The sequence below is a fragment of the Theropithecus gelada genome, chromosome 3 (genome assembly GCF_003255815.1).
Source record: "Theropithecus gelada isolate Dixy chromosome 3, Tgel_1.0, whole genome shotgun sequence".
In the NCBI taxonomy this organism is placed as follows: domain Eukaryota; kingdom Metazoa; phylum Chordata; class Mammalia; order Primates; family Cercopithecidae; genus Theropithecus; species Theropithecus gelada.
The window spans coordinates 93,156,577-93,228,665 of record NC_037670.1 but is presented as its reverse complement, the minus strand read 5'-3'; positions in this window follow the sequence as shown (position 1 = coordinate 93,228,665).

The following is a 72,089-nucleotide window of genomic DNA, read 5'->3' as shown; positions in this document are numbered from 1 at the left end:
GTTCACAATTAAAGCCTGCCCTGGAGGCCAGTGTCTGTAGTTCATGCTGCCATAACTGCTATGTGTTTTTCACCTTAGTAACTTACATCAGCAGAGTTTCCACTGGGTGCTAAGTTTTAATTAAGAGGCTGATGAGAAGGAGACTATGCCTTTACTTCTGGGACCAAGTCACCATGTGTCCGAACAGGGTTTTCTAGTGGCAGAGGTAATTCAGCACTATAAGAAATTTGTGCCTCCTCTCTATCCCTGATCGATTATAATAATACCCAGGAAGGCACATCTGGCCCATTAGACAACTTTTTAACACATAGGCTTTTTAGGACCTTGAGGAATCATTTGTTAATGAATAATTCCCTGACATTTTGTTTGATCATGTCTGCCTTCCCTATGACCCTGGAAACTCCACCAGGAATAGGGGCCGTTTTTTCTCTTTTGTTTCCCATAGGATACACGGTGCCTTTAGCGTAGTGCTCAGTGAATGGTAGGAAATTGATACTTATTTGTTGAAAAACATTCATAAAATACATCTCTGTGAGTAATCACTTACCTGACATTATTCGGTTACAAAAAGTCTCACTGGCTGGTTTGATTATTGCTCTATGGATTTGACAGGAGTTTTATTCTCAGTAACATCCAATATGCTTCAGAACATTCAGAATAATGTCTGTGTGAGCTAAGATCACCCCACTCCACTCCAGCCTGAGTAACAGAGTGGATCCCTGTGTCTTGATAATAATACTAATAATACTGAGTATCTCTAGTATAAAGACCTATTAAAAACAATCTATCTGTTTGACTCAATGTTAAAGAAGTTCTTCTTTCTGAGGTGGTAGAGGGTTATTAAAAACTAACTTCTCTTCAGTATTCTCCTTAGTACTGGGCTTTAAATGTATAAGACTTCAGTTATCTAACCAATTGAGATTTCAGTGAGCTGTATCTCAGTTTGTGCTTAGAATAAGCACCCCATGCCTGCAGCTTGTATGAACCAGCCACTCTTCGGAGGACCATGTTCACGTGGGGTGGTGGTCCTAATTTCCTTCTCTGAGTGGCCCCTGGCTAAAATGGCAAAACTTATCACAAAGTGAGCAGGGTGTCTAGCATGTGCATTGCCTCTCAGGATAAATCTCTCCCTGTCTCATTGGCCCTTAGATTGGAGGATTGTTGTTCTGAGGATTTATTTGGCATTCATGAAGTACTGACAAGGTCCCCAGCACTGAATAAAACACAGGAGGCGACATGCTTCACTTTCCCACTGGGCTTAGAGTTGAGGTAATTACGGTTCTGGGTTTTGTGCATGTTTGGAATTTAAAACTGTTGCTTTGTCAGTGTGTTGATTTTATGGTCAGTCTCAAGAGTAAGTGGATTTCAAAAACATAGCCAGCTAAGAGGAGAATTGGCTGACTGTTAGATACAAGTATCTGGATAATAGTAGTATCCGTCCCACAAGATGGTTCTGAAAGGAAGGTTATAATTGACTTAAGCCGTTTTTTGCTGCCTGTTCTTTTAAACATGTGGCTGGAAAGCCTCTTCTGGTCTCTTAGCTCAAATGCTCAAACATATTCTGTAACAGTCATGCAGCCTAGTGTAACACAAAGAAAGTATTGTACTTCATCACTTAGCTAGGTTTTCCTACAAGATCAAAAGTGAAAGCTATTTCCATTTGAATTGGAAATACGCAGTAAACATTTTCTTGATAGAACTTTTAAGATTTCTCTGTGTATTGTTAGGAAGGTAAAAAGTAAAATTGGATTGTATCTCCTTAAGGCAGTAAAAATGGAATGAGGAATATTTTTTTCTGAAAATGTCACAGGTTAATATTAGAGAGGTCATCAAACTGTTCAGTTTCATAAGGGAAAATACTTAGAGATGGGAAATAGGATTTAGGAACATAGTAAAATCTTACAGATTGATAGTTTGTGATACTTTCAACAAGGGCTTGCCTTAACTTTAGCATAGAATGATTTATAAAGAGTTTGTAAATCAACTCATCAGGTAAAGACAATTACGTTGGGAATTTGATTCCAAAATTTCTTAACTGTGTTAGAAATACTATTTTTGTGACAGCAATTAATATGCAGAAACCAATCATTCTTAACATGAATTTGATTAGGTAAGGTTTGTATGATACAAATTTATAGTAAATGAAAGTAACAGAAACTAATTTTTTTCCTTGAAGTATTATGTAACTATACACTTACATCAGGGGTTTGCATCTTGTATCTACCACAGCCTCCCCTCCCTTCTTTCTTTATGGGGCCCAGCCCCAGGCACAAAACAGAAAAAGGTGAGGGTCATCTACTTGGTTAACTGACTTAGTTCTTTTTTTTCCTTCATTACAGTGAGCATTGTATGCTGTTGAGGAAAGCATAAATGAGAAGGAGTCATGAGGATATAGAACTGCTTCTTCTATTGTCTCTCACATCAATTTAGGACCATTTCTGTGGGGAATCTACTTCTGGGAAAGAGTCCCAGGAGGTTGACCATGGCTGCTGGAGGTGGGGATCTGGTGGGAGAGAAACATGATATGGCTATCAAGATGAATATGAGGAACTTAAGGTCCAGGGAGCCCATCCAGGTACCTGGAAGTCCTTGACATGTATCACTGGCAGAGGCAGGAGAGTAGGGGTGGGCACAGCATCCTCTCAAAGAGACCACATGAATGGGCCTGGAGCTGGTGCTTGGAAAGAGGGAGGTTCATGGTGTTTGAAAAAGGAAGGACAGAATAAGCAAGGCACATTCAGAGGTGTGAGAGGCCATCACAGACTCTAGACCTGAAAATGGGCCTCCGATCTCATCTTGGCCCAAGGGCATGCCCATTCTGAACTAAGACAGGAGCAAAGTCCTGTAGTGTCGTTTGCTGGGTTGTGTTTGGGCACAAATAACATAGAGAACCAGAGGAAGCTGTGCCCTCCATAAGAACAGAGCAGCTCAAAGCAGTAATATTTTTCTGCTGATGTGCAGAGGGAAACTTACGGACAAGGACTGGTTCAGAATGCTCTCTCCTGCTCAGAGAACAGTGTTATAGAATGGACTTGTTGAAGCTGCTTGCTTAAGGGCCATGGAGATACATGGAACATATGTACCTGAAAAGACATGGTACTCACGGTTATGGCTGAGGACCTGCTTAAGGACCCCAAGGTATAATGGCAAGATTTTGCTCTTTCACTCTGGATGACCTCATTAACAGTCTACTGTAAATGCTATAAATGCATCAGCATCTGTAGGCATTGGTACCTGCTTATTTTATGTTCTGGGTGTGAAACCCTTGATAATCGGTTTTGACAGTACTTATTTTCACTTCTTCATCTTGAGTTGAACCTTACTTTCAAGAATTTCATGCTTTTCAAAGAAATTCTCAATCTCTGGGATCCTTCAAAGGTGAAAGAAGTTGCCAGAAAGGGGAAGAGAAACATGAAAGCATCTTGAAAGGTTTTAAGGTACAACTTTTAGTGTTTCTCGGGGACCTTCTTTTCATGGAGAGGACCCAGACTGAACAACATCACAGGAATATGAGATGGGCAAGTCTCAACCTGGAAGAGCAGTGATACAGATCCTCACTGAAATCTGTTGTCATTACTAGTTATGATGACAGGCCATGAAACTCCAATAGGCCTAAATGTTCAGATTCTATATATTGACTGTTACTAAAAATACAGCAGGAAAAGAAACTTTGATAGTGTCTGAGAAGACCTTCTTTGGTGTTACAGGGACATGAGACATATCCCCAGTGGGGGTGCTTTCTCTCCCTTAAGTTACCAGGGTCCCCTTGGCAGAGAACAAGAGCTCGCAGGAGTAACGGGACAGGTTCCACCATCCTCAGAAGTTGCCCCAGCCTGAGGCTGGAGAGGGTGGATGACTAAGGTTGGTACAATATATTTAGAAAACTCACTAAAATGGCTCAGGGTATTTTTGAGTGCTCTTTCTTCCCTCAGTGTCTTTTTCTTCTTTTTCTTTATGAAGTATTCTAATAATTTCAGTATGAATTTTCCCTTCTGATATTTATTTTAGAATAAAGAATCTTTTAGTAGGAGCTTTGTTCTTAAGAATTTGTCTGAAAGGATTTTTTTAAATGCTCATCACTGTAATGAACATCAGAATCTAAGATTCTCAATCTTAAGATCAGAACTAGAGAGCTATATATGCAATGTAAAATTATAGAGACTTTTGGTCTCAGACCAATAGCAATGGCTTGTTTCAAATTCAAAATGGAAACACATTCCCAGAATCAGATATTTTATAAAGGGATATAAAAATAGAGTAGTGGAGAGGTCACATACCACAGGGTCAAGGTCAAGGGCTCTGGAAAAAGAGAACCAAGATTTTAATTCCTGATTCAAAATTTAAAATTGTGGAATTTTGTTCAAATTAGTTAGCCATGCTGTGTCTCAGTTACTTTCTCTAAAATGAGGATAATAGTGGTATCTAACCACAAGGCTGAAAACATTATTTGACTTCTTCACTCTGGGTTTAAGTTCTACTCTAAGAGCCTTGGACTCTAGACATAAATGAAGATTTTAAATTGTCATCTATAAGTCTATATAAAAAGAGAAGAAATAAAATAAAACACCAATTTAAGTGACAACAATGCATATCCTATTCTACTAGCTATTGAAGAAGTGCAAGAGGGTCTCCATTTTGGGGAATATTATTTGGGCTGAACAAAAAGAGTCCAGTGTTTAATCTTCATGGTATCCTAGATTGTTTAGGTTTGCCATTTCCCTTTTAGAATATTACGCTTTTGTCTATTACTTAAGGAAAAGGATTTTGCCAAACCCAGATCATTTGGAAAATAAAAGCAAGCTTCAGAAAAATATTAAGACAAGTTTCTATCTAGTTTTGAAAAGAACCACTTTTCACTTTTCATTTCTTAGAGGACTGGGATAATGCATTTGGTAAGTGGCTGGCAAAGGAAAATTTAATGAAGTCCCCAAGACAGTGTAAAGGTGGGGGTGGGAGGAGACTTAAAAGGAGAGATTTGAAAGAGGTGCCATATTTTTGAGAGTGGAAATCTTGGGAGAGCTCTCAGAAATTGGGGTGAAAATGTGTGGGAAGTGTCAGTGTCACTTGGCTTAGATAATCACCATTACAGTTCTCTCTATTGGATGGACAGGTACTATATTGAAGGTGTGTTAAACAGAGGTCAAAAGACACAGCTATTTATCTTTTATTTTCAGTCAAAACTGGTTATATGAATCAATGAGAATTGAGAAACTTTTGCAGTGGGTAGAATGTCATAGAGATTTACCAGTGTGAGGTTTATTCTCTTACCTTTAATTTACTGTTCAGCTAGTAGAATTAAATTCTAGGAGCCTCTGGGTGTAGAGAATGGAAGGTGTTGGGGGGGTGTCTATAATGTAGAACAGTGGTCCTCAACCTTTTTGGCACTGGGGACAAGTTTCATGGAAGACAATTATTTTCACAGACCAGGTTTTGGAGGTAGGGGGGTGATGGTTTCAGGATGGTTCAAGTGTATTACACATATTTTGTACTTTATTTCTATTATTATTACTATTTTTTCTTTTTTTAAAATTATACTTTAAATTCTGGGATACATGTGCAAAATGTGCAGGTTTGTTACATAGGTATACACATGCCATGGTGGTTTGCTGCACCCATCAACCCGTCATCTACATAAGGTATTTCTCCTAATGCTATCCTTCCCCTAGCCCCCCAGCCCCTGACAGGCCTTGGTGTGTGATGTTCCCCTCCCTGTGTCCATGTGTTCTCATTGTTTAACTCTCACTTATGAGTGAGAACATGCGGTGTTTGGTTTTCTGTTCCTGTGTTAGTTTGCTGAGAATGACGGCTTCCAGTTTCATCCGTGTCCCTGCAAAGGACATGAACTCATCCTTTTTTTATGGCTGCATAGTTATTCCATGGTGTATATGTGCTGCATTTTCTTTATCCAGTCTATCATTGATGGGCATTTGGTTTGGTTCCAAGTCTTTGCTATTGTGAATAGTGCTGCAATAAACATATGTGTGCGTGTGTCTTTATCATAGAATGATTTATAATCCTTTGGGTATATACTCAGTAATGGGATTGCTGGGCCAAATGGTATTTCTGGTTCTAGCTCCCTGAGGAATTGCCACACTGTCTTCTACAATGGTTGAACTAATTTACACTCCCATCAACAGTGTAAAAGCATTCCTATTTCTCCACATCCTCTCCAGCATCTATTGTTTCCTGACTTTTTAATGATCGACATTCTAACTGACGTGAGATGGTATCACATTGTGGTTTTGATTTGCATTTCTCTAATGACCAGTGATGATGAGCATTTTTTCATATGTTTTTTGGCTGCATAAATGTCTTCTTTTGAAAAGTATCTGTTCATATCCTTTGCCCACTTTTTGATGGGGTTGTTTTTTTCCTGTAAATTTATTTAAGTTCTTTGTAGATTCTGGATATTAGCCCTTTGTCAGATGGATAGATTGCAAAAATTTTCTCCCATTCTATAGATTGCCTGTTTACTCTGATGATAGTTTCTTTTGCTGTGCAGAAGCTCTTTAGTTTAATTAGATCCCATTTGTCATTTTTGGCTTTTCTGCCATTGCTTTTGGTGTGTTAGCCACGAAGTCTTTGCACGTGGCTATATCCTGAATGGTATTACCTAGGTTTTCTTCTAGGGTTTTTGTGGTTTAGGTCTTATGTTTAAGTCTTTAATCCATCTTGAGTGAATTTTTGTATAAGGTGTAAGGAAGGGGTCCAGTTTCAGTTTTCTGCATATGGCTAGCCAGTTTTCCCAACACCATTTGTTAAATAGTGAATCCTTTCCCCATTGCTTCTTTTTGTCAGGTTTGTCAAAGATCAGATGGTTGTAGACATGTGGGGTTATTTCTGAGGCCTCTATTCTGTTCCATTGGTCTATATATCTGGTTTGGTTCTAGTGCCATGCTGTTTTGGTTACTGTAGCCTTGTAGTATAGTTTGAAGTCAGGTAGCATGACGCCTCCAGCTTTGTTCTTTTGGCTTAGGATTGTCTTGGCTATACGGGCAGTTTTTTGGTTCCATATGAAATTTAAGGTAGTTTTTTTCTAATTCTGTGAAGAAAGTCAATAGTAGCTTGATGGGTATAGCATTGAATCTATAAATTACTTTGGTGACTATGGCCATTTTCACAATATTGATTCTTCCTATCCATGAGCATGGAATGTTTTTCCATTTATTTGTGTCCTCTCTTATTTCCTTGAGCAGTGGTTTGTAGTTCTCCTTGAAGAGGTCCTTCACATCCCTTGTATGTTGTATTCCTAGCTATTTTATTCTCTTTGAAGCAATTGTGAATGGGAGTTCACTCATGATTTGGCTCTCTATTGTTGGTGTATAGGAATGCTTGTGATTTTTGCACATTGATTTTATATCCTGAAACGTTGCTGAAGTTGCTTATTAGCTTAAGGAGATTTGGGGCTGAGATGATGGGATTTCCTAAATATACAATTATGTCATCTGCAAACAGAGACAATTTGCCTTCTGCTCTTCCTATGTGAATACCATTTATTTCTTTCTCTTGCCTGATTGCCCTGGACAGAAATTCCAATACTGTGTTGAATAGGAGTGGTGAGCTAGGACATCCTTGTCTTGTGTTGATTTTCAAAGGGAATGCTTCCAGCTTTTTCCCATTCAGTATGATATTGGCTGTGGGTTTGTAATAAACAGCTTCTATTATTTTGAGATACGTTCCATCAGTACCTAGTTTAGTGAGAGTTTTTGGAATGAAGGGTGTTGAATTTTGTCATAGGCCTTTTCTGCATCTATTGAGATAATCATGTGGTATTTGGCATTGATTCTGTTTATGTGATCGATTATATTTATTGATTTGTGTATGCTGAATCAGCCTTGCATCCCAGGGATGAAGCCCACTTGATCATGGTGGATAAGCTTTCTGATGTGCTGCTGGATTCGGTTTGCCAGTATTTTACTGAGGATTTTTGCATCGATGTTCATCAGGGATATTGGTCTAAAATTCTCTTTTTTTGTTGTATCTCTGCCAGGTTTTGGTATCAGGATGATGCTGGCCTTGTAAAATGAGTTAGGGAGGAGTCCCTCTTTTTCTATTATTTGGAATAGTTTCAGAAGGAATGGTACCAGCTCCTCTTTGTACCTCTGGTAGAATTCAGCTGTGAATCCATCCACCTTGGGCTTTTTTTGTTTGGTAGGCTATTTATTATGGCCTCAATTTCAGAACTTATTATTGGTCTATTCAGGGATTCTGCTTCTTCCTGGTTTAGACTTGGAAGGATGTATGTGTCCAGTAAATTATCAATTTCTTCTAGATTTTCTAGTTTATTTGCATAGAGGAGTTTATAGTATTATCTGATGGTGGTTTGTATTTCTGTGGGATCAGTGGTGATATCCCTTTTATCATTTTTTATTGTGTCTATTTAATTTTTCTCTCTTTTCTTCTTTATTAGTCTTGCTAGCTGTCTATCTATTTTGTTAATCTTTTCAAAACAGCAGCTCCTGGATTCATTGATTTTTTTGAAGGGTTTTCATGTCTCTACCTCTTTCAGTTCTGCTCTGATCATAGTTACTTCTCATCTTCTGCTAGCTTTTGAATTGGTTTGCTCTTGCTTCTCTAATTCTTTTGTGATGTTAGGGTGTCGATTTTTTATCTTTCCCACTTTTCTCCTGTGGGCATTTAGTGCTATAACTTTCCCTCTAAAACACTGCTTTAGCTGTCTCAGAGATTCTGGTACATTGTGTCTTCATTCTCATTGGTTTCAAAGAACTTAATTATTTCTGCCTTAATTTCATTATTTTCCCAGTAATCATTCAGTAGCAAGTTGTTCAGTTTCCATGTAGTTGTGCAGTTTTGAGTGAGTTCTTTTTTTTTATTATTATACTTTAAGTTATAGGGTACATGTGCACAATGTGCAGGTTTGTTACATATGTATACTTGTGCCATGTTGGTGTGCTGCACCCATTAACTCATCAGCACCCATCAACTCATCCTTTACATCAGGTATAACTCCCAATGCCATTCCTCCTCCTTCCCCCCTCCCCATAATAGGCCCCAGTGTGTGATGTTCCCCTTCCAGAGTCCGAGTGATCCCATTGTTCAATTCCCACCTATGAGTGAGAACATGTGGTGTTTGGTTTTCTGTTCTTGCCATAGTTTGCTGAGAATGATGGTTTCCAGCTGCATCCATGTCCCTACAAAGGACACGAACTCATCATTTTTTATGGCTGCATGGTATTCCATGGTATATATGTGCCACATTTTCTTAATCCAGTGTGTCACTGATAGATATTTGGGTTGATTCCAAGTCTTTGCTATTGTGAATAGTGCTGCAATAAACATACTTGTGCATGTGTCTTTATAGCAGCATGATTTATAATCCTTTGGGTATATACCCAGTAATGGGATGACTGGGTTATATGGTATTTCTAGTTCTAGATCCTTGAGGAATCGCCATACTGTTTTCCACAATGGTTGAACCAGTTTACAATCCCACCAACAGTGTAAAGTGTTCCTATTTCTCCACATCCTCTCCAACACCTGTTGTTTCCTGACTTTTTAATGATTGCCATTCTAACTGGTGTGAGATGGTATCTCATTGTGGTTTTGATTTGCATTTCTCTGATGGCCAGTGATGATGACATTTTTTCATGTGCCTGTTGGCTGTATGCATGTCTTCTTTTGAGAAATGTCTATTCATATCCTTTGTCCACTTTTTGATGGGGTTGTTTGTTTTTTTCTAGTAAATTTGTTTGAGTTTTCTGTAGGTTCTGGATATTAGCCCTTTGTCAGGTGAGTAGATTGCAAAAATTTTCTCCCATTCTGTAGGTTGCCTGTTCACTCTGATGGTAGTTTCTTTTGCTGTGCAGAAGCTCTTTAGTTTATTTAGATCCCATTTGTCAATTATGGCTTTGGCTGCCGTTGCTTTTGGTGTTTTAGACATGAAGTCCTTGCCCATGCCTATGTCCTGAATGGTATTACCTAGGTTTTCTTCTAGGGTTTTTATGGTTTTAGGTCTAACATTTAAGTCTCTAATCCATCGTGAATTAGTTTTCATATAAGGAGTAAGGAAAGGATCCAGTTTCAGCTTTCTACTTATGGCTAGCCAATTTTCCCAGCACCATTTATTAAATAGGGAATCCTTTCCTCATTTCTTGTTTTTGTCAGGTTTGTCAAAGATCAGATGGCTGTAGATGTGTGGTATTTTTTCTGAGGACTCTGTTCTGTTCCATTGGTCTATATCTCTGTTTTGGTACCAGTACCATGCTGTTTTGGTTACTGTAGCCTTGTAGTATAGTTTGAAGTCAGGTAGCGTGATGCCTCCAGCTTTGTTCTTTTGGCTTAGGATTGTCTTGGCAATGTGGGCTCTTTTTTGGTTCCATATGAACTTTAAAGCAGTCTTTTCGATTTCTGTGAAGAAAGTCATTGGTAGCTTAATGGGGATGGCATTGAATCTATAAATTACCTTGGGCGGTATGGCCATTTTCACGATATTGATTCTTCCTATCCATGAGCATGGTATATTCTTCCATTTGTTTGTGTCCTCTTTTATTTTACTGAGCAGTGGTTTGTAGTTCTCCTTGAAGAGGTCCTTTACATCCCTTGTTAGTTGGATTCCTAGGTATTTTATTCTCTTTGAAGCTATTGTGAATGGGAGTTCATTCATGATTTGGCTCTCTGTTTGTTTGTTACTGGTGTATAAGAATGCTTGTGATTTTTGCACATTGATTTTGTATCTTGAAACTTTGCTGAAGTTGCTTATCAGCTTAAGGAGATTTTGGGCTGAAACTCTGGGGTTTTCTAAATATAAAATCATGTCATCTGCCAACAGGGACAATTTGACAACATCTTTTCCTAACTGAATACGCTTGATTTCTTTCTCTTGTCTGATTGCCCTAGCCAGAACTTCCAACACTATGTTGAATAGGAGTGGTGAGAGAGGGCATCCCTATCTTGTGCCAGTTTTCAAAGGGAATGCTTCCAGTTTTTGCCCATTCAGTATGATATTAGCTGTGGGTTTCTCATAAATAGCTCTTATTATTTTGAGATATGTTCAATCAATACCGAATTTATTGAGAGTTTTTAGCATGAAAGGCTGTTGAATTTTGTCAAAGGCCTTTTCTGCGTCAATTGAGATAATCATGTGGTTTTTGTCTTTGGTTCTGTTTATATGCTGGATTACGTTTATTGATTTTCATATGTTGAACCAGCCTTGCATCCCAGGGATGAAGCTCACTTGATCATGGTGGATAAGCTTTTTGATGTGCTGCTGGATTCGGTTTGCCAGTATTTTATTGAGGATTTTTGCATCGATGTTCATCAGGGATATTGTTCTAAAATTCTCTTTTTTTGTTGTGTCTGTGCCAGGCTTTGGTATCAGGATGATGTTGGCCTGATAAAATGAGTTAGGGAGGAGTCCCTCTTTTTCTATTGATTGGAATAGTCTCAGAAGGAATGGTACCAGCTCCTCCTTGTACCTCTGATCGAATTCGGCTGTGAATCCGTCTGGTCCTGGACTTTTTTTGGTTGGTAGGCTATTAATTATTGCCTCAATTTCAGAGCCTGCTATTGGTCTATTCAGGGATTCAACTTCTTCCTGGTTTAGTCTTGGGAGAGTGTAAGTGTCCAGGAAATTATCCATTTCTTCTAGGTTTTCTAGTTTATTTGCGTAGAGGTGTTTATAGTATTCTCTGATGGTAGTTTGTATTTCTGTGGGGTCGGTGGTGATATCCCCTTTATTATTTTTTATTGTGTCTATTTGATTCTTCTCTCTTTTTTCCTTTATTAATCTTGCTAGTGCCGTCTATCAATTTTGTTGATCTTTTCAAAAAACCAGTTCCTGGATTCATTGATTTTTTTGGAGGTTTTTTTTGTGTCTCTATCTCCTTCAGTTCTGCTCTGATCTTAGTTATTTCTTGCCTTCTGCTAGCTTTTGAATGTGTTTACTCTTGCTTCTCTAGTTCTTTTAATTGTGATGTTGGGTTGTCAATTTTAGATCTTTCCAGCTTTCTGTTGTGGGCATTTAGTGCTACAAATTTCCCTCTACACACTGCTTTAAATATGTCCCAGAGATTCTGGTATGTTGTATCTTTGTTCTCATTGGTTTCAAAGAACATCTTTATTTCTGCCTTCATTTCGTTATGTACCCAGTAGTCATTCAGGAGCAGGTTGTTCAGTTTCTATGTAGTTGAGCAGTTTTGATTGATTTTCTTAGTCCTGAGTTCTAGTTCGATTGCACTGTGGTCTGAGAGACAGTTTGTTATAATTTCTATTCTTGTACATTTGCTGAGGTGTGCTTTATTTCCAACTATGTGGTCAATTTTGGATTAAGTGTGATGTCTTGCTGAGAAGAATGTATATTCTGTTGATTTGGGGTGGAGAGTTCTGTAGATGTCTATTAGGTCTGCTTGGTGCATAGTTGATTTCAATTTCTGGATATCCTTGTTAACTTTCTGTCTTGTTGATCTGTCTAATGTTGACAGTGGGGTGTTGAAGTCTCCCATTATTATTGTATGGGAGTCTAAGTCTCTTTGTAAGTCTCTAAGGACTTGCTTTATGAATCTGGGTGCTCCTGTATTGGGTGCATATATATTTAGGATAGTTAGTTCTTCCTGTTGAATTGATCCCTTTACCATTATGGAATGGCCTTCTTTGTCTCTTTTGATGTTTGATGGTTTAAAGTCTGTTTTATCAGAGATTAGAATTGCTACCCCTGTTTTTTTTTTGTTCTGCATTTACTTGGTAGATCTTCCTCCATCTGTTTATTTTGAGACTATGTGTGTCTCTGCATGTGAGATGGGTCTCCTGAATACAGCAAACTGATGGGTCTTGACTCTTTATCCAGTTTGCCAGTCTGTGTCTTTTCATTGGAGCATTTAGTCCATTTACATTTAAGGTTAATATTGTTATGTGTGAACTTGATCCTGTCATTGTGATATTAGCTGGTTATTTTGCTCATTAGTTGATGCAGTTTCTTCCTAGTATTGATGGTCTTTACATTTTGGCATGTTTTTGCAATGGCTGGTACCTGTTGTTGCTTTCCATGTTTAGTGCTTCCTTCAGGATCTCTTGTAGGGAAGGCCTGGTGGTGACAAAATCTCTAAGCATTTGCTTGTCTGTAAAGGATTTTATTTCTCCTTCACTTATGAAACTTAGTTTGGCTGGATATGAAATTCTGGGTTGAAAATTCTTTTCTTTAAGAATGTTGAATATTGACCCCCACTTTCTCTGGCTTGTAGAGTTTCTGCTGAGAGATCTGTTGTTATTCTGATGGGCTTCCCTTTGTGGGTAACCAGACCTTTCTCTGTGGCTGCCCTTAACATTTTTTCCTTCATTTCAACTTTGGTGAATCTGACAATTATGTGTCTTAGAGTCGCTCTTCTCGAGGAGTATCTTTGTGGCGTTCTTTGTATTTTCTGAATTTGAATGTTGGCCTGCCTTACTAGGTTGGGGAACTTCTCCTGGATGATATCCTGAAGAGTGTTTTCCAACCTGGTTCCATTTTCTCCCTCACTTTCAGGCACACCAATCGGATGTAGATTTGTTCTTTTCACATAATCCCATATTTCTTGAAGGCTTTGTTAATTTCTTTTTCCTTTTTTTCTCTAGACTTCTCTTCTTGCTTCATTTCATTCATTTGATTTTCAATCATTGATACTCTTTCTTCCAGTTGATGGAGTCGGTTACTGAAGCTTGTGCATTTGTCACGTATTTCTCATGTCATGGTTTTTATCTCTGTCAGTTCATTTATGGCCTTCTCTGCATTGATTATTCTAGTTATCCATTCTTCCATTCTTTTTTCAAGATTTTTAGTTTCTTTGCGCTGGGTGCGTAGTTCTTCCTTTAGCTCTGAGAAGTTTGATCGACTGAAGGCTTTCTCTCAACTCGTCAAAGTCATTCTCCGTCCAGCTTTGATCCATTGCTGGGGATGAGCTGCGTTCCTTTGGAGGGGGAGATGTGCTCTGATTTTTTGAATTTTTTGAATTTGCAGCTTTTCTGCCCTGCTTTTTCCCTATCTTTGTGGTTTTATCTGCCTTTGGTTTTTGATGCTGGTGACGTACTGATGGATTTTTGGTGTGGGTGTCCTTTCTGCTTGTTAGTTTTCCTTCTAACAGTCAGGACCCTCAGTTGTAGGTCTGTTGGAGATTGCTTGAGGTCCACTCCAAACCGTGTTTTCCTGGGTATCAGCTGTGGAGGCTGCAGAAGATAGAATATTGCTGAACAGCGAGTACTGCTGTCTGATTGTTGCTCTGGTAGCTTTGTCTCAGGGGTGTACCATGCTGTGTGAGGTGTGAGGTGTCAGTCTGCACCTAGTGGGGGATGTTCCCCAGTTATGCTACTCAGGGGTCAGGGACCCACTTGAGCAGGCAGACTGTCCGTTCTCAGATCTCACCGTCCATGCTGGGAGATCCACTGTTCTCTTCAAAGCTGTCAGACAGGGTCATTAACATCTGCGGAGGTTTCTGCTGCTTTTTTGTTGTTGTTATTGTTGCTATGCCCTGTCCCCAGAGGTGGAGTCTACAGAGACAGGCAGGCCTCCTTGAGCTGTGGTGGGCTCCACCCAGTTCGAGCTTCCCAGAGGCTTTGTTTACCACTTAAGTCTCGGCAATGGCGGGCACTCCTCCCCCAGCCTCGCTGCTGCCTTGCAATTAGATCTCAGACTGTTGTGCTAGCAATGAGGGAGGCTCCGTGGGCGTGGGACCCTGCCAGCCAGGTATGGGGTATAATCTTGTGTGCCGTTTGCTAAGACTCTTGGTAAAGTGCAGTATTAGGTGGGAGTTACTCGATTTTCCAGGTGTTGTGTGTCTCAGTTTCTAAAGGGATTCCCTTGCCTTGTGTGTCCCAGGTGAGGCAATGCCTCACCCTGCTTCGGCTCTCGCTGGTCGGGCTGCATCAGCTGACCAGCACTGATTGTCCAGTGCTCCCAAGTGAGATGAATCCGGTTCCTCAGTTGAAAATGCAGAAATCACCCGTCTTCTGTGTCGCTTGCCCCGGGAGGTGGAGGCTGGAGCTGTTCCTATTCAGCCATCTTGCTCTCTTGAGTGAGTTTCTTAATCCTGAGTTCTAATTTGATTGCACTGTGGTCTGAGAGACTGTTTGTTATGATCTCCATTCTTTTGCATTTGCTGAGGAGTGTTTTACTTCCAATTATGTGGTCAATTTTAGAATAAGTGTGATGTGGTGCTGAGAAGAATGTATATTCTGTTGATTTGGAGTGGAGAGTTCTGTAGATGTCTATTAGTACTGCTTGGTCCGGAGCTAAGTTCAAGTCCTGAATATCCTTGTTAACTTTCTGTCTTGTTGATCTTTCTAATATTGACAGTGGGGTGTTAAAGTCTCCCACTTTATTGTGTAGGAGTGTAAGTCTCTTTGTAGGTCTTTTGTTTTATGAATATGGGTGCTCCTGTACTGGGTGCATATTCATTTAGGATAGCTAGTTCTTCTTGTTGCATTGATCCCTTTACCATCATGTAATGCCCTTCTTTGTCTTTTTTATCTTTGTTGGTTTAATGTCTGTTTTATCAGAAACTAGGATTGAAACCCCTGCTTTTTCTTGCTTTCTATTTTCTTGGTAAATATTTCTCCATCCCTTTATTTTGAGCCTACGTGTGTCTTTGCACGTGTGATGGGTCTTCTGAATACAGCACACCAATGGGTCTTGACTCTTTATCCAGTTTGCCAGTGTGTGTCTTTTAATTGGGGGCATTTAGCCCACTTACATTTAAGGTTAATATTGTTATGTGTGAATTTGATCCTGTTATTATGATGCTAGCTGGTTATTTTGCCCATTAGTTGACACATTTTCTTCATAGTGTCTATGGTATTTGCAATTTGGTATGTTTTTGCAGTGACTGGTACCAGTTTTTCCATTCCATATTTAGTACTTCCTTCAGGAGCTCTTGTAAGGGAGGCCTGGTGGTGAAAAAAATCTCTCAGCATGTGCTTGTCTGTAAAGGATTTCATTTCTCCTTCACTTATGAAGTTTAGTTTGGCTGGATATGAAATTCTGGGTTGAAAATCATTTTCTTTAAGATTATTGAATATTGGCCCCCACTGTCTTCTGGCTTGTAGAGTTTCTGCAGAGAGATCCTCTATTAGTCTGATGAGCTTCCCTTTGTGGGTAACCCAACCTTTCTCTCTGGTTGCCCTTAACATTTTTTCCTTCATTTCAACCTTGGTAAATCTGACAGTTATGTGTCTTGGGGTTGCTCTTCTCAAGGAGTATCTTTGTGGTGTTCTCTGTATTTCCTGAATTTGAATGTTGGCCTGCCTTGCTAGGTTGGTGAAGTTCTCCTGGATAATAACCTGAAGAGTGTTTTCCAACTTGGTTCCATTCTCCCCATCACTTTGAGGTATACCAATCAAATATAGGTTTGGTCTTTTCACATAATCCCATATTTCTTGGAGGCTTTGTTCATTGCTTTTCATTCTTTTTTCTCTAATTTTGTCTTCATGCTCTCTTTTATTGAGTTCACCTTCAATCTCTGATATCCTTTTTTCCGCTTGATCAATTCGGCTATTGATACTTGTGTATGCTTCATTAAGTTCTCATGCTGTACATTTCAGCTCCATCAGGTCATTTATGTTCTTCTCAAAACTGGTTATTCCAGTTAGCAATTCCACTAACCTTCTATCAAGGTTCTTAGCTTCCCTGCATTGGGTTAGAACATGCTCCTTTAGCTCGGAGGAGTTTGTTACTACCCACCTTCTGAAGTCTACTTCTGCCAATTCCTCAAACTCATTCTCCATCCAGTTTTGGTCCCTTGCTGGTGAGGAGTTGTGATTCTTTGGAGGAGAAGTGCTATTCTGGTTTTTGGAATTTTCAGCTTTTTAATGCTATACTTTTTTGTTAGTTTTCCTTCTAATAGGCCCCTTGGCTGCAGGTCTGTTGGAGTTGGAGTTCCACTCCACACCCTGTTTGCCTGGGTATCACCAGCAGAGGCTGCAGAACAGCAAAGATTGCTCCCTGCTCCTTCCTCTGAAAGCTTCATCCTAGAGGGGCACCTGCCAGATGCCGGCTAGAGCTCTCCTGTATGAGGTGTCTTTCGACCCCTGATGGGAGGTGTTTCCCCATCAGGAGGCACGGGGGTCAGGGACCCACTTAAGGAGGTAGTTTGTCTCTTAGCAGAGCTTGAGTGCTGTGGGAGGTCTGCTGCTGTCTTCAAAGCCAGCAGGCAGGAATGTTTAAGTCTGCTGAGGCTGCCCCCACAGCTGCCCCTTTCCCGAGGTGCTCTGTCCCAGGGATATGGGGGTTTATCTATAAACCCCTGACTGAGGCTACTATCTTTCAGAGATGCCCTGTGAAGAGCAGAGGAATCTAGAGAGGCAGTCTGGCTACAGCAACTTTGCTGAGCTGAGGTGGGCTCCGCCCAGTTCAAACTTCCCAGTGGCTTTGTTTTACAGTGTGAGGAGAAAACCACCTACTCAAGCCTCAGTAATAATAGTGGACGCCTCTCCACCCACCAAGCTTGAGCATCCCAGGTCGACTTTGGACTGCTGTGCTGGCAGCTAGAACTTAAAGCCAGTGGATCTTAGCTTGCTGGACTCTGTGGGGGCGGGATCTGCTGAGGTAGACTGCTTGGCTCCCTGGCTTCAGTGCCCCATTTCCAGGGGAGTAAACAGTTCTGTCTCTCTGGCATTCCAAATACCACTGGGGTATGAAAAAAAACTCCTGTAGCTAGCTCGGTGTCTGCTCAAATGGCCACCCAGTTTCGTGCTTGAAACCCAGGGCCCTGGTGGTGTAGGTACCTGAGGGAATCTCCTGGTGTGTGAGTTGTGAAGACCATGGGAAAAGTGTAGTATCTGGGCCAGAATGCACAATTCCTCACAGCACAATCCCTCATGGCTTCCCTTGTCTAGTGGAGGGATTTCCCCGACCCCTTGCACTTCTCCGGGTGAGGCAACACCCCACCCTGCTTCTGCTCACCCTCCGTGGGCTGCATCCACTGTCTAAGCAGTCCCATTGAGATGAGCCAGGGATCTCAGTTGGAAATGCAGAAATCACCTGCCTTCTGCATTGATCTCGCTGGGAGCTGCAAACCAGAGCTGTTCCTATTCGGCTATCTTCCCCATGAATCTATTATTACATTTTAATAAATAATGAAATAATTATACAACTCGCCATAATGTAGAATCAGTGGGAGCCTGAGCTTGTTCTCCTGCAACTAGGCAGTCCCATCTGGGAGTGATGGGAGACAGTGGCAGATCTTCAGGCATTAGCTTCTCATAAGGAGTATATAACCTAGATCCCTTGCATATGCAATTCACAATAGGGTTCACCCTCCCAAAAGAATCAAATGCCTTTGCTGATCTGACAGGAGGCAGAGCTCAGACAGTAATGTGCATAATGGGGAGTGGCTGTAAATAAATACAGATGAAGCTTTGCTGGTTCACCACTGCTCACCACCTGCTGTGTGGCCTTTCCTAACAGGTCACTGGCACTGGTCTATGGCCAGGGGGTTGGAGACCTCTGAGGTAGAAGGATTGTGTATTATTGTTGCATTGCTGTGCTTAATTGTATTTTAAATTTAGCAAAATAGTATGTCTGGAATTGATTCCTTCTGGTGGGTTCTTGATCTTGCTGACTTCAAGAATGAAGCCGCAGACCCTTGCAGTGAGTGTTACAGTTCTTAAAGATGGTGTTTCTGGAGTTTGTTCCTTCAGATGTGTCCGGAGTTTCTTCCTTCTGGTGAGTTTGTACTCTCACTGACTTTAGGAGTGAAGCTGCAGACCTTTGCAGTGAGTGTTACAGCTCTTAAAGGTGGCACATCCGGAATTGTTTGTTCCTCCTGGTGGGTTCATGGTCTTGCTGACTTCAGGAATGAAGCTGCAGACCCTCGCAGTGAGTGTTACAGTTCTTAAATGTGGCGTGGACCCAAAGAGTGAGCAGCAGCAAGATTTATTGTGAAGAATGAAAGAACAAAGCTTCCACAGCATGGAAGGGTACCCAAGCGGGTTGCCACTGCTGGCTGGAGTGGCCAGCTTTTATTCCCTTATTTGTCCCCACCCATGTCCTGCTGATGGGTCAATTTTACAGAGCACTGATTAGTCCATTTTACAGAGTGCTGATTAGTGCGTTTTTACAGAGTGCTGATTGGTGCGTTTACAATCCGTTAGCTAGACACAGAGCTTTGATTGGTGCGTTTTTACAGAGGGCTGATTGGTGCATTTACAGTCCTTGAGCTAGACACAGAGTGCTGCCTGATGTGTTTTTACAGAGTGCTGATTGGTGCACTTACAATCCTTTAGCTAGACACAGAGTGCTGATTGGTGCATTTACAGTCCTCTAGCTAAACAGAAAAGTCCTCCAAGTCCCCACTTGACCCAGGAAGTCCAGCTGGCTTCACCTCTCAATAGCACACTACTTATTTACTTTCCTAAGGTGAGTCACTTCGTAAAAACTCCTTTTTTAATACCAATGATGCTGGATTCCAGTATTATTGCTTTTATATCAGAGGTTCTTAAATGGAGACACATGTCTATCTAAAGAACTTATTCATAACCTAAGGCAATGGATTGATAGTGATGAAAAAATTAACTGAATTACCAAACTAGTGGCCTCTGAGGACCATTTTATTTGTTCCATACAATTGTATAAAAATTTGGCTCATTTGTAACTTTTAAAAAATCAGATTCTCAATTTATTTTGATCACATATCTTTAAAGGCTGAGTTTTGCATGCATTATGCAGAGGCAGCAATCAGTTGGAATTAAGTGGCCCCCTTTTGCCACTGAGTCCCCAGTCCTCACTGTAGTTCCCTGTTCTGCCTACTTGACTTACTCACATTGCCTGTCCCCAATGGTGTTTGAATTCATGACATCCAATATAGTCTTATCTTTATAATACTTACTAATAGATCATATTTTTCACCTTCATTGAGGTGTAATGAACAAATAGAAATGATATATATTTAAGAGGTATTATATATCATTTAAATGGTATATATCATGTAATCACATATATATGTTAAATGATATATGAATATAAATATATATTTAAATGATATATATCATTTAAATGATATATATTACATATATAATAACTTGATATTTAGATATACCTATAGGCTGTGAAATGATCACCACTTTCAAGCTATTTGGTAAAAATATTTAAGATCTATCCTTCTAGTAAACTTCACATATACAATGCAGCACAGAGATGAATGGTAGTTACCAAGGTCTGTGGGCTGGGGAAAATGGGAAGATGCTGGTCAAAGGGTACGAAGTTTTATTTATGCAAGATGAATAACTTCTGGAGGGCTAATGTGCAACATGGTGACTATAGTTACCAATTGACCACTTTTTAAAGGTTGAATCAATTCAGATGAATGACTGATATAAATAATATCAGTTTTGGTTTTGTTTTATTCTCTCTCTCTTATCTAATTAATGGATGTTCATAATTGTGTTCTTACTGTTCAGTAAATTTGAGGGATGGCTAAAATAGTTAAATCATTATCTGGAGGTTAATCTTTAAGTAGGTCCTTTATTTGTTAAGAGATAGCCTTTCATGTAAACTTAAAAGACCATATTCTTTAAAAAAAAAAAAAAAGGGCTTCCAGTTAAAAATATTGTCCTAAGATTTCTAAGTAAAAGTTATTGAGAAAGTTATGACTACAGGATTATATAAACTTTTGGAAAATTCATATATTTTAAGTACTAATGATGATAAAAATTTAACATAGAAAGAATGAATTAGAGTAGAAAAAACTAGAAAACCTATATAAAGCAAATCGGTCATAGGTTAAAAACATAAAAGATGTTTTATAAAATGACTTACAGAAGTAGCATATGACCCAGCCATCCCATTACTGGGTATATACCCAAAGGATTATAAATCATGCTGCTATAAAGACACAAGCACACGTATGTTTATTGCGGCACTATTCACAATAGCAAAGACTTGGAATCAACCCAAATGTCCATCAGTGACACACTGGATTAAGAAAATGTGGCACATATACACCATGGAATACTATGCAGCCATAAAAAAGGATGAGTTTGTGTCCTTTGTAGGGACATGGATGCAGCTGGAAACCGTCATTCTCAGCAAACTATCGCAAGAACAGAAAACCAAACACCGCATGTTCTCACTTATAGGTGAGAACTGAACAATGAGATCACTCGGACTCTGGAAGGGGAACATCACACACTGGGGCCTATCACGGGGAGGGGGGAGGGGGAGGGATTGCATTGGGAGTTATACCTGATGTAAATGACGAATTGATGGGTGCAGCACACCAACATGGCACAAGTATACATATGTAACAAACCTGCACGTTATGCACATGTACCCTAGAACTTAAAGTATAATATTAAAAAATAAAAAATTTTAAAAAATTAAAAAAATTAAAAAAATAAAAAATAAAAATTTAAAAAAATGACTTATAGTTCATTTTATGAATATGCTACTTTTCTGAGTTCTTTTGGAAAAAAAAAAACAGCCTTGGATATAATGCTTTAGAATTTGTAAAACGTAGCCACATATATTTTATATATTTTTTTATTTTTTATTTTTTTGAGACATAGTCTCGCTTTGTTGCCCAGACTCGAGTGCAGTGGCACAATCTTGGCTCACTGTAACCTCTGACTCACAGGCTCAGGTGATTCTCCCATCTTAGCCTCCTGAGTAGCTGGGACTACAAGCATGCGCTACCACCTTCACCTAGTTTTTGTATTTTTAGTAGAGATGGGGTTTTACCATATTGACCAGGCCTTTCTCAAACTCCTGGCCTCAAGCAATCAGCCCGCCTTGGCCTCCCAAGGTGCTAGGCTTACAGGCATGAGCCATTGTGCCTGGCCTATTTTATCATTTAATTTTAAAAACACATTTGTGTAAAATGGCCAAGAATAATTTTCCCTTTTTCAAGATGCAGAAACTGAGTCTCAGATATGTTTTGAATTGCTTGCTAGAAGTCACACAACTAGTTAATAGTAGAGCCAGACCTAGAACTCTGTTCTGTCTTTCAATCCAGAGGTCTTTCAACTACATTACCCAGGCCTTCAATTTGCAATAGACTCTTTTCCAAAGTAACACAGGAATAAAATGTCTAGTCCCAAAGGTGCTACAATGTTAAAATATGAGATGTGATTTAAATTAATTGTCACGTTCTGTGGTAAAGAAATGAAAATATTATTCAAGTTTAACCTTTGAGAGAAATTCAAATAAACTCAGCCAAATACTTGGGGAAAATTCCGCTAACTACTCCATGGAAGGTGAATTAAACTTAGCCAAACCATCAGCAATGTCCTCCTACTGTTCAAAGTGGTAGCCATACCGCTGTGGTACTTTGTATGCCATTTCTAGGAATGTATTTTTGTATCATTCTTAACTTGCAGTCATGGTTTGCTAAGAAATATCTTGTCCATTTTTTAACTGCTTGAGCAAATGGAGAGAAAACAAGTTTTGCAGAAGTCAGACTAACAGTCTCCTTAGATTTCCTGGTTCTCACGTCTTTTATGAATTGACTGGTATAAATGAGCAGTCACCACAAAAATGTATTGCATCTATTCCCACTCTTTCATGATCTTAAGACCTATGTTGTCCAGTACAGTGGATAAGAGTTTGTCTTCTGAGATCAGACGTTTCTAGGTTAAAAACCCAACTTTCTGTTTTCCACCTGTGTGGGTAAGTTGCTTAATCATTTTTAAGAAGATTCCTCCATTCATTTCTTTCAAAATATTTATTGAATGCATACCATATGCTGTGAAATATGTTAGATGCTAAAGACATGACAGTAAACAAAAAAGACAAAAATTTGTGCTCATGGAGTTTATATTTTAGTGCCTCAATAACACTGAATGTAAAATGGAGATAAAAATGATATTTCATTTCCTGGATAATTCCTGGGATTTTATAAAATTAGTCAGGCTAGATGTACAGTTGTGCACATTAAAGGCTCTACTGTCCACCTTAAGCATGTTGGAGAAGGGATTCGAGTCCAGTATACCCTGCTATGTAATTAAGCTATGGCCCTTACTCACCTGTAGTAAGTAAAACAAATGGTGAAAACCCAGACAGGGTCCAGTAAAGGAAAATATGCTATAAATGAAAAATGTTAATTCATCCTTTCCCTATTTTTTTAAACTTTGATATTGATATCTTTTTTTTTTTTTTTTTTTACTTATAGAACAGTTGTAACAGTAGTACAGAGAATTTTAGTATACCCTTCACCCAACTTCCCTACATTAATATCTTGATTACCCATAGCAAATTAACAAAACCAAGAAATTAGCATTGATAAAATACATTAACCAAAGTGCAGACTTTATAGTATAGGCCAGTTTTGTTGTGGTGGTGGTTGTTTTTTTGTTCGTTTTACTAGTGTCCTCCTTTTATTTCAAGATCCAATCCTGGGTGCCATATTGTACTTAATTGTCATGTTTATTTCCTAAATCTGTTTCAATCTGTGTCAGCTCATCATTTATTCTTTATGTTTCATGAGCTTGACAAAGTTGAAGAGTACTGGTCAGGTAGAATGTTTCTCAATTTGGCTTTGAATTTTTACTAATAAATTAGATTGAAGTTGTACATTTTGGTAAGTGTAACAGAAGTAATGTAATCTCAGAGTATCATGTGAAGGGGTACAAAATATTGATATGACTTACTTCTAGCAATGTTAATCTTGATAACTTGGTTACGAAGCTGTCTGCGGGTATCTCCCTTGCAATTTAGAAATACCTTAGTGGTAGATATTTCTAAATTTCAAAGGTTATACTTTGAGATAATACCTTGAGACTACGCAAATACCGTTTTTCTTCAAGCTTTTGCTCGCTAATTTTAGCATCCATTGGTAGAAATTGCTTGCAACAATTGTCATTGTTTTCTAATGGTGATCATTACGATGGCCTTATCCTTTCTACAGTTATATAATTGAATTCTTCTGTAAGAATGAACTATCTCTTCTATTTCATTTGTTTATTGGTTGAATTATGATTAGCTTTGGATATTTATGTATGTGAGGTATTTATTTTATATAATAGTTATAATCCAGGAATATTTCACTTACTTTTGCCCAGTTAATTCCAGTTTTGGCCACTGGGGAATATTTTCAGCTTGGCTCCTGTGACATTTTGACATAAGCCTTTCCTTTTCTGAGTACATCCTTATGTCCTGGCACCACAAGATGCTTTTGTTATAAAGAGAGGCAATCAGAGATCCTTTAAGAATTTAATACACGTAAAGCTTTTGTGTATTTTTTTAAAAGCTAAAACCAGGAAAATATTATCTTCTGAGACTGTCACAGAAAGATGAATGTCAATGAATGTCTCTGTTCCAATATTGTACCAAACACTTACCTGTTTTCATGCTAAGTTAATCTTGTTGAAGAATCTGAGTATTCCTATTACTGCACTTTATGTAAGAATGATGGCTTAAGTACGTCTGTAAACATTGGCATTGGAATAATTTCTGAACTCCATTTTCCTCCCTGACTTGGTGGGGATATCATCGCATCCAATGTGCAGCAATGTGTATTTTGGTACATAAAATGAATGAGGGGAATTTTATTCACTTGATGTTGCTCACTAACACTCCTTAGTTCTGCTGGATCAGGAAGTGTGAGGTCAAGCCAAATAAAATGCTATTTCCAGAAGTCTGTGAGTGGACTTGTTGGCTCTGTTATATCTTAAGAGAATGAGAAAAACACACCCACTCTGCAGAAGGGAGGCTTTAGTGTGATTTGCCTGTAGTCTGTATCTTCTTCTAGAACAGAGGTCAGGCAAGCTACAATCTGTGGGCCAAATCTAGTCAGCTGCCTGTGTTTTATAGCCCTCAAACTGTTTGTTACATTTTTCAAATGGTAATATTTTATAGTAATATGAGTCCCTACATAATATCCAGAATTTTCCTCTTGGCTCTCAAAGCCTACTATTCTACTCTCTGGCCCTTTAAGAAAATCTTTGCTGGTTTCTGTTCTAAAAGAAGTCATCCCTCCTTGCTTTGCACATGCTATTTCCTGTGCCTGAAATACTCTCCTCTGCTTTGCCCACTTGACTGATGCCTACTTGTCCTTTAAATATCAACCCCAATAGTCCCTATTCTGCCATCTTTTCCTGACCTAACACATAGAGTCAAATGTCTGTCTTCTGACCACCTTTGCTGTGTACCTGTGGTGTTAAGGCATTTCTCTTTTCTAATTCAGTGGTGTGCTGGAACCAGCTGGTAAGAGCCAATTATATGCATCTCTTCTCAACTCCACATTCAGTGATATCACACTCATGTGTTGAAATTGACCACAGTGAGAATATTTATACCATGGAAATTGGCAAACACCACAAACCAGGGATTCTGCCTTCTCATAGAGAGTAGAGCATTTAATGTTACTAGCACATTGCTATTTATCACACTGGTTTTGTTTATTTGATTTTTATTTTTATTTTTCTGACTCTTCCAGCAGATTCTCAGCTACTTAAGGAATGAGTCTGAATTTTGTTAATCTTTTGTACCTTATAGTGCCTTAAATAGAATAGGCAATTCATACTCCTTGAAGTAATAAGAAATTAACTGAGGAATGAATGTTGTATATCTGGAAAACATTCTGTTCTATAATTACTTGTAAATCCAAGGAATAATAATTTAAGGACTTGAAACTATATAAATCAGAGACTTTTACTTAAAATAACCGTATTTCAAAGCCTAAATTTAAAAATTAATGACAAAAGACATTCAAATAGGAAAGTAAGTCAAACTAGCTCTCTTCAATGATGATATGATTCTGTATGAATCCCCAAAGACTCCACCAGAAGGCTTCTAGAACAGATAAATTACTTCAGTAAAGTTTCAGGATACAAATTCAATGTACAAAAATCAGTAGCACTTCTATATACCAATAGTGTTCAGGCTGAGGGTCAACTCAAGAATGAAATCCCATTTACAATTACCTCCCTTATACACACACAAAATACCTAGGAATACAGCTAACCAAGAGAGTGAAAGATCCCTACAAGGAGAACTACAGAACACTGCTGAAGGAAAACAGAGATGACACAAATAAATGGAAGAATATTCCATGCTCATGGATTGGAAGAATCAGCATTGTTAAAATGGCCATACTGCCCAAAGCAATTTATATATTCAACTCTATTCCTACCAAACTACTAGTGTCATGTTTTACATAACTAGAAACAACTATTCTAAAATTCATATGGAGCCAAAAAAGAGCCCAAATAGTTAAAACAATACTAAGCAAAAAGAGCAAAGGTGAAGGCAGCACACTACCGAACTTCGAACTATCCTATGAGGCTACAGTAACCAAAACCATATAGTCCTGGTGTAAAAACAGACACACAAACCAATGGAACAGGATAAAGAATACAGAAATAAAGCTACATAACTATAAACAACTGATCTACAACAAAGCTGAACAAAAACAAGCAATAAGGAAAGGATTCCCTATTCAACAAATAGTGCTGTGATAACTGGCTATCTATATGCAGAAGAATAAAACTTGACCCTTACCTCTTACCATATGCAAAATTTACTCAAGATGGATTAAAGATTTAAATGTAAGACCTCAAACTATAGAAGTCCTGGAAGAAAACCTAGGAAATGCCATTCTTGACTAAGTCCTTAAAGCCAAAATTGACAAGTGGGATGTAATTAAACTAAAGAGCTTTTAAACAGCAAAAGAAATTATCAATAAACAGAAAACATATAAAATGGGAGAAAATATTCACAAGCTATGCATCAAAGACCTAATATCCAAAATCTATAAGGAACTTAACTAGCAAAACCCCCAAAGAAACACATTAAAAAAATGGGCAAAAGACATGAACAGACACTTCTTTAAAGGAGACATACAGGTGGCCAAAAAATGTTAAAAAAAGTTCATCATCAGTAATTATCAGAGAAATGCAAATCAAAATCACAGTGAGATACCATCTCACACCAATTAGAATGGCCGTTATTAAAAGCTAAACACACTGCAGGCAGTGGCTCACACCTGTAATCCCAGCACTTTGGGAGCCTGAGGTGGGCAGATCACCTGGGGTCAAGAGTTTGAGACCAGCAAACTAACAGAAGAACTAACACATTCTCAGCAAACTAACACAAGAACAGAAAACCAAACACCACATGTTCTCACTCATAAGTGGGAGTTGAACAATGAGAACACATGGACACAGGGGGTGGGGCGGGGGGGGGGCGCATCACACACTGGGGCCTGTCAGGAGATGGGGGACTCGGGGAGGGATAGCATTAGAAGAAATACATAATGTAGATGACAGGTTGATGGGTGCAGCAAACCACCATGGTACATGCATACCTATGTAACAAACCTGCACATTCTGCACATGTACCCCAGAACTTAAAGTATAATAACAATAAAAAAAAGTAGAGAAAGTGGGGCACATAATTTACATACAAAGATAGAAAAGTAACAATTAGTTTTGGTCACAGATGAGAACCCAGAGGGAAAAGTCTATTTCTACAAATAAAAATTAGGACGATGAAAGAACTGAAACTGGAAAACGGTGCACCTATGTCTAAATGCAATATCCGAATCTTCCCACAATGTTTCTGAATGGTTTGAAACCCACAATTACTTTTCACTTTGTTTTGTGCATAGTCTCATCAACTGAGAAAACTTTACAGAATTTATATAAAATGTGTGTATATATATGGGTGTGTGTGTGTGTATACACACATTTCCCCTGCTCACTCCAGCTAATGACACACAATCTGCTCTCCAGAAAGTCATTCTCTCATTCCTCCCATCAATGCAAATGACTGGCTGGTCTGTGATGAGTAATGATTTTTCATTTCCTATTGCATTCAAAATAATAATGAATAAGACTGGTAAGGGCCGGGCGCGGTGGCTCAAGCCTGTAATCCCAGCACTTTGGGAGGCCGAGGCGGGTGGATCACGAGGTCAGGAGATCGAGACCATCCTGGCTAACATGGTGAAACCCCGTCTCTACTAAAAATACAAAAAAAAACTAGCCGGGCGTGGTGGCGGGCGCCTGTAGTCCCAGCTACTCGGAGGCTGAGGCAGGAGAATGGCGTGAACCTGAGAGGCGGAGCTTGCAGTGAGCCGAGATCGCGCCACTGCACTCCAGCCTGGGTGACACAGCGCGAGACTCTGTCTCAAAAAAAAAAAAAAAAAAAAAAAAAAAAAGACTGGTAAATATATAGACTGCCTTTATATTTGTATGACTTATTCAACATTATGAAAAAACATCTGGAATATGCATTGTTCACGGTTAAATAAAATTGCTTTCCAGTTTTAAATACAGAATCATTTTTGTAGTCCCAATACTCATAAGTGCTACTAAAACTATTTTGTAAGTGCAGTCCCAAAATCTTCAAGAAGTTCAATAGTCCATGCTGTCTCAAAGCAAATGACAGGCATCCAAGTGATGGTGTTGCCAAGGCAAGAGGGTTGTATTTGGCTCCTCTATTTGAATGACAATCTAGCTACTGTGAAAACCTGGGGATTTGACTTCTGTTATAATTGGATCAGATCTTTCCAGCAGCTCCTTCAAGGGGATATTAGTTTCATATGGAACCTGCAGTTCTTCCAATTTAAGGCTTTGATCGTACAAATAAATGTTGAAATGCTGATTCTGATCCTGTCAGGCTAATAGAATTGGTGACTGGATTTGTATTCAACTGTGTTGAAGACACAAGGGAGTGGGCAAATAACTAAATAGCCCATTTACTGAGAAGGCACGGTGATGATGAAAAGATGGTCCAAGATTAAGATTTGCAGGAGATTTGCTTTTATTACTAAATTAATAGGCAGCCTGTATTATCATAAGATCTGAAGTTGCTACTGAGCTGTGAATGATCAAACTGCAGATTTCTTGAGGAAATGTTTTGCAGTGTTAAGAACCTTCTGGAGATATCTGTCCCATCGTTATTCTTTATCCACCCTGTGGTTAAGGCTGATGCATCTGAAAAGTATGTGGAATCTTCTTTCAAAATGTATTATATTTGATGACTGTGCTGCAGCATATAAGTATCCCATTCAGGATGTATTTAAAATTAAACATGACATTTTACTTTTAAAAAGAAACATGCTTTTTTATTTCAGAATACTTACAGATTTATAGAAAAGTTTCAAGGATAGTATAGAGGTTGCTTGTACCCTACACTCAATTTCTCCTGTTTTTAACATCTTACATTGTTTCATACGTTTGTCACAAATAATCAATATTAAGGCATAATTATTAACTAAAAGTTGTTCCTCATTCAGATTTTCTTAGATTTTAGTTAATGTCCTTCTTCTCTTCCAAGATACCATTCTGGATACCACATTATATTTAGTTTTCATGTCTCCTTCGGCTCCTCTTGGCTCTGATTTTTTCTCAGACTTTCCTTATTTTTGATGACTTGACAGTTTTGAGGAGTACTGGTAAGACATTTTACCAGGAGACTGGTAAGAATGTCCCTCAATTTGTTGATTTTTTTTTTTTTTTGTGATTCCACTGGGGCTGTGGATTTGCGGGAGGAAGACCACAGAAATAAGCTTGACATGCATTTGCTAGGTGAGGCAGACCATATTAAAATTGTCCATTGTAAAGTTAATTCTTCTTTCCCCTCTTTTCATATTGGACTGTGGAAAGAAGTCACTCTGTATACAGCCTACAGATAAAGACTGGAGGTATAGGAAGTTACATTCCACATCTTTGAGTGGGGGTATATCTGCTTTATTAGAGATATTAAAATTATATAGAATTTTTCTGCAGATAAAATTTGTTTATTCTCTTCCATTTATTTATTTGATTATTTTTATTCTATCACTATAGACTCATGGATATTTATTTTGTGACCTAATATAGCATTGTCTATTCTGTTCTTCAAATTGTGTCAGCTTTGGCCATTAGGATCTCTTTTAGTTGTCTCCTATGTGTATTTGACATACCTCACCTGCATCATTTTGTTTTGTTTTATTCTGCTTCCACTGCTTGCTTATTTTTTGGCACAACAAGATCATCCAAGCTCTTTTTTTAAAATATTTTCTGAATATAAAAAAGTCATCCATGGCTTGGGATTTAATTATCAAAATTAAATTGCAGTCAAGATTTCAACAATCTCCAGTCACATTTTAATCTCCATTGCTCATCAATGTAAACTGTATTTGTAACCAAAAAAGAAGTTTTTATCTGATAACAGATTATGTTTTTAAATGTTTCTGTCTGTTTACCAAATTAAGAAAAATAATCTGGCTAACAGATTATTTTAAAACTATTTTTAACTTGGTGGGTTAAAAAAATCATAAGTGAATGTGTATTACTCTAATCACCTCTGTTCAAGGCCAAAGGACAAAGTGAGATAAGTCTAATTAGGCTAATTCAGTGAATTATCATCTGATCAAATCACAACTATAAGAGATCATCCCTGGCTAAAAGTGGTGTCAAATTATTCTATGAAATAATTGGGAATATGCCCCGTGGCACAAAAAGCTAGCTGTTTCCAAGGACAGAGTTCCCAAATACCCTGTACTTTAATTTCATAACTAGGCAAAAAAAAAAAAGGAGATTGTTCAATGTCCTCAACTTATTTATTACCTGATGGGAAATGCAAAATTAAAAGTGACATTGTGATATTTTACTTGTGAATAGATTAATAGAAGACTTGTATGAAATTCTAAAGAAATATGACAGGAAGCTTTATGAATTTAAAATTTAACTTAAAGAGAATATTAAGGTTCCTTTAAAATTATATGAAACTACTATTTTGGGCCAGGGGTTGGGGGAGAAGAAACTATAGGCAGTAAATTCCTTCTACTCACTTCTCCTCAGTGTAATCCTGTGGGTCTATCCAGAACATTAGGTACTGGCTGGGAACTTCTGTTGGTAGTCTCATGTTGATGAATCATCTCTTGGGAACATATTTGTCACGATTTAAAAGAAGATACTTGGTGCTTGTTAAGGTTCTTTGACTTTCTTCTTATTTTACTTGTTTTCTTTTAAAGGTCAACTTCGTTTATACCTTTAGAATTCTGTTAGGCTAGACTCTATTTTGTCATACCAGTATCATTGATGTTTTTATTTGGAGGGTTGAGTCAGCAGCATTGTTTTAAAAGACTACTTCTGTTTTCCCCCCTTGTCCCTTTATATATATTTTTAAAGTAAGTCAACTAGATCTTAACTTTTTATCTCTCTTTCAATAAAATTTATGCTTTTTCTTTCACTATTTAAAATAAATGTATTTTTCATTGTGTGTTTAATTCTAAATTTCTCTGATATAACAGCTTGAGCTAAAATGTAGCTATTTATTTTTAGAGAATACTTTAGGGTATTTAATAAAATAGAAAGAACTAACTAACTAAAGATAAATCGATGGTATACTATCAGGAATCTACTGGTAACATTTAGTTTTCAGTTATTAATTATTTTATCCCTCCACCCATTTATTTAATGTGCTGAGACCTGTTGTTTCGCAATGATACTGTGGGAAACACTACACTAAAGGAATTTCAGTTAGTACAACTGTGAGGCAATTCTTGCATAAACAAGACAGATAGCTTACTTTCTAATGGAGATTAGCATGAGCATATTTCTAAATGGTAAGATATATTGTGTACCAGATGAGTGATACAAAAACATTCAGTGCTATAGACAGGCAGACAAAGGTTTTATTGAGATTCAGGCAGTCTGATCAGGTCAGATATACAACATAAAATGGCACTTGACGTAATCCTTAAGGGATAGATTTGAATTTAAAAGATTGAGAAAGAAGCATGGATTCAGGAGTTTATGCATTTACTCATTCATGGGTTTAGAAAGTGTTCAATCAACATTTGAGTGAAGGGCATTCCACTAGTTCTGAAGCACAAGGCAAGATCTTTATTTGAGGAACTGTTGATGATCCAGTTTTTATGAAGAATCAGATTTATGTTACAGTGAAATATGTGGCTAGTATTTGAAGTTGGGTAATGGCCATGTAAGAAGTTGAATGCTAGAGTCAGGAGTCCAAATGTTAATTAGTGGATTTTAACTGATTTTGATCAAGAGATGATGGCAAATTGTACACCTCAAAGAGGGATAAAGAAAGTGATGTTACCAGAGATTTGGTTTATGAAGATTTCTGTCACATTGCTGTAGAAAACAGGGAATTTATGAGAAATGAATAAGAAGCTTCCCAAGGAGTTTCCCAGAGAACTGATAGCATGAAGTTTTATCCGATACAAGGAAACAATTTTTACTCATTACCAGCCATACACTAGAAACAGAAAATATGAAGTAAAAACGACCCAGAGTTGGGAAGGAACTTGTTAGACATGGAAGAAAATGAGAACTAATCTTGGAAAACTCAACAAGGAAAGTATGGAAAGGGAATAAAAAGTGGTGGGTTCAAGGAATTCAAGAGCTTAATGAGGTGGTTTTTGAAAGGAGAAAGGATTGACTTATAGATGTGGCACTATGTGTGTAGTATACTGTGATGGTTAATTTTATATGTCAACTAGGTTATATGGTGTCCAGGTATTTGATCAAATACCAGTCTAGATGTTGGTGTGGATACACTTTTTAGATGTGATTAACTATTAAATCGATAGACTTTGAGTAAAACCAATTACCCACCATAAACTGGATGAGACTCATACTCAGTTGAAGGCCTTAAGACAAATCAATGAGGCTCCCCAAGGAAGAAGAAATTCTGCTAGAGGACATTTGATTTATTTCATTGTTATAAACAATGTTGCTATAGATATTTCTATGCATGTGTTAGTGTGATGATAGGTTTTCATTTTTCTTGGGTAAATACCCATGAATGAAACTGCTAAATCATGTCTGTTTGTAAAAACATACCAATCTGTTTTCCAATGTGGCTGTCAAATTTTAAATTCCCACCAACAATGTCTGAGAATTCTGATTGCTTCATATTCTTACCAATACTTGGTATTGTCAGTGTTTTTTTTTTTTTAATTCAACTATTCTATTGTATGTGTAGCAGCATCTTACTATGTAATTGGTTTGCATTTTTCTAATAACTAGCAAAGGTTAGCATTTTACCATGTGCTTATTTGCTATTTGTATACCTTCTTTAGAAAAGCATCTATTCCACTATTTATCCAAGTGGTAGCATAATTAGTAATTTTTATTAGTGGTAATATTTATTATTATTACTTAAATATTGAAGCTTCTTTTCTCTAATAGTAATATAGCCACTCCAGCTAAACTATACTTTTTTTGCATGGAACATCTTTTTACATGTTGTACTATCAATTTGTGACTTTATATTTAAAATACATCTCTCATTGAAAACATCTACTTGAAATTTTTTTTCTATACAGTCTGACATTCTCTGCCTTTGCTTGAAATATTTATTCAGTTCATGTTTAATATAATAATAGGTAAGGTTGGACTTAGGTTGGACATTTTGCTTTATTCTATTTAACTATTTTGGTTTCTCCATTCATCCTCTATTAGCTTATTTATTGGTAAACAAACTTTTAGTTTGCCATTTTAACTCTTCTGACACTTAGCTGTGTAACTTTCAGTGTTTGATTACTCTAGGAGTTAAAATGTGCATCTGTAACTTAATACAATCTTCAAGTTAGCACTGACTTCATTTCCAATAAAATATAGCAACTTGTCTCTGCATAGCTCCATTTTTTTCTCTTTCTTTTATTATTGACATATATATCATGTTTGTATGCATTATAGAAACAACAATTGAGTGGGTTTTTTTTGGATTTTAATTATAATATGTTTAAATTAAGGAGAAAAAGAAAATACTTAGGTACACCTACCCAAAATCTTTTATCTATGTATTCATCATTTTGTCCTGTGGTTTCTAGTTACCATTTGATGTCCCTTCCTTTCCATCTGATGGAATTTTAAAATTATTTCTTGAAAGGAAGGTCTATGGCAACAAATTCTGTTCTTATTTTATTTTTCTAAACCTGGAAATGTCTTTATTTTGTGATGAATAATTTTGACATAAAATATTTAGTTGACATTTTCTTTTACTTCAGGACTTTTAATATGTTACTATCTTCTGGATTCCATTGTTCTGATAAGTCTGCCTTTAACCTCATTGTAGTCCGTCTGTACATGATGAATTGTAGCTGTCTTGTTACTTTTAAAATTTTTGTTTTGTTTTCTTTTAACTTTTGTCTTTAGGAATTTTATTATAGTATTTCTTTTTTTTTATTATAGTATTTCTAGGTGTACTTCTCTTTGTATTATCCTACTTGGGGTTTGTTGAGATCCTTGGATCTATAAGTTAATGTTTTTGACCAAATTTGGTAAAGCTCTGGCCATTTCTTTCAAAATAATTTTTCTGCCTCTCTCTTTCTCAACCGCTTTTCCCGGAATTCCAGTTACACATATGTTAGGGTGATTGATATAGATCTCTGAAGTAATGTTTATTTTTTAACCTTTTCTATTTTATTGGATAAAATAATTTCTATTGGTTTATTTTCAAAGTTATGATTCTTCTGTTATTTCAAATCTATTGAGTTCATTGAGTAATTTTAAAATTTAATTTATTATGCTTTCCAGCTCTAAATTTTCTACTGGGTTCTTTTTTATACTTTATATTCCTCAGTAGAGATCCTCTGTTTGTTGTCTCATTGTTAAGATATTTCCCTTTGATATTTAAGATATTCTTTCTTTAATTGTTTGAACATACTTATCAGTCCTACTTTAAAGTCTTTGTCTGCTATATCTAATATCCATGCCCACTCAAAGTCAATTTCTTTTTATTTTTTTTCTTAAGTACGCATCACGTATTTTTGCTTATTTGCATGTCTGGCATTTTTTGTTTGCAATTAGCATGATAAGTAATATGTGACAGCGACTAGATTTTGTTCTGTTTTTCTTAGGGTTGTTGATTTTTAAAATAATAATCCCATTTTTAGTGTAGTCTTAGATTTACAAAATAATTAAGCAGATATTACAAAGAGTTGCATACATTCATACCCCATTCTCTACCATGACTGTCACAGTTTCCCATGTTACTGACATCTTGCAGTAGGATGGTACATTTGTTATAATTAATGAACCAATGCTGATATACTATTATTAGCTAAAATTCGTAGTTTATATTAAGGTCATTCTTTGTGCTGTAAAATTCTACAGGGCTAGGCAAATGCATAATGATATGTATTAACCATTACAGTTTTATACAGGATAGTTTCACCATCCTAAAATGTACCATGTACTTCATCTACTTATCCTTCTCCTCCCTCTCTGCTGACTGCCACTGATCTGAAAAGATCTGTAAAACTGAGTCATTAAAAATCACAACATTTTAAAAGTGATCCATTAAATACTGTAAGTGAAAACGATTTCTTTAGTTTTGCCTTTTCAAAAATTTCATATAATTGAAATCATATAGCATGGAGCCTTTTCAGACAGGCTTCTTTCACTTTGCAATATGCATCTAAATTGTTTTCATGTCTTTTCATGGTTTATAGCACATATGTTTTGTGTTGCTTTTATTATTTTTAATTGAAACATAATTTTACATATTTATGGAGTAGAGTATAACATTTTGTTACATGTATGCAATGTACAATGATTAAACCAGTGTAATTAGCATATCCAGCAACTCAAGCATTTATCCTTTTTAATGAAAATATTCAAAATCCACTCTTTTCGCTATATGAAAATAAACAATAAATTGTTAATTATAGTCACCCAATAGTGCTATTGAACACTAGCAGGTTTCTTTTTATTGCTCAATATTTCATTCCATAAATGCACTACAGTCTGTCTTTTCATCCTCTATTATAGAACATCTTGGTTGCTTTAAGTTTTTGGCCTTTATGAATAAGGCTGCTCTAAACATTTATGTGCAGGTTTTTGTGTGGACATAAATTTTCAAAACTGAGTAAATACCTAGGAATATGGTGGCTGGATCATATGGTAAAACTACTTTTAACTTTAAAAGAAACTACCAAACTGTCTTCCAAAATAGTCGATCTGCTTGCATTGCTGCCAGCCGTGATTGAGTGTTCTTGTTGCTCAGCATTCTCACTGGCATTTGGTATCATGTTTGTTTGTTTGGTTGTTTGTAGCTTTAGCAACTCTAATGGGTGTGTCATTTTTTTTTTGTTTATAATTTCTTAAAGATACTTCATATGAGGTATCTTTTCCTATGGTTATATGTCATCTGTATAATTTTCTTTACTGAGTTGTATTCAGATCTTTTGCCCATTCTTAATTGTGTTGTGTGCTTTTTGCTGAGTTTTTGAGTCCTTTGTATATATTTGTGTACAAATTCCTTATCTGATATGTTTTATAAATGATTTCTCCCAGTCTGTGACTTATTTCCTTATTCTCTTAATGAGCAGGAGTTTTTAATTTTAATAACATCTAAATTATCAATTTCTTCTTCCATGAATAGTGCTTTTTGTGTGGTATCTACAAACTCATCACCAAATCTGGTTGCATGAATTTTACCCCATTTTATCTTCCACAAATATAATAAGTTTGCATTTTGTACTTAGGTTTAAGATCCATTCGAGTTAATTTTTGTGAAAGACATAAGATGCCTATCTGGTTGTTTTTCATTTTGTTTAGTTCTGTTTTGCCTATGGATGTCCAATTGTTTCAGCACCATTTGTTGAAAAGACTATCCATTGTCTTTTGGAATTGCCATTACTCCTTTGTCAAAGATCAGCTGACTATATTTTGGTGGGTCTATTTCTGGGCTCTCTATTACATTGATCTATTTGTCCATTCTTTCACCATACCACACTGTTGTGAATATCATAGCTTTATGGTGAACTTGAAGTTGTTAGTGTCAGTCTTTTGACCTTGTTTTTCTTTGGTATTGTGTTAGCTGTTTTGGATCTTTTGCCTTTCCATATAAACCCTAGATTAAGTTTATTAATATCTACAAAATAACTTGCAGGAATTTTGACTGGGATTGTGATGGTTTTTAATTTATTTGGGGGAAGAAATGACATTTTCATGAATCTTTCTTTCCATGAACATAGACTGTCCTTATTTATTTAGATTTTGATTCTTTATTGCATTTTCTAGTTTTTCTCTCATATATCCTGTATATAATTTGTATGATGTATACATAATTATTTCTTTCTCACTCTCTTTTCTTGGCACTAATATAAATGATACTGTGTTTTAATTGTAAATTATAATTGTTCATTGTTAATATAGAAGAAAGCAGTTGATTTTGTATATTAACCTTTTATTCTATAACCCTACTGTAATTACGTGTTAAAGTTTTTTGTTTCTGTTAATTGATTAGATTCATCCTGGGAAATCCGTGTTTCCTCTTGTGTATAGCTGCATATATCTCCACTCAACATGTTTTAGCTTGATCCCTAGAGGATTGAATATTTTTGTATTTAACCAGTGATTTGGGCAGAAACTATGCTGAATCACCTCAAACTTGTAATGCTAACTGGGATGCGTAGGTAGAGGAATATATTCAAAGTCACAAGTGACTTGGATTTTACTCATGTCTCAAGAATCTCTTTTCATTGGTCAATCACAGGTCTCCCACTTAAGGCATAGTTTAGCAGTCCACCAAACATGTGGAGAGTTTGTTATTTGATGGCTTCTATAACTCTCTCAATTTCAAGATTTCTCCCTTAAATTTCTAATGTTCTGCCTCCCACCCCACATAATACCTGGCCATTATAGTTGCCGATTTTTGCCTCCTATATTCTCTTCTTGAATGAGTCTACCAGTGTGGCTAGTAAACCTTTGTGCCGTCAATCTTGAACTGTGTGAACCATAACTCACCACTTATAAAGCTACAGTTTTTACTGTCTGAGCTTGGGTGGTAGTGGTGGATGGAGGTCGGTGGTATTTTGAGCATCCCTTGGGTGGTAGTGGTGGACGGAGGTCGGTGGTATTTTGAGCATCCCTGAGTAAGAAGCCCACAGATGTTCCACTGGTTTCCTCCAATGTAGTAGCAGTTTTGTTTGTCTGGTTTTTTTTTTTTTTTTTTTTTTTTAAATATTCTCACTCTTGTCCTCCAGGCTGGAGTGCAGTAGTGTGATATCGGCTCACTGCAACTTTGATCTCCCGGGTTCAAGTGATTCTTATGCCGCAGCCTCCTGAGTAGCTGGGATTACACGTGCCTGCCACCACACCCAGCTCAATTTTTTGTATTTTTAGTAGAGACAGGGTTTCGCCATGTTGGCCAGGCTGGTCTTGAACTCCTGACCTCAAGTGACCCACCCGCCTCAGCCTCCCAAAGTGCTGAGATTACAGGCATGAGCCACTACACTGACAATAGCAGTTTTTAAAGAGTAAACACGTATCTCATTTTGTTGTATGCCTTTGATCATGTTGCAGTACCCAGAAATACGTATTTATCTATTTGTTTCTATTTTGTGATATTTTATTCTAACTTTTTGTGGTGGAGAATGGCTTAACTTCCTTAGACAGCCGTTTTTGGAGGCCTATCACCTGAAGTTACTCATGAGAAAATATCAGACAAACCCAAACGTCATCCCTCCTGCATTAAATATACTTGTTCCCTGTGGGTGGTGTTAGTTAACTGCTTCCCAGATAAAGAACATAGCTTCAGATTAGGCAGAGATGTTTAATGATAATATGTGTTTTATGATACTTAGACTAGATGATATGTCTTTTTTGAACAGAGGAAAACTCCTGTCATTACAGGCTTAGAACCAGATAAGAAGGTGAGAAATTTGATATAACTAATTTAGCCCATAGCATTACGAGATGTAAGATGGCAATCTGTTCCTCAAATTAATGAATAAGCACTGAAATTCCCATGAGAGAATTGAACTGGTATCTAGATATTCATAATCTGGTTATGATAAAGTCTTAACAATTATGGGAAATGTATCCTTAATCTACACTCACTGATTATGCTTTCTATCTGGTCTTGAGGTTACGAGACCTGTAGGTCTCTGATAAATTTGGCTCATTAGATTCAGCTATGTCATTTAGGTAACCTACATAGAGAAAGGCCTTGTATAAAAAAATGATGGAGCCATATGGTTTTAAAAAGTTTAATTCTTTCTACCAAACAAGCACTAGAACTAGAAAAGCTTAATTTCCTACAGAATTTCTTGGAGATAGGGTATAAAGCATTCTGATTAAATCCACATTTTATATCACTGTCCAGAAGTAATACATAAATCCTACAGAGCTGCTAAGACAACACAAATGTCCTAACACATTTCAATTAATCACTAAATTAAGTCTGCATGTGAAAAAGAAAGGACTAATTAATAGCAGCAAAGAACCATTCACAAATTCAAGAATTATGTTCTATTTATAGTTGATGAAAATCTGTTCCCGTCAGAAGTTTTTATTAAGTCCACTAGTCACAAAGAATAAATGAAAATGAGCTTGAACTTTGAAAGTATATTTGCTCTTACACGCTATAATAATATCTAGGCTGAACAATTCAGGCACTGCTATTACCAGCGATGTGATAAATATTTTTCTTTGTGGGCACATTTGTCAATGTTAATCTTTAGAAATAGGCTTACAGGCAGTAAGATCATTGAATCCTACAAATGTTATATGTTGTTGGTATTTTAGTGTCTCCTTACTTCCCCTCTCCCTGCCCCCACAACCCACTACTTCTTTTTGAGACAGAGTCTTGCTCTGTCGCCTGGGCTGGAGTGCAGTGGTGCAATCTCAGCTCACTGCAACCTCCATCTCCCGGGTTCAAGTGATTCTCCTGCCTCAGCCTCCCAAGTAGCTAGGATTACAGGCACCTGCCACCACGCCAGGCTAATTCTTATTTCCCCTTTACATTACTTAAATTCCATAGCTCAACATTATAGACATTCCTTGGTGAATTTCCTTAACTCACTCTCCTTTTCTTCCTTTGTCACACTGACTGTCAACAGTGAAATCCAGGATAAACCAAACTCTGTCTTCTGCCTTACTGAATGTGTACAGCTGGGTAATGATGAAAATGATCACATATCCTGAAAAGTTGGTATTACTATAGCTTCATGACCAAAACCTCAAATTAGTACACAATCACAATGTTCTCAAGCAAGCTCACTCCCTTACTGTAGTACCATGCTTTTGTTACACCTTTCCTTCACATTGCAAATTTTTTATCTCCCCATCACCTATTCCTAGTATTTTTTCTTCATATTAATAATATTTCCTGAAAAAACATGTTCCAAGTAGAGCATCCACATCTTATTTGCTGGCAACTCCTTACCAGTTTCTCAGGCTAAAAGATTTGAGACCAACTTCTGTTCCCCTTTTTCTCTCACATTCCGCCTCTGATCCATCAGCAAGTTCTCTTCATATTCAAAAGAGTTTCAGAATCTATTCATGTCTCACATCTTCTACTGCCAATTCGATCTGACCTACAATTTTGATTATTGCAATATTTTCCCAGCAGGTCCCCTATTTCTGTCTTTACATTATTAAACTCTATCTCAACTTAGCTATCAGAGTGATCTTTTTGGAATGTAATTTATTTTTTAAAACATTTTGTTTTTGACACTTAACTTGAGACCTACAAACAAACTATATGACATGTAAAGTCCTTTGTGCAAGTAGCAAATTTTAAGAGAAACTTTTCTAATTACATTGCACTTAAAGTCATATACTTTAATTTCTGGATAATTCAGTTATATGATTTTCCCCCACTGCCGGAAACATTGATAATCATGTATATGAAATTTCCTCTCAACTTTAGAGATTTTATAAATGTTAGCAATTAAGGTGATGAATGGTGATTCAATGCTCCATTATTCCTATCTTTCTAATTCTCCAGAAGGTATTTTGAGAGTCCTTGTAAAAGGTCCAATGATCCAGTAATCCCTTTAATTGTTTTTAAAGGCATATGAAATCCTCTGACTTCCTTAGTTCATACTTTTTAATTGCTGTGCAGAGCTTATGGTAAACTGAAGAGAAAAAATATATAAAGGACATAAATATTGATTTAACTTTTGATTTAAAAAACCAATTTTTTCCCACAAACTGTTTAATTTGTGAAACATAAGCACTGCAACTACCATTATTAACACCACTAATGGTTGAACAGCATTTAAACAAGTGTATAGTAATTTGGACTGGTGCTTCACAGTGTTTGATGTGCACATAAAATACCTGGGAGCTTGTTACAATGCAGATTCCAGTTCAGTAGATCTGAGTGAAGAGCTAGGAATCTGTGTTTTTAAGCTCCTAGGTAATGCTCATACTGATAGCCTTAGATTACCCTTCAAATAAGTAGGATTTTGAACACCTTGACTTGTGTAAAGAAATTTGAGCAAAAAAGAAAATCATCAAACTTCATTTAACATTAAAAAAAATGTGGGCCATGCAAACAAGTAATCTCCAAGAGACCTTTATATTCTCAGAAGGCAAAGGAGAGAGTGAGTAAATATGTGCAGAATAAATTCATCCAGTATACTGGAGGTGTGTTGGATTTGGTGCTAGAGATCTGGCTTTGACCACTCACTAATAGTGTGAGCCTGGATAAAGCTACCTAAATAACCTTGGTCCTCAGGTTATTTATAAAATAAGTTCAATAATAACGACTTATAAAATTGTAAGAATTACATGAAAAAACATGTCAATAGCATTATGAAAAATGAAAATATTTGGTTCCCTTCTTCAATATATGGAATTGGTTTTTAAAATGCTGTCTGTGTTTTATACCATACCTTAATACTAGCAGTATTTACAGAATGGATATGCCAAAGTCTTTTTGTTTTAAATAATCATACAAATCATACATATTATAACATTGTGATTACTAAATAATTCATATGTCAGTCATAGCTAAATTATTTAATGGTGAGTGTTTGATAAGAATCCAAAGACCAAATTATAGAATTTGTTCTATGTTAACATACAATTATCTTTTTATAATACAATGTCTAAAACACACTGTCCCCAAAATGTAAATTGTCTGCAAATTTTCTATATCTACAGAAAATCAGCAGATCTTCATTCAAGGCTCAGTTTTCCACTAATTTATGTTCCTTTGGGAAAGCAGTTAATTTCTGTAGACTTTGGTTTCCTTTCCTTGAAAATCATATTAGATTATAACTAAAATCTTTTCTCAAAGAGCCTAATGTAAACCCTATTATGTTTCTTGCAGCTTCATTGGCTGTAAGTTTAATCCTGTATATGCATATACCATGTCACATTAGTAAGATTGTGTTTTTGAACAGTCAACTGTGAAATTAGCTATGTAAATTCAGCACCACATGACTATATTTACATTCAGTTAATATTTTATATTGATACAATCATTTACATGAATCTAAAATAATTCTTATCGAGCATTTGCCAGCAAATCTTCCAAGCCCTTTAAAAAAAATAAGTCATTTAATTTTTATTATAACCCTATTAGGTAGCTACTATTATTATCTTCCTTTTACAATTGAAGAAACTGAGGCATAGGAGATTAACTTTCCCATGGTCACTCAGGGTTTTGATCTCTATGACTAAACTCCAGAACTCACTTTCTTAACCACTATGATAAGCTCCCTGTGTCACCATAACCATGAATGTTTCCTAATTCATTATTTAGTCTGTCAGACAGAAGTACTGAATTGATTTAATATTAGTTGATTTCTATATACAAGGTTCCTATAAAATAATTCTTTCAACTATATTAAAGATTGCCCTTACAAATGTTTTGAACAAAACGTACCAATTTTGGTCCAGGACCTTGTGTAGACACACGCTTAAGAGATTTTTGATACTTACTTTCCTCCATCGTTCATTACCCTTAATATACTACCTTTCCCTAAGATAGGGAAAAACATAAAGAGACCCAAGAAATAAAAATGACCTATCATTCATTGTTCTATTATTCTTCTTGGTAGTTTTACAACACATTATGCAATTTCTAGGGAAAACAGTTCGCTGCATTTTGTTGGTAACAAGTCAAGTAAACATAAATTTGAGTCCAAGTTAAGTAGTTATGCCTTTTGAAGATTTTATTTCTGGTGTTCTGCACAGTGTCACCAGGTTTCCACGGTAATATAGCTGTAACATTCCTTCTGAGAGAGCTTGCATCAGGCATACTGGATCGGATTTATGTCATGGACCCCCACAGGGTATTAATCATTCTTTGAGGTCATTTTCAGTTATGAAAGCAAGTGAATTTGGAAAAAACAATGGCATGAACGAACTTTAAATCAGGTCCCATGGCTTGCTTCAGGTGGTAGAAAAGCAAATGTTGAAGAGTCACAAAACAAATTTCTTGGCAGAGTGAGTATGAAGATTGAGAATCAGATGGGTAGTTACCATTCATTAGGACACTTACAAACTGTCTGTGTTACGAAAACCAGGGCACTGTTGGAGGAAAATAAACAAATTTACCAAGCTGGTTTCAATTTTCTGAAGTACAATGTTGAAAGGTTTCCACTTGGTCTGTGTGAAATTCTGAGAAGATAATTTAGACATGGCATACTGATTTGTCACTTCTGTCAGGTCTTAGAAAAAGTGTTAAGAGCCTGGTACACTTTTTTGATTGAGGCCTCGGCAGTTTGCATACATCATTGTTCCAAAAGCATGTGCTCACTTTGTGACTCTGTTTTACATCTTGGAAATTCTCACAGTATTTCAGACTTTTCATTATGTATATGTTATGGTGATCTCTGATCAGGGTCTTTGATGTTACCAGTAGAACTATTTTGGGGAACCATGAACTGTACCCACGTAAAGCAAACTTTAATAGATAATTTTGGGGTGTGTTCTGACTGTTCCACTACCCAGTCATTTCACCATCTGTCTAACTCTTTCCTCACGCCTTCCTATTCCCTGAAACAGGATAACACTGAAATTAAGCCAAATAATAAAACTACAATGGCTTCTAAGTGTTCAAGTAAAAGGAATAACTGTACATCTCTCATTACTTTCAGTGAAAATGTAGAAATAATTAAACTTAGTGAGGGAGGCATGGCAAAACCTGAGACAGGCCAAAAACTAAGCCTCTTCCACCATACAGCCAAGTTGTAAATGCAAAGGAAAAGTTCTTGAAGAAAAGAGTGTTAATCTATAAGAAAGAAAAGCAGACTTACTGATGTTTTGGAGAAGCAGCTGATATGGAGAAAGTTCTAGTGGCCTGAATAGAAGATCAAACGAGCCACAACATCCCCTTATGCCAAAACCTAATCCAGAGAAAGACCCAACCTCTCTTTGATTTAATAAAGGTTGAGAGAGGTACAGGAAGCTGTAGAAGAAAAGCCTGAAGCTAGCTGAGGTTGATTCTTGAGGTTTAAGGAAAGAAGTTGTTTCCAAAACCAAAGTACAAGGTGAAGCAGTAAGTGCTAATGGAGAAGCTATAGCAAGTTATCCAAGAAGATCTAGCTAAAATAATTGATGAAGGTAGACTAAACAGAGTTTCAACGTAGGTAAAATAGCCTTCTAGTTGAAGAAGATACCATCTATGATTTTCATAGTTAGAGAAGAGAAGTAAATGCCTGGCTTCAAACCTTCAGATAACAGGCTGACTCTCTTGTTAGGAGCTAATGCAACTGGTGAATTAAGTTAAAGTCAATATTCATTTGTCATTCTTCAAATCCTAGAATCCTTAAGAATTATGCTAAATCTACTGTGCCTGTGATCTGTAAATAAACAATAAAGCCTAGATGAAAACATATTTGGTTATAACATTATTTACTGAATATTTAAAGCCCACTGTTGAGACTTACTACTCAGAAAAAGAAAAAGATTTCTTTTAAAATGTTACTGTTGATTGACACTGTGTCTAGTCACTCAAGAGCTCTGATGAAGATGTACATGGAGATTAATGTTTTCATGCTAGCCAACACAACATCCATTTAACAAACCATAGATCAAGGAGTAATTTTGACTTCCAAGCCTAATTAATTTCACAGATATATTTTGTATGTCTGTACCTGCCATAATCATTCCTTTGATGGATCTGGGTCTAGTAAATTAAAAACATTCTAGAAAGGATTTACCATTCTAGGTACCATTAAGACAACATACCATAATCTCTGGGACACATTTAAAGCAGTGTGTAGAGGGAAATTTATAGCACTAAATGCCCACAAGAGAAAGCAGGAAAGATCTAAAATTGAAACCCTAACACCACAATTAAAAGAACTAGAGAAGCAAGAGCAAACACATTCAAAAGCTAGCAGAAGATAAGAAATAACTAAGATCAGAGCAGAACTGAAGGAGATAGAGACACAAAAAAAACCTCCAAAAAATCAATGAATCCAGAAGCTGGTTTTTTGAAAAAGATCAACAAAATTGATAGACCGCTAGCAAGACTAATGAAGAAAAGAGAGAAGAATCCAACAGATGCAATAAAAAATGATAAAGGGGATATCACCACTGACCCCACAGAAATACAAACTACTATCAGAGAATACTATAAACACCTCTACGCAAATAAACTAGAAAACCTAGAAGAAATGGATAATTTCCTGGACATACTCTCCCAAGACTAAACCAGGAAGAAGCTGAATCCCTGAATAGACCAATAGCAGGCTCTGAAATTGAGGCAATAATTATTAGCCTATCAACCAAAAAAAGTCCAGGACTAGATGGATTCACAGCCAAATTCTACCAGAAGTACAAGGAGGAGTTGGTACCATTCCCTCTGAAACTATTCCAATCAATAGAAAAAGAGGGAATCCTTCCTAACTCATTTCACGAGGCCAACATCATCCTGATACCAAAGCCTGACAGAGATACAACAAAAAAAGAGAATTTTAGATCAATATCCCTGATGCACTTCGATGTGAAAATCCTCAATAAAATACTGGCAAACCGAATCCAGCAGCACATCAAAAAGCTTATCCACCATGATCAAGTGGGCTTCATCCCTGGGATGCAAGAATGGTTCAACATACGCAAATCAATAAACGTAATCCAGCATATAAACAGAACCAAAGACAAAACCACATGATTATCTCAAGTGACGCAGAAAAGGCCTTTGACAAAATTCAACAGCCCTTCATGCTAAAAACTCTCAATAAATTCGGTATTGATTGAACGTATCTCAAAATAATAAGAGCTATTTATGACAAATCCACAGCCAATCTCATACTGAATGGGCAAAAACTGGAAGCATTCCCTTTGAAAACTAGCACAAGACAGGGATGCCCTGTATCACCACTCCTATTCAACATAGTGTTGGAAGTTCTGGCTAGGGCAATCAGGCAAGAAAGAAAGGGTATTCAGTTAGGAAAAGAAGAAGTCAAATTGTCCCTGTTTGCAGATGACATGATTGTATATTTAGAAAACCCCATCATCTCAGCCCAAAATCTCCTTAAGCTGATAAGCAACTTCAGCAAAGTCTCAGGATACAAAAACAAGGTGCAAAAATCACAAGCATTCTTATACACCAATAACAGACAAACAGAGAGCCAAATCATGAATGAACTCCCATTCACAATAGCTTCAAAGAGAATAAAATACTGAGGAATCCAACGTACAAGGGATGTAAATGACCTCTCCAAAGAGAACTACATACCACTGCTCAGTAAAATAAAAGAGGACACAAACAACTGGAAGAACATACCATGCTCATGGATAGGAAGAATCAATATCGTGAAAATGGCCATACCGCCCAAGGTAATTTATAGATTCAATGCCATCCCCATTAAGCTACCAATGTCTTTCTTCACAGAATTGGAAAAAACTGCTTTAAAGTTCATATGGAACCAAAAAAGAGCCCGCATTGCCAAGACAATCCTAAGCCAAAAGAACAAAGCTGGTGGAATCACACTACCTGACTTCAAACTATACTACAAGGCTACAGTAACCAAACAGCATGGTACTGGTGCCAAAACAGCGATATAGACCAATGGAACAGAACAGAGCCCTCAGAAAAAATATCACACATCTACAGCCGTCTGATCTTTGACAAACCTGACAAAAACAAGAAATGGGGAAATGATTCCCTATTTAATAAATGGTGCTGGGAAAATTGGCTAGCCATAAGTAGAAAGCTGAAACTGGATCCTTTCCTTACTCCTTATACGAAAATTAATTCAAGATGGACTAGAGACTTAAATGTTAGACCTAAAACCATAAAAACCCTAGAAGAAAACCTAGGCAATACCATTTAGAACATAGGCATGGGCAAGGGCTTCATGTCTAAAACACCAAAAGCACCGGCAAGGAAAGCCAAAATTGACAAATGGGATATAATTCAACTAAAGAGTTTCTGCACAATAAAAGAAACTACCATGAGAGTGAACAGGCAACCTACAGAATGGGAGAAAATGTTTGCAATCTACTCATCTGACAAAGGGCTAATATCCAGAACCTATAAAGAACTCAATCAAATTTACAAGAAAAAAACAAACAACCCCATCAAAAAGTGGACAAAGGATATGAATAGACATTTCTCGAAAGAAGACATGCATACAGCCAACAGGCACATGAAAAAATGCTCATCATCACTCGCCATCAGATAAATGCAAATCAAAACCACAATGAGGTACCATCTCACACCAGTTAGAATAACAATCATTAAAAAATCAGAAAACAACAGGTGCTGGAGAGGATGTGGAGAAATAGGAACACTCTTACACTGTTGGTGGGACTGTAAACTAGTCCAACCATTGTGGAAAACAGTGTGGCAATTCCTCAAGGATCTAGAACTAGAAATACCATTTGACCCAGCCATCCCATTACTGGGGATATACCCAAAGGATTATAAATCATGCTTCTATAAATACACATGCACACATATGTTTATTGCGGCACTCTTCACAATAGCAAAGACTTGGAATCAACCCAAATGTCCATCAGTGACACATTGGATTAAGAAAATATGGCACATATACACCATGGAGTACTATGCAGCCATAAAAAAGGATGAGTTCATGTCCTTTGTAGGGACGTGGATGCAGCTGGAAACCATCATTCTCAGCAAACTCTCACAAGAACAGAAAACCAAATACCGCATGTTCTCACTCATAGGTGGAATTGAACAATGGATCACTTGTACACAGGAAGGGGAGCATCACACACCGGGTCCTATTGTGGGGAGGGGATGGGGGGAGGGATAGCATTAGGAGATATACCTAATGTAAATGATGAGTTAATCAGTGCAGCCCACCAACATGGCACATGTATACATATGTAACAAATCTGCACGTTGTGCACATGCACCCTAGAACTTAAAATATAATAAAAAATATATATATATAAAACCAAAAAAAAAGAATATTCATGATTAATTGGAGGAGGCAAAAATATCAACATTAATAGGAATTTGGAAGAAGTTGATTCCAGCCCTCATGGATAACTTGAGAAGTTCAAGACTTCAGTGGAGGAAATCAATGCAGATGTGGTAGAAATAGCTAAAAGAACAAGAATTAGAAATAAATCTTGAAGATGTGACTTATTTGCTGCAATCTCATGATAAAACTTGAAATTAAGGAAAATTATTTCTTGAGATGAAATTCCTGGTGAAGATGCTGTGGACACTGTTGAAATGACAACAAAGGATTTAGAATATTACATAAACTTAGTTGATAAAGCAGCAGCAGGATTTGAGAGTATTGACTCCAATTTTGAAGCTCTAGTGTGGGTCAAATGCTATCAAACAGTATTGCATAGTATAAAAAAAAGGTTTCATAAAAAGAAGAGTTAATCAATGCAGCAAAATTTATTATTCTCTTATTTTAAGAAATTACCTTAGACTCCCATCATTCAGCAACCCTGATTGGGAAGAAGCCATCAACATCAAGGCAAGATTCTCTACCAGCAGAAAGTTTACAACTCACTGAAGGCTCAGATGATCATTAGCATTTTTTTAGTAATAGAATATTTTAAAATTAAGAAATGTACATTACTTTTTTAGACATAATGCTATTGCACAGTTGAAGAGTACAAGATAGTGTAAATGTATCTTTTAAATGCATTGGGAAACAAATTTTGTGTGACTTGCTTTCTTGTAATATTTGCTTTATTATGGTGATCTGGAACCACTCATTCCCAGTATCTGTCAGGTGTGCTTGTATTTTCAGGATTTTATCTTTGTAGAAGTCAAACAACTAGCTATGGTACATATTTGGTGACTAGTTCTTAACTAGCTAAATATTTGTAGTTCAACCTTGGAAAATGAGTGCTGACATGTAATCAGAAGCTTTTCATTAAGTGCCTTTAAATTTGGCAAACAAGGGACTTGTATCTCCACTGAATAGCTTAGAGACCTGAACTATGCCTCAACCTGGGCTTTTGGTAGAGGGAGAAGATATACAGATATTAGGTCATCAATGATGTCTAGGAATTACAGTGGGCACAGGAAATACAGACTTCTCAAATCTTTTTAAATTGAGGCTTTTGTTTGTGTATGTGTCTATGTGATGTGCTTACATATACATAATTTCATTAAAGAAATAGTTACAGAAATTTTAACCAGGGTGGCCAACTAGAAGCATTTTATATGTCCTTCAAAATTGTTCTCTCCCACCACTCTCCGTTTTGCCCCCAAATGACATCTTTTTGCAAAATGGTTTAGAAAGCCCTAATCTAAGAGGGAGAGGTTGGCATCTTCAGTGAAGTGACTCACTTTAAAGCAAATGCCTGTTTCTACATGTATTTAAGATGATTGGGTATGTGAGTCATCTATTTTTAATCAATTACATTCATGGCATTTCTCATTCCCAGTAGTATTGTCTTGAACTTGAATAGGTTTTTTAACTATGCAAAAAATATCCAATGGTATGTTCCACATTTTCTAAGAACGCTAACTAGTGTCATATATTCTCTTCCAGACTGGAAGACAATTTAAACTTCAAGCAGTATTGACTTACCTATCAATCACTAAGTATATATGACATTCTCAGAGAAGAAATCATAAACATTGAGAGTTGCCATACATAATGATGACCTTCAACACATATGAAGTAAGATACAGCATTCCTTTTCCCCTTAAGTGACTACCTTTTCCTAACTTAAATATTTAACTTTATTTCAATTATTTTATATCAATGTAGAAGGGAAACATTTGGGTTGAAACAGCACAGCATACATTGAAGTGACCCACCACCTTTCACTTAGCCCATATATAGTCCAAAATGCTGCGCATGAGAACCTAGCTTCTCACTGGCTCACGACCTGCTTTCATAATCGGAAGTTTTACGTAGTAGCTGTATTTGAAGAAAATGGCATATTTCTTTATATTTGAATTTGCAAATGTTACATGTGTGTAAGCAAGGGTTCTCCAAATCTTGTCATGTGATATCTTCAATGTACTTGATTTTCATATAGTCTTTTGTTTTAGATATTACACGTAGTAAAAGAAAAATCCAAATTAGGAAATTAAATAGTACCATTTTATAACAAACAATATACTTGGATATCTGGAAAAAGTGTCATTGTTTTACTAGCAGCTTTTTTAAAAGTCTCACTACAAACATATACATCAATTATAAAAAGTACATCCAAATTTTAGAAATAGAAAAATGTGGAAATTTTAGAAATGCAAACAAACATTTTTTTTTGCTTTTTCTTTATATACCAAATGTTTTGCTATACATGTCATAATACTGTTTCATAAATCTATGTTGCCCATTTATGCTGTAACACTATTATTCTTGGTGATCAGTCATAGAGAAATTTAGACAATAGAGTTTTAAGATGAAAATCATTGTGCTCTCCCACTGTCCAAATTTCTTGGAACAGTCCTGCTTTGAGCACTATAATAATGCTAAGGTTCATGAACCTTCTCTCTGTCTCCTCAGGAAATTACCAAGATCAGCATTTCCCTGTCTTTCATGAAATAAAAGGTGGGGATGTGGTCAGTCTTTCTGAGACATGTTGCCAAAATATTAAGGTTATATCAATAACAGAATGAATATAAGAATGAGCCATCATTCTATTAAAATAGAAGGAAAAAAACCCAACTTAATTTAGAGGTTTGTTTTGAACATTTTCTCTGTGTTCTGTGTGACCTAGAGTTGCTTCTAACACCACACCCAATCCCACAAGGGTTTTAATTGACATGCTGATAATATTGTTTTAAATTTAGTAGGGAAGGCCTCCCACCACTAACTGTTTCTATAGAGCATTATTGAACTCTTGGGGAATTTTTCTTCCAAAGAAAGCATGGAATTCCTCTCTGAAATATTTATTTCTCTGGGACTCTAAATGAAAGTGTCTGGAATAAAAAAAGAGAGTGAGAGCAAAAAAAAAGTAAAAAGGAAGAGAGACAGAGATGGGGAAGGAAGGAGAGAGAAAGATTTTTGACAAATGATCAATTTTTATTATTATAGTTCATTTAGTGACTCTGTTATTACCTATCAAAAGTAAAGTAAGGCAATTGTACAACTATAAAGTTTGTCATTTAAATTTTACATTTGCCTTGTAATTCAATCAGCAGTATCCATGCCCATGAAAAAATCCTTTTGCTTATTTGCATTTCCCTGAGTATATATTTGACTCTTACCAAGTGAGATTGGAAGATACTAACAGAAAAATCCAGTAGTATGAATGAAAAGTTTACTGATTGTTCCTCATTTCTTCAGAAATTCTTCTTTTCAAATTACCCAATAGTAAGTCAATAAATGACTGTTAATTCCTTGTTTATTCTCTAATAAGCAGATATTATTGAACTTAAAACTGTCTTTTCTTCTTGAACTTTTAGGTTGCATCTAAACTTCAGGCTACAACAGACAACTTATAATTGGGTGTCATGCTAACATTTTTTTTTTTTTCTGATAGTAATTTTCCTTTAGCCTCTGTACTGAATCTGAAGATGTCCAGAATATTTGGGCCATGTCAGGATAAGATATCTTCTTCTGTTTTGCCGTTTAGATGGGTGACATATCTCCAAGTCTGCTCTTACTGGAAGAGTCTAATAATCTGCATTTCTTTTAATTAGCTCATTTTACTGTAAAATATTACTGTTGGATACTTTTAGGAAATGTATACTCATGTTTGGTTTCCTTCCTATCATATCCTTCAAATGATCTCAGATGACCCACATCCTTTCTTGTGCATCACATAGAGAAATCACCAAGGATTGGAAGTTGGCTGATAAAACTGGCATCAGAAAGACCATTCAAAACGAAGAACCAGTGTCAAGATCCTGGATACCCTTCCTGCCATTACTCCCAAAGTAGCCTTTACATGGATCCAGGTAACACTTGAGCCCTCAATCCAAGATTAAAAACATCTGTGAGAGAAATTGTCAAACAGTCTTGGAACACTTAGTCGAATTCACAGGGACTCCATCTGGGACTGGTGATACTTGCTGCTTTCATATCTTTAATTGTTTCTAGCACCTCCGTAGATCAAAGTTCTCTCTGTAATGTGTTCTTTCCATCATGCCGTATTTACCCATTTTATATCAAAATATATAATCTTTACCATCTGGTTTCATACAGGAATATAAATCTTTATCAAACTAGATTAACATTAAGTAACATTTTTCAGCTACGTGTGACTGTAGTTTGTTCTTATGTGCAAATTTCAGAAAATAATCCCCTCTTTCATGGCATACTTTAAATTTAGAAACAGGCTTCCTGGGTTTTTCTAACTATAGAGTATTTTTGCATGTTTCTTTGTTCCTGAATTTCAGTGTTCAAAGAAAGTAATTTTTTAAATCTTCTGTACTATAATAATATATATTGCTCTTACAACACATATCATATAATCTTGGTTATAATTTTGTACTTGTTTGCAAATCTATGTCATGTCATGAAACTATAAACAGCTACAAGACATTATTGAGTTTTAAAAACGTTTAGTACTTGGTCTAGTGTCTGATTCATAGTAGATAATAAGTTATATTGATAACATAATAAATTGTTATTTTATGCTTAATAAGGATTATATTAAAGTAAAAGTTGTGTTAAGATGAAAAATAGTAAATCAGCTAAATGTGACAGAACACTAAATAATGGAAGGCTAAAATTATTACACATATACAGTAATATGTAATAACCTGATTTATACAAATTAATGTATCACTGTTATTCTTCATAAAAAAGCTCCTATAAAACATTATTTATATTTGTATTTTCATACTCTGTTTTTATGACACTGTTTACACTTTCCTACTATTGTATATCCAATATACTCTGTTCTCTTGCATACCATGTAGTAGCTTATTGCTTCTATCGTTCCATTCCTTTTATCATGCAAACAGTGAGGGCCTTTAAATTGGATAATATATTATTTGTGAAAGGTATATGATAGAAGTCTAAATCTCAAAATGTGTGTGCCATTAATTTATATATAATCTCAAGTTTCTAATGAGCTATGATGAGTTATTTTTGAAAGCAAAAATGAAGTTATTAGTCACCATTGTATTACTCAGGATTCTCCAGAGAAACAGAAGCAATAAGATAGATAAATAGATAGATAGATAGATAGATAGCCAGCCAGCCAGATAGATAGATAGACAGACTAGATAAAAAGAGTAAGCTACAATGTGAGGGACTGGCTTGTCTGATTATGGAGCCTGAGGAGACTGTCTACTGTCTACAAACTGGAGGTCCAGTAAGCCAGTGCTATCGTTTCAGTCCAAACCCAAAATCCTGAGATTCAGGGCATCCAATGGCATAAGTCCAGGTCCATGTCCAAAGGCCCAAGAACCAGGAATGCCTGTTCTCAAGAACAGAAGAAAATGGATATCTCAGCTCAAGTAGAGAGCAGATTTTTCCTTCTTACACCTTTTTGTTCTATTCAGACCTCAATGGGTTGGATGATGCCCACCCATGTCAGGGAGGGTGACCTTCTTTACTCCATCTACAGATTCACATGCTAGTGCCTTCCAGAAACACCCTCACAAATACCCCAGAAACAATGTTTGGCAGCTATCTGCGGTTCCCTTATGTGTCAACCTGACTGCTTACCCAGTCAAGCTGTGACTAAGATAATTTTATATTTTCTCTAATCTCCAACACTGGAAAGTAAACGTGGACCTGAGAAACACTTTTAAATAAGGAAATCCTCCTATAAAAATTGTTTTGGTTTTAGTAGATTTAACCTTTTCCTTCGTTTTGGATAGCTACCAATTCTCTAATCCTAGTGTTAAAAGTAACACCTCAAACTGGTTCTCTCATCCAAGACTAAATAAATGTGTCTGTCTAGGGCAAAGACCTCTTCCAAGGAGCACACCATAAAGTCTAAATATGCCCCATCTTCTATGATGACCGCTTTTATATGCCACTATGAAGAATGAACTAATTTTAAGGTCAACTTTGAAAAAAAAATAGCATTTCTTGTGATGGCATCTTTTCTAATGAACTTCAAACAGTGAAGAATTCTAAGAACAAATTCCAAGGCAATGTTGTGGGACTCTGTAGAAAGAAATGGGAAGAAATATTTTACTATAGGATCATGATATTACATCAATTTTTGTTAAAACTGTAGTTCCAGAGGTTTGGGGATTTTGCTATAATATTTACATTGATATAATGAAGGGAAGCATTTATGTTTGGATCATTAAATTTACAAATACATAGTTGTCTAAAAGAGCAAAGTAATTTTTAAATATCTGGAATGGTACTCTTCCATCCCTTGAATTAATTGAGGTTGGACAAAGTGCCTGACAAAGGAAAAATAATATTGAAGTGGGAATCCAAACATTTTTGTTCTAATACAATATCTGATACTAAATAGAAATATTTATCATAAGCAATACATTTAATTTTTCTGGTCCTCATAAGTAAAATTAAAGAATTAAATGACATCATTTCTTAAGTTCCTTTAAACATTAACATTCTATGAGCCATGACAAAAAAAAACATTTAGATAATAAGTACTCTAGCCAAAAACCACATAAAACAGTAGGGCATCACCCCAAACCTCACTAGTAAAAACTAAGTGGTTGCCTAGAATTCACCTTCCTGAGGTTGCAATGAAGCACTACAACTCCCCACTGTGTGATGTCAAGAAAAGTCACAGAGAGAGCTGGGACTTTCATCTTTATTGGCCATTAGTGAGCCATCACTCCAAGCCTCAGTATCAGCAAAGGCCAGGAGTGGAGCCTGTTCATCCACACTCACCCAGCAGTATCAAGGCACTCCTTCACCCTCCCATTGGAGTGGAGTCAGTGGAGACCTAGTGGAGAGTTAGGACTTACACAATAGCTGCCCCATGCAGCATAATTAGAAGCTACCTCCCCTCTTGTGTCAATTGAAGATGAGTGGAGAATGTTGCTTTTACCACCAACTATCAATAATGATGCAGAGGTCCCTCTTCCCCTGCCAGAGAAGTGCTCGTGAAAGTTTGCTAAAATAGAAGGTTTAAATAAGATCCAGAATCTTTGAGCATATCACAAAAATACCCAAGTTGCAATAGAAAATTATTTGTCACACCAAGAATGAGGTCAATCTCATACTGAATGAAACAAAAAATCAGAAGATATTAACAGAAAGATTACATAGATGTTAGAATTATCTAATAAATATCTTAAAGGAGCTGTCATAAAAATGCTTCGGTGGGCAATTAAAGTCACACTTGAAACCAATGAAAAGTTCAAGTCTCAACAAGGAAATAGAAGATATGAAGAATAACTACATGGTAATTTTACAACTGAAAAATGTAACTGAAATTACAAGGCCAGTGAATAAATGGCGTTAATAGTAGACTGGAGGGACAGGGACGGAAGAAAGCACTGTAATTGAAATTGCCCAATCTGAGTGAAAAAGAGCAACTAGGTTGACCATAAATGAACAGAGCCTCAAGGACCTTGGTGATCATAACAAAATATCTAATATCCTTCGGAGTCTTAGAAGAGAAGAGAAAGGGCGGGGCTGAAAAAAATACCCAAAGAAATAATGTCCAAAAACCTTCAAAATTTGGCAAGAGACATAAACTTACAAATTCAAGGTACTATATATAAGACCCAAATATGATAAACACAAAGTAATCAATGCCAAAGCACATCAAAATTAAACTACTGAAAATTAAAGACAAATTTAGAAAGCAATCAGACAAATATAATGCCTTACATATCGGATTAACTAGATTGACAAGATTTTTTAAAATCAGAAATCATGGAGATGAGAAGAAAATGACAACAATATATTTCAGGTGCTACAGGAAAAGAACTGTCAGCTTAGAATTCTGTAGACAGTGAATATACCATTCAGGAATGAAAGGGAAATCAAGAGGATGAAAAACTAAAATAATCCGTCCCATAGTTTTACCTTAAAATAATGGCTAAGGGAAATTCCCTAAACAGAAAGGTACCAATAAAAGCAACTTAGAATTTCAGGGAGAATGACAGAACATAGTAAGCAAAAATATGAGTACATACAATAGACTTTTATTCTTCTCTTGGGTTTTCAAAATGCTGTTTGATGAATGAAGAAAGAAATAATAAATTTGCCAAATATATATAGAGAGAGAGACAGAAAATATTTAAGATAATTATGTTATAAATGGGTGAGACATAAAATGGGGAGATAAGTTTCTATACTCGAACTGGTAAAATAAGGACATCAATAAACTGTGGTAAGTTATACGCATATATTGTAATACCTAGAGCAACCACTGAAAAATCTTTACAAAGAGATATACTCCAAACACTATGTAGATAAATTTAAAATAAAATTCTAAAAAGGTGTTTACTTAACTCAGAGATCGTGAAAAACACAAAGAAGTGAAAAACAGAACAAACAAAAACAAAATGGCAAACTCGAGCCCTAACATATCAATAATTACACTAAAAATGACTAGTCTAAACTCACCAATTAAAATGAAAATTGACACATTGAATTAAACATTGACGCATCAAATTATGCTGTTGACAATAAAGTCACTTCAAATATAGTGATATAGTCAGGTTGACAGTAAAAAGGATGGAAAAGTATTTCATAGAAATATTAATCAAAGGAAAGCAGGAGAAGCTATGTTAATATCAGATAGACTTCAGAGCAAAAAATAAAAAATTACCAGAGACAGTGATGGAGTTTATACAATTATAAAAGGCTTAAGTTACAAAAAAAGATGTAGCAATCCTAAATATGTATGCACTAAGCAACAGAGTTACTAAATATGTTAGGGAAAACCCCAGAATTGAAATAAAAATTATTAATAGAGAAATCCACAAGGGTATGAGAGCTAGGTCTAGACAATAGGTTCTCAAACTTAGCAGAACAAATGCAATTCATAAAAGGAAAAACTGGTAAATTAGACTTCATCAAAACTAAAAAATGTATCTTTCTATAAAATACCCTGTTCAGAATATTAAAAAATAAGGTACAGACTGGGAAAAAATATTTGCTAACCACATACCTGACAAGAGAACGGTATCTAGAACTCTCATAGTTAAACCTAAAGGGTAGTGGGGAGGTAGGGATGGTTAATGGCTCCAAAAATTAGAAGGAATGAATAAGACCTACTGTTCAATAGCACAATAGGGTGACTATAGTCAATACTAACTTAATTGTACATTTTGAAATAACTTAAAGAATGTAATTGGATTATTTGTAACTCAAAGGATAAATGCTTGAGGGGATGGATACCCCATTCACCATGATGTGGTTCACATTGCATGCCTATATCAAAACATCTCATGTACCCCATAAACATATATACCTACTGTGTACCCACAAAATTTAAAAATTAATTAATTAAAAGAAGAACATGGTTCAAACCATGAAAAGACATTTCACTGAAGAGGATATATATTTGGGAAGTAAGCACATAAAATCTTCAATGTCACAAGTCATTCAGGAAATGTAAATTAAACCAAATTGATGTATTATTGTATACCTATTAAGATGGCTAAAATAGAAACAGTGCCAATACCACATTCTAGTGAGAATAAGAGAAACTGGATCACTAGATATACTGCTGGTGAGAATGAAAGTGGTACAACCACTGTGGAAAATTTGTTTGGTACATTCATAAAGAACTAAGCATACAGCTAACATACAACCAGAAGTTGCAATCCTAGACATTTATCTCAGAGAAATGAAGACTTCTGTTCACACAAAGTCTGTATATGTTTATACTAGTCTTATCTATAATATACAAAAACTGGACACAACCCAGATGTCTGTTAATGAGTGAACACTTAAATAAATTGTGATACATCTATACCGTGAAATATCAGTCAGCAAAAAAATGAACAAGATATTGATAAATGCAACAAACTGAATAATGACCCACAGAATTAGGCTATAAGGGTTATATAGCATATGAGTCCATTTATATTACATTGAAATGAAAAAAGTGATAGAAATAGAGAACAGGTTAGTGGTTGCCAGAGTTTAAGTTGGGAAAGCCCTGTGGCTATGAAAGTGCAACATAAGGGACCGGTGATATTGAAAATGCTTTGTATCTTGACTGTATCAATGTCAATATTCAGGTTGCAATATTGGATTACAGTTTTCAAGATGTTACCATTGGGAATAATTGGTTAAAAGATACATGAAATCTCTTACTTTTTTTTACAATAGCATGTGGATATACAATTATATTTTAAATTAAATGAAAATTTAAAGAGAAAGTTTCGTGTTATTAAAGGCTGGTGATATTTTTCATAAGTTTTTTAGTACAAATTAGTAGCTGCTGAAAAAATTCTATGAGCGTATGATCTTGTGGACAGAGCACAGTTGCTATATGATCAAAAGCAAAAACACTCAATGCTGATATAGAGACTTGTGGCCGCAAATATTCATTATTGGGGCCATCAGTGATCTATTTCACTTGCTACTTTTTGAATTCCTTGTTCAATCTGTGTACCAATACTATTGGTAAATTAAATGGCTTTTCAAAAAGTTAAATTCTTTCGTAATTATTTAGAATTCTAATGTGTCCTAAGATTTTAAAGTATATGTTGTCATTTTAAGGTTATCTTATTGTAATTAGCAAGTTTTCCTGCTAAGTATAGTTAAGAGCTAAGTATACTAAACAAGAGAAGACATTCTCGGTTTTATAAATCTCTGCTGCTGCTGCTGTAATTATATTTTGTGGTCTATAGTTGGTTCATTAAACTCACTCTATTTATTTTTTTTATGGCCTTTATATGTAATCCCAGTTGGCCTAAGCTTTTCTAATTATCTGTTCAATATCCAATAGTCTAAAAAATCAATTTATGAAAGACGGGACAGGACACACTGGATTGTGAAGTGCTCCTGAGAGGTCAATATTCATTCTCACAATAAAGTTCATGGACTCCTAATGGTTTAAGGAGACAACCAAGTTAAGATGAGTGAACTACAGAAATGTCTGGAAGATAGTCATAGGCAACACTAGATAAAAGGAAGAGGAAAATGACAGATGGGAGGCAGGATTGAGGACTGTTAAGTTCATTTTGTTGCTAAAGTAAATTTCAGTTTCATTTGAATACGCACAGTTAAAGTAACACAATACCATATAAAAGATTTGGGGGTTGGAGAGGCAAAAGGAAGGGATATTCCTAAAGTTATATTTCATATAGTCATATTTTGTTCTTGATCTGTTCTGTCCTTTTTGCATCCAAATATATACTCCTCTCTACCCACTCTCTAATAACTGATGTCTCTGGTGGTTGTGCAATAACACAAGGAATGGATAATGCAAAAGGAGGTAGCTGATAGACCTGATAAATGCAGCTATCCTATAGCTATCTGGTCTCATGACTCTAAGGGGGCTCCCTTTCCAAACACAGAGTTAGCTGAAGGAAATAGTCAACTTCTTTCCTCCTTCATCCAATATCTTGTATAAAGAAACCTATCTTTATAGATCAAAAGTTTAAGAATTACTAATTTTTTTACAACCCACTACTGTCTTTTAGCTGCACTACACTATACCATCTCTATCAAATGGCAGTAACTCCTGTTTTAAAGCATTGCTTATCCTGCTAAAGTTACTCCTTCCAATAATAACAAGAGGTATTACAGGAAGTTTTTCATTCTACAGATATTTTCTATTATGCCTGTTATGGGATGCTAACCATTCATTGTTATTCAATAAATACCCAATAATTACCAAGAATATCATTTGAGAATTTCAGATAGTGGTTTGTGTGGTTCTTGAAAAAGTCAGTTTAAATCCAGAGTTTTACTTACTATGTTTCTTTTTCTATAATTTATAAAGGTGTACTGCAGAAATTCTAACCACACTGACAAGATATTTTTGTGTATTGTTATTTGTATCATGACACATTGGGAAGAGTTTTACTGATTTTAGCATAATTTGGTTCATTAATAAAGTTATTCAAATTTTATTTATAATGGTACACATAAATATATTTTAATATACTGTAGGTGATTTCATTGAAATGTACTAAATGGTAGAAATGACACTGAATTTTGATGATAAAAGTCTACCAATACAAAATGATATTGTAAGGACTTTCTATACCTTACTTTTCTTATCTACAAGATGTACAAAAGGTTTTTTAATGAAACCCCTGAAGTTATAATAACCAAGGAGATGGAAGTAATAACATTATACAAGCACAATGGATGAGGCAAGTCCCAGGAGAATGTTTATGGTGTATCTTAAGTTCAAAATAAGTGAAATGAAATATGTGGACATGTATATTGGTAAAAATGTTAAAGATTATGAATAATAAATGAAATTTAGAAAGCTATCTCTTAGCAGGAAGATAGAATGTGGAGGTACATTTTGGTAAACATTAATAATTTTTACTATGCTATGCTTCTTGAGTTGAACAGGAGGTTTGTACCTATTCATTATAGTATTAAATAAATGTAAAAGTAAATTAATTAAAGTAGTCATACATGGGACAATAATGATGATGAGTTTTGAGTTAAGCATATGATTGTGGAAGGCAGAATTCTAAGATGGCCCCAATATCCCCACCCCTCTGTTATACACATTTTCTTTCATTTATTGACTTAAATACTAATCTAGGTGTGTCTGTAAAGGGATTTTACAGATATCATGAAAGTCTCATATAAATTGAGTTTATATGAGAAAGGTTATCCTGGATGGGCTCTATCTAATCAGGTGAACCCTTAAAATAAGTCAGAAGGATTAAAAGAGACAGAGATACTCCCTTGTTGGCCTTGAAAGAGTAACCACCATGTCATTAATAGACTGAGGCTGAGGGATGTGGCAAGGAGCTTAGGGTGACCCCTAGGAGCTGAGTGTGGTCCCAGGCCAATAGCCACCTAGAAGAAGGGAACCTCAGTTCTACAGCTGCAGAAAATTTCTTCTAACAACCTGATTAAATCTGAAAGAGTACCCCAAATTCCAGGTGAGACTTCAGCCATATGGATGCCTTGTTTTTAGCTTTGTAAGATGCTAGGAAAGGACCCATGTACACTGTGCCTAGCCTTTTGACTATAGATGTTGTGAAATAGTAAATGGGATGAGACCAGAAGTATAAAGTTAAGACTCATTAGAGGACAAATTTCAGACCAAATGCAATTTGATGTAATAATAATGATAAATAACATTTTATTTTGCCTTATCATTATGTTTAGATTCTTTACTTTCTTTCTATTTTTAGGGTGTCTCTCTAAATGAAATGATTTGCCCACTTTTTTCAGGAGTCAGATATGTTTTTCTTTGCAACAAAACAATGTCATTGCGAGTACACCTGGACAAAAGTACGTTTCTGAGAAAGGCGTTTAAGGGAACTGCGTATCTAGATTTGTTGTGACTCATCACCAGCATCTTGACTCTCATAATCAGGGAGGTTCTATGCAGTCTGGGAACCTATATGCAGGAATTCATAGCAGTTTTTAAATTTAGGACTTGATGAAATTGACAAGCGGGTATGTTGAAAATGATTCCCCATATTCAGTTTACTTTGTATTTAAATCACAATAAATTATTTTTTTAGAAAGGATAATGTATCATTTCTAATTTCTCCAGCATGGAACTGGTAGGAAGCCTTAACTAAATTGGGCAGGGAAGTAGTTCCTTTCTGTGCCTCCCTTGGTTCTTATCTAATCCTACCTACTGATAGATACTAGCCTTCCTGCTTCAGGGCCCCAAGTGTTAGTTTTTCTTTATGTAATTAATCAGTCTCAAAGCACTGAGATTTTATAAACTGATTTCTATTGAAGGCTTCAAATATATGCTTTGAAAACTTCTAGCTGTTAATGTGTGATTATGCATCTATTCTTTTTGTGGAATCAGTGTTTTTCTATACCCTGTGGTTATGAGAGGAGCATGTTAGACATATTGGGAGGAAGAATTGCTTTCTCCTTGCCACCCAGGTTAGGAGGAGATTGCTACTGTAGAGAGGTAGGAGGCACAGATCCCCTGAAGTTCCTATAGAAAACTTTGCAATTCGTTCCATCGTTAGTAACTGACAAGAACACTGTGGCTACCATATTTGCTGGATTTTTTCTTAAAAGACAATCTCACAAATGTCTTCTTTGTTTCCTTCTTATACCATTTGAAGTAACAAGCAATTATATGTAATACTGGAATTTTAAATAATGATTCTGACTACTGAACAACAGGGCTGACAGTAGATATAAGCTTTAACTTTATATCACAAACTTTTGATTATATAAAGTACTCCTTAGGTGACTTGGCCTTTTTTTTTTTTTAGTTTGTTTAACATTTCCAGGGTCTGAGTATAAAACCACCAATAATTTTTAAGAGGAATACTAAAAATCCTAAAATTAGAAAATATGTAGTTGAATACTTACTTGCTTACTCTAATTTCCTATCAGCTTTCGGGATCTGTAAAGAGACACAACTGTTTTACAGTTCGATTGGAACTGGGGAGGAATTTAAAAGAATCACAGTAAGCCCTCTGGTCTTTTCCAGGAGGATAATCAACAACATTGACTGATTATGTTTGTATGGGTAAGTATGTCTGTTTATAGATAATGTTAGTTCTCCTCCAATGAATGTCTTCTATGTAAATAGACATGAAATTCATACTGTTCAAAGCTGTCTGTTGGTTTAGACTATTCTAAATTACACTGTATATATGATACTGAAACATGCTGATCCCTTTGCAGACCTGTCACATATTAGATGGGTTTCCAAAAAAGCTGTCCAGGGAGCTGGGCTCCAGAAAAATAAATATTAAGAAAAAATACTAGCTAAGACATTGAGGAAGATTGCACTAACATTAATGTTTATAGAAATATGATTGCTATTTTTAGTATGATTTTTCTTCCACTTTATTTTCTTTTAAGAAAGAAACTTAAGAAAATAAGTGTAGCATGATGCCAACTGCACATTGGATACAGATGGGAATTTCCAAGTAACTCATGCTGTAATTAGAGAAACTTCATAAACAGATAATTCATGTCTAAAAATGTAAAGGGAATCTATTTAAAGAAATTGCAGTTTGAAATGATTTTGTAGTGAATAAAGGTTACAATGAGCAGCCAGAAATAGCCCTGGTGAATGAAGCTGTCAGCATTCAGAAAAGGGGGGTAAGGGAAGGCAGAAATAATGCTAAAACAAAAAATATACATGGTAAATGAATGTCAAGAAGTTGTAGTAAACATTTCAGAATGACAAGGGGTATGCTAAAATATCAATATATGTATTTGCAAATAGTTTTAGGTTCAGGGTATATGTGCAGTTTTATTATATAGGCAAACGTGGGTAATGGGGGTTTGTTGTACAGATTATTTTATCCTCAGATACTAAGCCTAGTACCCATTAGTGGACTTTTTTTTCCCTAACTCTCTCCCTCCTCTCAACTCCACCCTCCAATAGGCTCCAGCGTATGGTGCTCCCCTGTATAAGCCCATGTGTTCTCATCATTATCTCCCACTTACAAGTGAGAACATGTGGTATTTTGTTTTCTGTTCCTGCATTAGTTTGCTAAGGATAATGGTCTCCAGCTCCATCCCTGTTCCTGCAGAGAGCATAATCTTGTTCTTATTTTATATAGCTGCATAGTACTCCATGGTGTTTATGTACCATATTTTCTTTATACAGTCTATCACTGATAGGCATTTACGTTGATCCCATGTCTTCACTATTGTGAATAGTGCTGCAATGAACTTACATATGCATGTGTCTTTATAAAAGAATGATTTATATTTCTTTGGGTATATACCCAGTACTGAGATTGCTGGGTTGAATGATATTTCTGCCTCTAGGTCTTTGAAGAATCACCAAACTGCCTTCCACAAGATCTGAACTAATTTACCCTCCCACCAACAGTGTATAAGCATTCCTTTTTTTCTGCAACCTCACTATTGTCTTTTATTTTTTGACTTTTTAATAATAGTCATTCTGACTGGTGTTAGATGGTATCTCATTGTGTTTTTGATTTGCATTTCTCTAATGATGAATGATGTTGAGCTATTTTTCAGATACTTGTTGGCTGCATGTATGTCTTCTTTTGAAAAGTGTCCATTCATGTCATTTGCATACTTTTTTTTTTTTTTTTTTTTGAGACTGAGTCTGGCTCTGTCGCCCAGGCTGGAGTGCGGTGGCCGGATCTCAGCTCACTGTAAGCTCCGCCTCCCGGGTTCACGCCATTCTCCTGCCTCAGCCTCCCGAGTAGCTGGGACCACAGGCGCCCGCCACTTCGCCCGGCTAGTTTTTTGTATTTTTTAGTAGAGACGGGGTTTCACCGTGTTAGCCAGGATGGTCTCGATCTCCTGACCTCGTGATCCGCCCGTCTCGGCCTCCCAAAGTGCTGGGATTACAGGCTTGAGCCACCGCGCCCGGCCGTCATTTGCATACTTTTTAAAAGGGTTGCTCATTTTTTTTTCTTGTAAATTATTTTAAGTATCTTATAGATGCTGGTTATTACACCTTTATCGGATACCTAGTTTGCAAATATGTTCTCCCATTCTATAGGTTGTCTGTTCATTCTATTAATAATTTGCTGTGCAGAAGCTCTTTTATTTAATAAGATCCCATTTGTCATTTTGTGGTTTTGTTGTAATTGCTTTTGGCATCTTCATCATGAAATCTTTGCTCATTCCTATGTCCTTTATAGTATTGCCTAGGTTGTCTTTCAGGGTTTTTATAGTTTTGGGCTTTACATTTAAGTCTTTGATCCATCTTGAGTTAGTTTTTGTATATAGTATAAGGAAGGGGTCCAGTTTCAATATTCTGCACATGGCTAGTTATTCCAGCATCATTTTTTGAATACGAAGTCCTTTCCCCATTGCTTGTTTTTATCAGGTTTGTTGAAGATCAGCTAGTTGTAGGTGTGCAGCCTTATTGCTGCATTCTTTATTCTGTTCCACTGGTCTATGCGTCTGTTTTTGTATCAGTGCTACGCTATTTTGTTTACCATAGCCCTGTAATACAGTTTGAAGTCTAGTAGCACAATGACTCTAGCTTTGTTCTTTTTGCTTATTATTGACTCAGCTATTAGGATTGCCTTGGCTATTAGGGCTCTTTTTTGATTCCATGTTAATTGTAAAATAGTGTTTTTCTAGTTCTGTGAAGAATTTGAATGGTAGTGTAATAGGAATGGCATTGAATCTATAAATCAATTTGGGCAGTATGACCATTTTTACAGTATTGATTCTTCCTGTCCATGAGCAAGGAATGTTTTTCCATTTGTTTGTGTCATATCTGGTTTCTTTGAGTCATGTTTTGTAGTTCTCTTTCTAGAGATCTTTTACCTTCCTGGTTAGCTCTATTCTTAGGTATTTTATTATTTTTTGTGGCAATTTTAGATGAGATTGCATTCCTGATTTTGATCTTGGCTTGACTGTTGTTGGTGTATAAGAATGTTACCAACTTTTGCACATTGATTTTGTATGCTGATGCTTTGCTGAAGTTTATCAGCTGAAAAAGCTTTTGGGCTGAGACTAGGGGGTTTTCTAGCTATAGGATCATTTTGTCTGCAAACAGGGATAGTTTAACTTACTTTCTTCCTATTGGGATGCCTTTATTTCTTTCTCTTGCCTGCTTGTCCTGGCCAGGACTTCCAATATTATGTTGAATAGGAGTGGTAAGAAAGGGTATTCCTGTCTTCCTCCAGTTTTCAAGGGGATTGCTTCCAGCTTTTGCCCATTCAATATGATGTTGGCTGTGGGTTTGTTATAGGTGGTTCTTATTACTTTGAGGTATGTTCCTTCAATACCTAGTTTATTGAGAATTTTTAACATTAAGGGGTATTGGATTTTATCAAAAGCCTTTTCTGCATCTATTGAGATAATCATGTAGTTTTTGTCTTTAGTGGTATTTATGTGATCAATCACATTTATTGATTTGCAGATGTTGAACAAACCTTGCATCCCAAGGATAAAGCCTACTTGATCATGGTGGATAAGCTTTTTGATGTGCTGCTGAATTTGGTTTGCAAGTATTCTGTTGACTACTTTGCATCAATGTTCATCAAGAATATATGTCTGAAATTTTTGTTGTTGTGACTCTGTCAGGTTTTGGTAGCAGTGTGATGCTAGCTTTGTAGAATAAGCTAGGGAGGAATTCCTTCTCCTCAACTTTTTGGAGTAGTTTCAGCATGAATGGTATGAGCTTTTCTTTGTATATCTGGTAGAATTCATCTGTGAATCCATGTGGTCTTGGGCTTTTTTTGTTGGTAGGCTATTTATTACTGACTCAATTTCAAAGCTCATTATTGGTCTGTTCAGGGATTCGGTTTCTTCCTGGTTCAGTCTTAGGAGGGTATACATGTCCAGGAATTTATTCATTTCTTCTAGACTTTCTGGTTTGTGTAAATAGAGGTATTCATAATAGTCTCGAATGGTTATTTGTATTTCTTTGGGATCAGTGGCAATCTCCCCTTTGTTAAAATTTCTGATTGTATTTATTTGAATCTCTCTTTTCCTCTTTATTAATCTAGCTAGAAGTCTAACTATTTTATTCATTTAAAAAAAAATCTCCTGGATTCATTAATCTTTTGAATGGTTTTTAATGTCTCTGTCTCCTTCAGTTCAGCTCTGATTTTGTTTTTTTCTAGTCTGCTGCTAGTTTTAGAATTTGTTTGCTCTTGGTTCTGTAGTTCTTTAATTGTGATATTAAGTTGTTAACTTGAGAAATTCTAAATTTTTGATGTGAGTGTTTAGTGCTATAAATTTCCCTCTTAACACAGCCTGAGCTGTGTCCCAGAGATTCTGGTATGTTGTAACTTTCTTTTTATTAGTTTCAAATAACTTGTTTATCTCTGTCTTAAATTCAGTATTTACACAAAAGTCATTTAGAAGCAGGTTATTCAATATTCCATGAAATTGCATGGTTCTGAGTGAATTTCCTAGTCTTGACTTCTAATTTGATTATTCTGGGGTCTGAGAGATTGTTTGTTATAATTTCAGTTCTTTTGCATTTGCTGAGGAGTGTTTTATTTCTGAATATGTGATCAGTTTTAGAATATGTACCATGTAACTATGAGAAGAATGTATAATTGTTGTTTTGGGGTAGAGAGTTGTATATATATCTATCAGTTCTGTTTGATCCAGTGCTGAGTTCAGGTCCAGAATATCTGTTAATTTTCTGTCTCAACAATCTGCCTAATATTGTCAGTAGTGTGTTACATTTTCCCACTGTTATTGTGTGAGAATTTAAATCTCTTTGAAGGTCTTTAAGAACTTGCTTTATTAATATGGGTGCTCCTCTAGTGGGTGCATATATATTTTGGATAGTTAGATTTGCTTGTTGAATTTAACCCTTTACCATTATGTAATGCTCTTCTTTACTTTTTTATCTTTTTTCGTATAAAGTCTGTTTTGTTGGAAACTAGAATTGCAACCCCTGCTTTTTTCTGGTTTCCATTTGCTTGGTAGATTTTCTTCCATCTCTTTATTTTAAACCTGTGTGTCATTGCATGTGAGATGGGTCTCCTGTAGACAGCATACCAGTGGGTCTGGGTTCTTTATTCACCTTGCCATTCTCTGTCTTTTAATTAAGGCATTTAGCCCATTTACATTTAAGGTTAGTATAGATATGTGTGGATTTGATCTTGTCATCAGGATGTTAGCTGGTTATTTTGCAGACTTGTTTATGTGGTTGCTTTATAGTTTTGCTGGTCTGTGTATTTTAGTGTGTTTTTGTAGTGTCTGGTAACATTCTCCTTTTCATATGTAGTGCTTCCTTCAGGGGCTCTTGTAAGGCAGGTCTGGTGGTAATGATTTTCCTCAGCATTTGTTTGTCTGAAATGGGTCTTATTTCTCCTTCACTTATGAAGCTTAGTTTGGGTGGATATGAAATTCTGCATTGTAATTTCTTTTCTTTAAGAATGTTGAATGTTGGTCCTCAGTCTCTTCTGACTTGTTGGGTTTCTGCTGAGAGGTCTGCTGTTAGTCTGATGGGCTTCCCTTTGTAAGTGACCTTTCTCTCTAGATGTCTTCAACATTTTTTTCTTTCATTTTAACCTTGAAGAATCTGATGATTATGTTTCTTGAGGATGATCTTCTGTGAAGTATCTTACTGAGGTTTTCTGCATTTCCTGAATTTGAATGTTGGCCTCTCTAGCTAGATGGGGAACTACTCATGGATGTTGTCTTGAAATATGTTTTCCACGTTGGCTGTATTTTCCCCATCTCTTACAGGGACACCAATGAGTCATAGATTCAGCCTCTTTACATAATCCCATATTTCGTGGAGGTTTTGTTCATTCTTTTACAGTTCTTTTTTGTCTATTCTTGTGGAACTGCCTTATTTCAGAAAGCCGGTCTACAAGCTCTGTGATCTCTCCTCCACTTGGTCTATTCTGCTATTAATACTTGTGATTGCCTTATGAAATTTTTATAGCATGTTTTTCAGCTCTATTAGGTCATTCACATTCTTTTCTATACTGGCTATTTTGTCTGTCAGCTCCTACATTGTTTTATCATGATTTTCAGCTTCCTTGCATTGGATTTCAATGTACTCCTGTAGCTCAGTGATATTCATTGCTATCCATATTCTGAATTCTATTTCTGTCATTTCAGCCACCTCAGTCTGTTTCAGAACCCTTGCTGGAGGGGAGATATGGTCATTTGGAGAAAGGAAGACACTCTGGTTTTTTGAGTTTTCAGGGATCTTATGCTGATTCTCCCTCAACTTTGTGGGGTTATTTACCTTCAATCTTTGAAATTGCTGACCTTTAGATTTTTTTTCTTTTTTTTTATTATTATACTTTAAGTTCTAGGGTACATGTGCACAACGTGCAGGTTTGTTACATATGTATACATGTGCCATGTTGGTGTGCTGCACCCATTAACTCATCATTTACATTAGGTATATCTCCTAAAGCTGTTCCTCGCCACTATAGGCCCCGGTGTGTGATGTTCCCCTTCCTGTGTCCAAGTGATCTCATTGTTCAATTCCCACCTATGAGTGAGAACATGCAGTATTTGGTTTTCTGTTCTTGTGATAGTTTGCTGAGAATGATGGTTTCCAGCTGCATCCATGTCCCTACAAAGGACACGATCTCATCCTTGTGTATGGCTGCATAGTATTCCATGGTGTCTATGTGCCACATTTTCTTAATCCAGTGTGTCACTGATGGTCATTTGGGTTGATTCTAAGTCTTTGCTATTGTGAATAGTGCCGCAGTAAACATACTTGTGCATGTGTCTTTATAGCAGCGTGATTTATAATCCTTTGGGTATATCCCAGTAATGGGATGGCTGGGTCAAATGGTATTTCTAGTTCTAGATCCTTGAGGAATTGCCACACTGTTTTCCACAATGGTTGAACTAGTTTAGAGTCCCACCAACAGTGTAAAAGCGTTCCTATTTCTCCACATCCTCTCCAGCACCTGTTGTTCCCTGACTTTTTAATGATTGCCATTCTAACTGGTGAGAGATGGTATCTCATTGTGGTTTTGATTTGCATTTCTCTGATGGCCAGTGATGATGAGCATTTTTTCATGTGTCTATTGGCTGTATGAATGTCTTCTTTTGAGAAGTGTCTGTTCATATCCTTCACCCACTTTTTGATGGAGTTTTTTTTTCTTGTAAATTGGTTTGAGTTCTTTGTAGGTTCTGGATATTAGCCCTTTGTCAGATGAGAAGATTGCAAAAATTTTCTCCCATTCTGTAGGTTGCCTGTTCACTCTGATGGTAGTTTCTTTTGCTGTGCAGAAGCTCTTTAGTTTAATTAGATTCTGTTTGTCAATTTTGGCTTTTGTTGCCGTTGCTTTTGGTGTTTTAGACATGAAGTCCTTGCCCATGCCTATGTTCTGAATGGTATTACCTAGGTTTTCTTCTAGGGTTTTTATGGTTTTAGGTCTAACATTTAAGTCTCTAGTCCATCTTAAATTAATTTTCATATAAGGAGTAAGGAAAGGATCCAGTTTCAGCTTTCTACTTATGGCTAGCCAATTTTCCCAGCACCATTTATTAAATAGGGAATCCTTTCCCCATTTCTTGTTTTTGTCAGGTTTGTCAAAGATCAGATGGCTGTAGATGTGTGGTATTATTTCTGAGGACTCTCTTCTGTTCCTTTGGTCTTTATCTCTGTTTTGGTACCAGTACCATGCTGTTTTGGTTACTGTAGCCTTGTAGTATAGTTTGAAGTCAGGTAGCGTGATGCCACCAGCTTTGTTCTTTTGACTTAGGATTGTCTTGGCAATGTGGGCTCTTTTTTGGTTCCATATGAACTTTAAAGCAGTTTTTTCCAATTCTGTGAAGAAAGACATTGGTAGCTTAATGGGGATGGCATTGAATCTATAAATAACCTTGGGCAGTATGGCCATTTTCACAATATTGATTCTTCCTATCCATGACTATGGTATGTTCTTCCATTTGTTTGTGTCCTCTTTTATTTCACTGAGCAGTGGTTTGTAGTTCTCCTTGAAGAGGTCCTTTACATCCCTTGTACATTGGATTCCTAGGTATTTTATTCTCTTTGAAGCTATTGTGAATGGGAGTTCATTCATGATTTGGCTGTCTGTCTGTTACTGGTATATAAGAATGCTTGTGATTTTTGCACCTTGTTTTTGTATCCTGAGACTTTGCTGAAGTTGCTTATCAGCTTAAGGAGATTTGGGGCTGAGACGATGGGGTTTTCTAAATATACAATCATGTCATCTGCAAACAGGGACAATTTGACTTCTTCTTTTCCTAACTGAATACCCTTGATTTCTTTCTCTTGCCTGATTGCCCTAGCCAGAACTTCCACCACTATGTTGAATAGGAGTGGTGAGAGAGGGCATCCCTGTCTTATGCCAGTTTTCAAAGGGAATGCTTCCAGCTTTTGCCCATTCAATATGATATTGGCTGTGGGTTTGTCATAAATAGCTCTTATTATTTTGAGATATGTTCAATCAATACCGAATTTATTGAGAGTTTTTAGCATGAAGGGCTGTTGAATTTTGTCAAAGGCCTTTTCTGCATCTATTGAGATAATCATGTGGTTTTTGTCTTTGATTCTGTTTATATGCTGGATTACGTTTATTGATTTGCGTATGTTGAACCAGTCTTGCATCCCAGGGATGAAGCCCACTTGATCATGGTGGATAAGCTTTTTGATGTGCTGCTGGATTCGCTTTGCCAGTATTTTGTTGAGGATATTTGCCAGTATTTTATTGAGGATATTTTATTGAGGATATTTATTGATGTTCATCAGGGATATTGGTCTAAAATTATCTTTTTTTTATTGTGTCTGTGCCAGGCTTTGGTATCAGGATGATGTTGGCCTCATAAAATGAGTTAGGGAGGATTCTCTCTTTTTCTATTGATTGAAATAGTTTCAGAAGGAATGGTACCAACTCCTCCTTGTACCTCTGGTAGAATTCGTCTGTGAACCTGTCTGGTCCTGGCGTTTTTTTTGGTTGGTAGGCTATTAATTATTGCCTCAATTTCAGAGCCCGCTATTGGTCTATTCAGGAATTCAAGTTCTTCCTTGTTTAGTCTTGGGAGAGTGTAAGTGTCCAGGAAATTATCCATTTCTTCTAGATTTTCTAGTTTATTTGTGTAGAGGTGTTTATAGTATTCTCTGATGGTAGTTTGTATTTCTGTGGGGTCGGTGGTGATATCCCCTTTACCATTTTTTATTGTATCTGTTTGATTCTTCTCTCTTTTCTTCTTTATTAGTCTTGCTAGCAGTATATCAATTTTTTTTATCTTTTCCAAAAACCAGCTCCTGGATTCATTGATTTTTTTTGTAGGGTTTTTTGTTTTTCTGTCTCCTTCAGTTCTGCTCTAAGTTTAGTTACTTTTTTTTCTTTTATCCTATCTGATGACCTTGAGGATTCGATTGCGGTATAAGGTGGATTCATCCAGCTTCATTTCTGGAAGATTTTAGGGGGCCAACACTCAGCTCCCAGCCCCTGGACTGCATGCTCTAAGTCTGTGGGACTTGTACTGGACCACAACTTAGTTTCTATGTCTTCTCAAGGTCTGAAATCCACTGAGCTGTGGGTGGGAGGAGTGGAGGTGCAGTAGCTGTGGCAGAGTGCTAGTGGGTGCCAGGGTGCCTGCCTTCCTGAGGGCATTCACCACAGTGGCAGAAACAATGCCATTGGTGGTGGTGCAGGAGACTGT